At 36.3% G+C, this 62,100-nt stretch overlaps 2 protein-coding genes, 1 long non-coding RNA gene and 1 pseudogene across 5 annotated transcripts; 1 reads left to right on the plus strand and 3 right to left on the minus strand.

Moving 5' to 3' along the window:
- Positions 1-36,371: 36,371 nt before the first annotated feature.
- LOC132104283 (progranulin-like) lies at positions 36,372-38,122 on the plus strand. Its single transcript, XM_059509641.1, has 5 exons — positions 36,372-36,530; positions 36,616-36,810; positions 36,892-37,029; positions 37,448-37,577; positions 37,725-38,122. Exons 1-5 carry the CDS (start codon positions 36,438-36,440, stop codon positions 37,736-37,738), a joined length of 570 nt encoding a protein of 189 aa, XP_059365624.1. The 5' UTR covers positions 36,372-36,437; the 3' UTR covers positions 37,739-38,122.
- LOC132104284 (uncharacterized) lies at positions 37,977-38,968 on the minus strand. Its single transcript, XR_009423523.1, has 2 exons — positions 38,804-38,968; positions 37,977-38,727 (listed from the first exon to the last, which is right to left on the minus strand). It is a non-coding gene; the product is annotated as an uncharacterized LOC132104284 (long non-coding RNA).
- A 7,557-nt stretch (positions 38,969-46,525) lies between these two features.
- On the minus strand, positions 46,526-47,950 carry LOC132104880 (baculoviral IAP repeat-containing protein 2-like; annotated as a pseudogene).
- A 5,237-nt stretch (positions 47,951-53,187) lies between these two features.
- Positions 53,188-55,537, minus strand: LOC132104291 (RNA-binding protein 48-like). 3 transcript variants are annotated; one of them, XM_059509654.1, is made up of 5 exons: positions 55,389-55,537; positions 55,025-55,215; positions 54,384-54,483; positions 53,750-54,295; positions 53,188-53,453 (listed from the first exon to the last, which is right to left on the minus strand). In XM_059509654.1, the coding sequence occupies exons 1-5, from the start codon at positions 55,512-55,514 to the stop codon at positions 53,382-53,384; spliced, it is 1,035 nt and encodes a 344-aa protein (XP_059365637.1). In that variant the 5' UTR covers positions 55,515-55,537; the 3' UTR covers positions 53,188-53,381. The 3 variants fall into 3 exon arrangements, with proteins under 3 accessions (XP_059365637.1, XP_059365636.1, XP_059365635.1); XM_059509653.1 differs by having other exon boundaries at positions 54,384-54,501; XM_059509652.1 differs by having other exon boundaries at positions 53,750-54,312; positions 54,384-54,529.
- Between the last annotated feature and the right edge of the window lie 6,563 nt (positions 55,538-62,100).

The following is a 62,100-nucleotide window of genomic DNA, read 5'->3' on the forward strand; positions in this document are numbered from 1 at the left end:
ATGGTTTATAAAAAAAAAAAGAATAAAAAAAAAAGACGCAAATGCTTCAAATAAAAAAATTAATAATTAAGTCAGCCAAAAAAAAAAAAAAAGTAAATGCAATGATTATTTCCTTTCCTTTTATTTATTTTTTATTTTTTTGCAACTTCTTTAAAATAACTTTTTTTTTTCAGTGACTTTTTGGAAATGCTTTACAATATTTGTTTATATTGCCACACAATTATTTTTAGGCTGTTGAGATTTGAGGTTCTAATTAGAGTAAGAATCTATTAAACTTCAATCGTCTTATATGTCTTTTTGCAGATGTTTTACAGTATCATTACAGTAACTGCTGGTTGAACACAGTGTAAGCCATATACTGTAGATTAAAGGGTCCAATCATACTCTCTCAGTTTCTTTTTAAATGGCAATCTCTGTGGTTATTTGAGAAGCTTGAGTGGCAGATGGGGATCAGTCTGTCTATGTAACAGAGACTCTCTTTAGTGGAGAGCAGGTGACATTCTACCAGATTACCTTTCCACCCCATACACTTCTAACCAGATACCAGGCCGGTTAGCCTCTTAGATCAGATTCAGCCACACATGGAGGCAGCATTTGTGAAAGTGATCTCGACAGTCCTCATGTTAGTTGATTCACTGTCCCCCCAGCACAAAGAATAACTGCTGATCACACCCCAAACGCAGTGTCTGCACTCTTACAACAAATGTGTTAAAAACAACACAACGTGTTAATTTCAGCACATGTTCTGAGTGTTCTCAGGGATAACACATTTTGAATTAAAAATATAACACACAAATTGTCACTTTAGTTAACACATTAATGCGATGTTTTTGGTAGGCATCTTACACAACTGTGTGTTACTAAGTTAAGTTTTTCTAACCCTAACCTAGGAATAAAAGATAATAGTCTGTTAACAATTTAGATACATTTATTGTGAAATCACACAAAGAACCATTGAAGCACGCACTGTTTAACATGGAAATCATTATAATACAATGTGTTCATTTAACTGTTATATTGCAGTATGCTGAATGCAAAACTGTTAAAAAAGAATATTAAAACATTTCAAACTTGTTAAACAAGGACTTCAACCTGTTCCTCTTATAAAAACATTATTTATCAAATACCATAAAACTCATATGTATCCATTAAGCACTGTCAAATAGAACATATTGTCTGCAAGTTCAGAACATGTAAAATACCAGCAAGTTCTCAAATTGTTCTCATATTTATGTTTGTAAACATGCTTTTACAAACATAAATATACTTATAACAAGCATGAAAATATGTTCAAAACATAAAATTCCCATCTCATGTAATGATCTAATGCATTCTGCTCATCTTAAAACAATTCATTCAATCAAAAACCTGGTCAAAAGACAGACAGACAAAATCACAATGATAGTTGACAAGTCGAAAGGAATGGCAAAATAATAATTATTTGGCTCCATGTCAAAGGGAGCCAATGGAAACTAGCTGAGCTGACTTCATGGACCCTTTCATGGACGCAGTAAGGAGGTCATGCTAAGGTCATGCTACAGCCTACAAAAATGAAAAGTATCAGGAAATGTTTCGACTTGAGCAGCAACATTGTTTATTAAAAGCAATGCCGTCCAAGTCTGAGACAGTAGAATTCCCACAGCATTCCCTGCCAGCAACACTTTTCCCAGATGCTGTTGGGTGGATGATGATAAGTATCATCTTGACAGAGTAAAAACACAGGACACATGCAAAAGATTACTTTAAAGCTAAATTCTTATATTGTGTCAATATCATTTTTACATCATGAAATAATGTTAAAAATTTGTGAATTACATTTAGATATGTGTGCACATCACAGAGGCAGAAAATCTAACCATCATGCTGACTGTCAGCTTTCTCTTATGTGACTGAGCTTTTTTGTTTTATTTATTTTTTTATTTTGTCCATACAGTTCAAGGTAAAGAATCCAGTGATGATGTTTTGGACCCCACTGACTTTCATTGTATGGAAAAACAAATATCTTCTTGTGATCCTCAAGATAAGAAAGTCTTACAGGTTTGGAATGATATGAGGGTGAGTAAAAAATGACAGAATTTAAAATTTTGGTTGAACTATCCCTTTAAAGCACTTCAGTTATATCAAACAACATTTAATTTTAGAAGTTAACTTCTCAAACTTGCAGAACTGGAGTGGGAACCTCATTCAGAGTCTAAATAAACTGAGAGGCAGCTATTGTTCACCCACTCAGGTTGCCAATAGCTTACTTTTCCAAAGTTTTGGGCGGTAAGATTTTTTGTGTTTTTGTATCTTATGCTCACCAAGGCGGCATTTATTTGAAAAAAATAAAAATAAAAATACAGTAATATGCAATCATATCGTGAACATGTATTAAAATGTAAAAATATTTGTTTTCTGTTTTACAGCAGCCATTACTCCAGTCTTCAGAGTCAAATGATAAACACAAGGATGCGCTGTTTTGTTTTAAAACGAAGCGTAAATATACATAGAAAATATATCCTTGTGGCGCAACTGACACAGAAGAGCGTACACTGCCTGCGTTCTGCTGTTATTCTCCAAAATGGTGCTATGGTGATGTGGAGAGACGTAGAGGAGACGAATAGTTGAATAAAGACATTATTTTTGTTTTATTCGTGTACAAAACCTCGTCGCTTCATAATGTTACTGTTGAACCACTGATGGCAGATGGACTATTCTGATGATGTCTTTCATACTTTTCTGGACCTTGACAGTGTAAATTATTTGGCAGTCAATGGGACAGTCACAAGCTTCCCAGTTTTCATCCAAAATATATTAAATTGCGTTCCAAAGACGAAAGAAGCTTTTATGGGTTTGGAACAACATGGAGGTAAGTGATTAATCACAAAATTTTCATTTTGGGGTGAAGTATCCCTTTAAGTGTTGTATAAATAAATTGTTGCTTATAAAGAGGACACTTTAAGATAATTCAGTGACGCTATCTGTACTGTGAAAGCCCAGCACTCTCTCATATGAAACATCTGCTCTGAACATCCAGTCTCAGCATCAGACGCAGAGACAATGCTCAGTTGTTTTTCCATGTTGGATTGATTTTTCATCTTTTTTTCCCCTTTCTCTACCCCTCTTCACTGAAGTCCAGTCCAGGCAGCTAGTAAAGCCTTCCCCGGCACAGGCCCCTTAAGACAAGACTCTTTCTGTTGAGCATTTCCATGGAAACCAAGTAACTAACTTGAGGAGGAACATAAAAACTTGCTTTTTTGGAGAACGGAGGAACACCTGCCACCTCTGTAAATGGAGGGTCGAACACACAGCGCTTTTACACATCATATACAGAACACACTTTCACTGGCTCTCAATGAGACCCTCACATCTGTTATCACTTTCATGAATAGCCATTTATCAGTGATTTGCGGGGGACTGTGCGCAAGCGGAATAAACATTGTAAGGATATCACATAGATCTCAAAGCTTTCACTGTCACAGCAGAGGATCAATGCTAACGCTGTGTTTTGTAGCCGATCTGAATTTATGTTCTTAGCAGAAGCTCTCTCAGCACAGGAAATTGCTTATATTGTGATGATTACATCAGCATTTGAGGCTAAACACAGTATCAATGTTGCATTAGTACTGTTTAAAAACAAAGCCAGTCCATACCGTGCTGACTCATGCGTATCTGGCCTTTTTCAGAGGGGACTGTAATGATACAAATTGTGACTGCAATTTTCTGCCTCTCCTTTCCAAAGCACTTCTACCACAGACCCGTGACGAGGGGCCTTTAAGGGTCAGCACATCGCTGGCTGTGAGTAAAGAGTTCTGGAAAGAATCAAGAGCTTTCTTGATTTGTTCATTAACAGCATTAATCATTAACTGAGGTGCCATTGTCCCAGGCCAGCTGTCTACTGTTTATTCAGCTCTGAGCCTTGGGATAGAAGAGCTCACACAGAGCTGTCCCTTTAACTTTATAAACTGACAGTTGCTCCTCACATTCATGTGAAAATGAAGCACTGTTCCAAAATCAGGCTATTTTTGGAGAAATACAGATGCATACTGTACATTACTGCCTATGTGAAATAATGTGAGAGTTCATCTAGGGGTCAGTTAGGGTGAGTCTTAAACTATTGCATTCAGAGATTTGAATATTAGTCATTAATATTAGTCAATATTTGCTTTATTTTACATGTATAATGAGTAGGGTTGGCTTAAAAAAACACACACATTTCCGATAAATCACAAGTTTTATTTGAACAATCTCAATATCAATTCTTAAAATCCCAAGACTGACCTTTTTTCAGGTGCCACTTTGCAGCAGTGGTGCAAATCTACACCTCCACGTTAAAAGCAACCAAATATTATCCAAAATGAATAATAATAATAATGTAAAGAAATAATGGCAAGAAAACACGTTTCTTTTGAGTTTATCTCGCTGGCTGCATAACATACAGTTTGATCAGATTCAAGAAAAATTACACTGGTGAACTTGTTCCTTTTAGTGAATTAAAAGCATATAGCTCAATTAATTTGTTTCCTGAACAAATTATTATTTTGGGTAGTTCTTTCAATGAATGATTTAAAAAAAGACTAGAAAACGCATCTGTTAAATAATAGCAATTAAATGGCATAGTTTAAGCCTCGTTCATTTTATAAATGTGTATTTTTGTATAGCTACAAAGTTGAGAGATTCATACGTAAGCAAAATAGAGATAAATTAATAGAAATCGAATTGAGAATTTCTGAAGCAGAAACTGATGGAACCCAGCCATAATAACTTTTGGTTCAATTTGCTTTCATATTTTGATTCAGTACACCTGTTTATTTTAAGCTGAATATTTTTAGCTATTGCTTTTTACAGTAGGCATTTGTACACCACTTGTTACATTAGTTTTGCAGAGTGCAACTGCAAATATTTACTTAGAAGCAACCAACACAGTGAAGGAAGTGTTTTGGTGTCATTTTCTTTGTGTAAGATGAGTGTAAGATATCCGATGTTGTCACTTAGCAACAGCTTTTGCTTTTGCTTGCTTTGTCAACAATGACATTCCAGTGGAAACTGTGGTTCACATCATATTCTCACTAACTTTGTGTTATTGCTTTGTCACCCATATTGTGCAATATGTCAAGAAACCACACTGTGTAAATATTGTAGCCATAAATTCATATAGTCCTTTATAGTTTAGTCCTTTATATGCCATAAAAAGAAATAAAGGATCATTTGATCTAAAAGGTCTTTGAAGGTGCCGCTACCAGTACTTTGATTTAGATTAGCATAAAGATCATTATACAGCAACTACTTTCATTAAGGATTATGTAGTATCAGTTTTCTTCAATCAGCGTGCTTTTGGACACATGGAACTTTACTTGACTTTACTTGAATAAGGTTTAAGTGCTCTTTTTTCAAAATAATAAAACCTCATGTTTGGAGGTCTATCATATTTACATGAATCGCAGTTGTGGTAACTGCAGAATGTAACATTGAAAGTTTTGGTGAAGCAATGTGTGCGTGTGAAGTTGAATAAATCCCATCTGGCTTGTCTATTTGAATAATTTGGTGACAGAATAAACCACCTGTGCCAAAATACCTCTGTCACTTTCTATCTGGCAGCTAACGCATGTGTCTGTATAGCATGCTGCATATTTGGAAAACCATTTCTTTAGATTACATCACTTAAGTGCAAACTTGCCCTGGCTTCCCTTTGAGCATGTTTGTCATATCTTAATCCACTCAGTCTGTGAGGGCGGAGAACAACACGTGACTTGTGTGAATGCATTTGGGAGGTCAGGTGGGTAGTTGCATTGGTTTTTTACAAAAAAAAAATTGACCTGATAAAATTATTCATAGCAGCTGCATTTCTCAAATCTGAGCTACCTCATGAAGACATGACCACCTACAATCTCTCCAATATGACATTGAGAGAAACTATGATCACTCATGCCACTTTGACGGGAAGTCGTGGCCTAATGGTTAGAGAGTCGGACTCCCAATCGAAAGGTTGTGAGTTCGAGTCCCGGGCCGGCATGTACAGTTCTCTCTCCACCTTCAATACCACGACTTAGGTGCCCTTGAGCAAGGCATCGAACCCCCAACTGCTCCCCGGGCGCCGCAGCATAAATGGCTGCCCACTGCTCCGGGTGTGTGCTCACAGTGTGTGTGTGTGTTCACTGCTCTGTGTGTGTGCATTTCGGATGGGTTAAATGCAGAGCACAAATTCTGAGTATGGGTCACCGTACTTGGCTGAATGTCACTTCACTTTCACTTTCACTGTCAAATGAACAATGATCCTGTTTTAGGATGAATTGAGTAATGCTACAAAAGGCTGTGTGTTACAGTAATTTTGCCACATTTCTTGGTTCTATACAACAGCTGCAACAGCAATAGGCTATAAAAGACATATTTATAATTATACAACAGTTATGGTCCTCAATTTGATTGGACGAGAGCCGTTCCAAGAGTGCTGATATACTGTTCAGTCCAACTCACTGTTTATCAGACAGTCTGTTCATTAGTGGTGGGATTTTTCTTTCTACATTGATATGCCAATTGGTGGCGACAAGTGTATGGAATTAGATTTGTGCATATAAAAATGGACTGTGCCATGTTTAGCGAAAAAGAAACTTAGAAAACTGTTAAAGGGGTCATATGATGCTTTTTAAAAGATCATTTTGTGTAGTTGGTGTAACAGAATATGTTGACATGCTTTAATGTTAAAACAACACATTATTTTTCAAATACTGTACATTATTGTAGGTCCTATATGCCCTTCCTCTCTCAAACGTGTCATTTTCTACAAAGTCCCTCCTTGTGACAAGCGCAGTCTGCTCTGATTGGCCAACTGACCCAGTGCTTTGTGATTGGCTGAACACTGCAAGCACTCGTCGGATAAGTAACACCCCTTTCCATAATTGCGAGCTTCATCTTTCAAAATAAATGTAAAGACAGTTAATAATGTCCTTGGTTTTACCATCATGTCAAGCCTGAAAGGGGAACAGATTGGAGTGACAGACACAGCGATGAAGCTCGTATGTGTTTGCAGTACACAAGCCACGGATGGTTAAGACAGCTGACTCCACTTTGTGACCCTGTCTCTCTTTCTCTTACAGATGTGCACTCAGCCACACACACACACATGACACACAAAACTCCACATTTGAACATTCAAAAGCAAATACTTAAACTAATAACAAAAAATACTTAAATTAGCTGATTCAGAAGCACCAGATTGTCGTAGCAGAGGGGTTTAGATCAAGTCTTAACACTGTCAAGCTGAACAGTCTTAAAATGTTCTCCTCTCTGTGTCCCTGAAAGGAAAGTGGAGCAGACTGAACACCATTGACATCATTTGGGATTATAATGTGGCACTTTAAAACTCTCCAGGAAGCACAGCTCTACAGAACTACAGCCCAAAAAATGCTTTAGGAAACTATAAATATAAATAAATAAATAAATAAATAAATATATATATATATATATATATATATATATAATAAAAAACATGATTGCCCTTTAAGATTACAAACATATGCTTGTGAGGGATTGGTGCAAAAAAATGAAAGCTACGGGAAAATTAGTCCTACATTTATCCTGACTTGTATTCTGGAATTTTAGAAGATTTAAAGAAAAAACTGCTGGGCTCAGACAACATGTTAAAGCTTGGCGAGCTTTTGAGAAGGCCTTTTTGGAGAGAATGTGGCACTGCATAGCTGAGTACAGGATTTGACATCCTTAATTTCCTGTCACTGGCAGTCACATGCCTAATGTGTGGGCGAGATTGAGTGAAAGTGGAATGCGTTAAAGACGCAAGGCAGAAGTGCAGACGTTGCAGTCTCTCTCACTCTCACACACATAGACACTGTTCTGACTGTCTAAGCCATTAGCAAGTAAAGAATGTGAAGACATTTTCAGGCAGAGCTGTGCAAGAAGTCATCAGGGTGGGCAGGCTGAGGCTAAGTGCTTAAAGAATGAAGGAAACGTGCTTGATGTGAGGAAAATAAATGACTTATGCACACACATTCTTACTTCGCTAATTTATCCATGCTACCGAAGCAATCTTATTGGGATTTGTGCTCCATTGCATTAAAATGTTATGAACACTATTTTGTAATATATATAATAATATACTATAAAATTAAGTAAGATAGATAGATAGAAAGTGTGTGTGTGTGTGTGTGTGTGTGTGTGTGTGTGTGTGTGTGTGTGTGTGTGTGTGTGTGTGTGTGTGTGTGTGTGTGTGTGTGTGTGTGTGTGTGTGTGTGTGTGTGTGTGTGTGGGACATATCAGGACACAACTGTGTATAATGACATGGGTATGACACAGGTATTACAGGGAGAGGGTGACTTATTAGGACATAACCCATGTCCCCATTTTTCAAAACGCTTATAAATCATACAAAATGAGTAAAAATGCACAAAGTTTCCTGTGAGAGTTAGGTTTAGGTGTAGGGCCATAGAATATGCAGTTTGTACAGTATAAAAACCATTAAATCTATGGGATGTCCCCACTTTTCACAAAAACAAACATTAGTTTTTAGTTTTTATTAAGTTATTAGTGAGATTAAGCTCAATGCCCAATGCAATCCAGTCAATGCATCAAACTGTAGTTGTCACTTCCTCTCTCTTTTTGTACATGTTGTTTTTCAGCTGTATTTATAAATTAAGTCATTCTGAAACACGTTTAAAATTCAGCACTGTCTAAACGTGTCCAAAACAAAATATAACCAAAGTCAATTTAATGCAAGTCAGTTAACTCTGCGGCCATATTGGTAACAACTCCAAACAGCTATTTTCTATATAGGAGATACTGTTAAAAAAAAAAAACCTGTTAATGCATGGCCTCTTGTAATTGAAAGTCTTGACTTCTGTTACTACAGATGATATAGTGAGCATCAAGGTTTCTCCTCTTCATTTTTCTAGTCTTCTCCTTACTCTCTGAATGCTCTTGTATTAGAAAGCTAATACACAAATTTTGTCCTAAAGCCCTTCATGTTTCCTCATTAGGTGACATTCGAAGGCATCAGAGACTCCATAAACAATGACTGGTCCAAAAGTTATCCTTAGCAATCCCTTAATTCACTGAAAAATAAATCCAAGATGGCACACAAACCAAGAGAAAATCACTTATAAATAATTAATCCATTAGTGGAGTTGAGCAATAAAATTGCTTAAAATAACTCAAAGCTTCATATTTACGTTATGGTTATAGGGGATTTCGTACCAAGTAGTAAAAGGAACTCAGTTAAAGGAACCAGTCACCAGGGCGATCCCCCAAGAACTAAACTTTCCCCTAGGGCCATCTTCCTGGTTGCAGGACTAAATTCAAGCATTCAACCACATCAACAACTGGAGGATGGAGGACAGAGAAGTGCCTAGCCTTTAGCATCAGTCAATCTATCACTGTTTTCCATGTTCATGGAGTTAGTTCAGGGAGAAAGTATATGCAAATTGTGTTTCTGCAGCTTTTTAAAAAAGGACAATCAACAAACACTTACATCACTGGCAGTGCAGGGTTAGACCCTACTCTGAGATAAAAACTAATTTAGGCCCCCGTCAAAAAGTGCTCCTATAACTAAAAGAGTTCCTGGAGTGCAAACATGCCATAAAGTGGGTATTTCCATCAGTAGTTACAGGAACTATGAAAAGCTTATTATGTACTGTATATTTATGCTTATTTCTCTTTTGTCACTTGTATTGAAATCAGAAGTCTTGTTTCCTATGCTTTAGGTTCAGCAACAGTTATAGTGTGAAAAGGTAAAATGCGCAGCTTCAGGCATGACTAAGTACATTTACGCATTCTTACGCCACAAACCATCAGTCAACACAGAATTACCAAAGAAATGTGGGAGGAAATCTACAGCAGAATATGAGTCTTATAAGTCTATATGGCTTGAACTTCAGCATTAATAATACGCTTCTGCAGGGCTGCATGTGCAGTCATGTCGTTAGGAGACATTATTATTATTATTATTATCTCTGGGTCTCACATGTTGTGGGATAAAATCCTGCCGTTGTGGGGAGGATAACTGACCACTGAAAGTGCCAACCAGATCGCCTGACTGCAATGATAATCAAGAAAAGAAGAGCCTTTTACTATAGCTGCAAGTGTAAGACACTTAAGGGGCTTAAGTCTTGATGTTGGCTCCTAGTGTGAGTTAGTGCTGAGAGTCTGCAGCTGGAGCTTTTGGCCTCAGAGTGGAGCGAGTCTGACAGGAAAGGGTGTTTCTGTTGGAAGAACAGGGTCTTTTTGCTATAGTAAAGCAGTGACTTGCAACACCTCATATGCAAAATTGACCTGTGTTATCCATATGTGTGGGCTTTGTAGTATTGCAGAAATGTTTTTGTTTGCAAAAAGTACTCTGGATAGTAATGTCACGTCTAAAGCCCATTTTTCAAACACAAGTTTAACAAAAATACAACAACTCCTGGGAAGCAATGATATTAATATTATTATTATATAATTCTGGTGGATACAGATAAGCTAATAATTATTTGATGAATTGAATTAATGATGTCATGACTAATGAAGTATATTAATAGTAAAACACTAAAAGCTAAAATCAAACATTTAAAATGCTATAGGTGGATTTATGCATCACAATATTGTAATGCACAGTATTTGATAAAGATTATATTTAACAGTGTTATTGCAGATTGTTTTTATAAATTAACTTTAAGTGAGTGTTGGATGACAGCAAAGGTACTCTAAATTTAAAAAAAGAGAGAAATGAGCATGTGATATTAAATATCCAATACTGACCAATATATAACCAAAATCAACCAATACAATTAAACAAATAAACAAACAAAAAAGGAGTTTGGGGTTAAGATTTTTATGTTTTTAAGTCTCTTTTTCACAACAAGGATAAATTTATTTGATAATGAAATCTTTTTATTTTTTCATGATTCTTTGATGAATGTTAAGTATTTATTTAAAATAGAAATCTTTTGTCAAATTTAAAATGTCTTTGCTGTCAATTTTGATCATATTAACACATCTTTGCTGAGTAAATATTAATTTCTTAAAAAAGGCTTTTGAACAAAACTATACTGTATATGATACAAGTATATATATATGATACTGTGGAATACCTGATTCTGATTGCTCATTGGCTATTTTCTGTGGTCATATGTCTTTATTTCAATCAAGACTGTAAAACATGAATGGCTGCCTCGGTGTAGCACTCCTCCATTCTTTTGCTGTTTTGTTTGTATGTTCTGTACTTAGTCATTATCAGTTTTACCAGAGACTAAATAGTGGACATACGGCAAACCACACCAGACCTTTTTTTTTCAGTTTTTGATTATTCAGACACTCTGTTGGATTTCTAGTTGGAGGGGAAGCAGTTTTGTTTAAACACACGATCAGACAGAAACAATTAAGTGTGGTGGCGCGTTGGTTAAGCTCTGGGAATGTGGCTTTCAAACTGCACTTCCTAGAACCCATTTAGCAAATCTCTGTTCCCTTCCTAACAAAATGGATGAACTACTACTCCTCACCAGCACAAACAAGGACTTCTCAAAATTTGCTGCATTGTTCTATTATGAATAATGCACTACATCTGCCAGGCTTCCAGCTGTTCAGAACGGATCGCATCACTGAGTTAACAGTAAAAACAAAAGGTGGTTGATAGTGTTTCTACATCAACGAAAGTTGGTATTGAGATGTAACTCTGAAGATGTGCTCTCCTAATTTAGAGGTGCTCTTCAGAAACTGTAAACCTTTCTTCTAACGGTGGGAGTTTTTGTCATTCATTCTTGTGAATGTTTACATCCCTCAAAACGTGTGCGTGAGCACAGTGCTGCAAAAGCTGGCTGAACAAATAACGGAAATGGAGCAATGGTACCCAGACTCTCTTTTAACCATTCTTGGGGATGATTTTAATAAAACAAATTTCTCCTGTGTAGCCCGAATAAAGACAACATGTCCCACCAGAGACAGAAATATAAAGGACCACTGTTACACCACAATAAAGGATGCATATCACTCTGTCCTACATGCAGCTTTGGGGCTGTATGATAACTGTTCCATTATCTTATCTTATTCCGACCTACATGCAGAAACTAAAATCAGCTAAACCTGTAATAAGGACTGTTAAAAGATGGACTAAAGAAGAACAACAGGATTTATAAGCCTGATTCGACTGCACTGATTGGAGTGTTTTTGAAGCTGCAGCCACCAATCTGCATGAGCTCACAAAGACTGTAACATTATGCATCAATTTCGGTGATGATATGTGCATTCCTACCAGGACATTCTTATCATTCAATAATGATAAACCATGGTTTATTGGGAAACTCAGACAGCTTTGTCATGCCAAAGAGGATGCTTGCAGAAGTGAGGATAAAATCTTGTATAACCAGGCTAGAAACAGACTAATGAAGGAGATCAGAGTGGATAAAAAAATCCTCTGAAAAGCTAAAAAAAAAAAAAGTTTTCAGCCAACAACCCGAAATCAGTCTGGACAGATCTGAGGAACATCACCAGGAACAAGACACCACCCCTGTGATCTGTGGAGAATTAACAACTGGGTAACAATCTAAATGTGTTACTGTCGGTTTGAAAAGCCCAATCTCACACCCCACACCCGCTCTGATCTGCACTTCACTCATTAACCTACCCTCCCTGCAACCCCCCTCCGCTTAAGGTACGTGTAGAGGGAGTGAACCAGGTCTTCAGAAAACAGAAGACTAAGAAAGGCAGTCGGTGTTTCATCAGCCTGGTGTCCATGGTGCCCCCTGCCTAACCTCCAAAAACTTATAAGTGAGGAAAGAGTGTGGAAAAGGGCTGGTAAAATCATTCCAGACCCCTCATATCCAGCCCACTTCCACTTTGAATTGTTGCCCTCTGGCCGGCGCTACAGAGCACTGTGCACCAAAACAGCCAGGCACAAGAACAGCTTTTTCCTTCAGGCCATATTACACCTGAACAATACATAACATCTCAGGACTGCACATCTGTACCAACATGTGTAAACTTCTCAACACTGATCATCTTTAAATAGCACATTTGCACAGTCAAATTTTGTCATTTTTTCTCTATTTTCTCTATTTTTAATACTTCATAGTTATTATTATTTTGTATTTATTTGTCTGTTCTCTTTATTATTAGTGTTATATTGAATTTTATTTTATGTACGTCCGCACTATGTCTGTACTTTTACTTTGCACTAGAAGCTCCTGTCACAGAGCCAAATTCCTTGTGTGTAAACACACTTGGAAATAAAGCTCTTTCCGATTCTGATTATAAATGACCAGAGAACTGTATATTTGCTCATTGTCTCTGGCAGCCAACCTGCACTACACTATGCTAGCTGCACACCTCTCTCATTCTATCTCTTTCTTCTCAGGAAATAATATAAGTAAGCAGTGCCTCATCTTCAATGAGGTGGGCTCAGACTAGGATAGTGGCTCTGAAGTGTGACCGCGTCCTCCCTCCAGCCTCTCTTGGCTCAGGCCGAGTCTTTCCATCCTGCACAGTGTCAGCATAGAGGTCCTATGCTCATCACAACCATCAAAGCAAGTGTAAACAGTGCAAGCCATTGCAAAAAAGATGCAGTCATTGCCATTGCATCATATAGATACAAACACTCAAATCTCTTGATATGTGCTTCTTTATTACTGAACAGGAGATGACTGTCCTGTTTTGCTTTACACGCACTGCAGCTCAATGATCAGCAGACATATACAGTGATTCAATGGCGCCATCCTGAGGTTGATTGTTGTACACACAGACTGATAAAAGAAGGGAAACCGGAGCGGTTTGAGAAGGTTCTCCTACTGGATTTTAACCTCTCACAGAGTGTCTACTGATAATAAAAGGACCATGATACAGTACACTTCTAAACTGGTTTATGAAATACATATAAGATATATAAAATCCATCAACTTTTTTTAAATATACTCCATGATCACGGACCTTTTTAGTATCTTAAAGACACACGCACCCATTTAATGATTAAACAAACTGAGCATTTTTGTAAAGTGTTACCATGAAAATCGTTTTTTAAAAAGTGTAGTTGTCACATGCATGGTACCATGGTTATCATATTCACCTATAGTATTTAATTACTTGGTATTCCAAACAGGATTATTGTTGTGATTTCTATTAAAAAATCTGTTAATTAAAACAAGGATTAAATAAAATATAAATATTAGATGAAAACATTTAATCAAATGAAAATTAGAAACAAAAATAAAAACACTGTCTTGACAACTAACCAAAATAAGTGTCACAGTCTTGTAAGGGAGCACCATAGAAAAAAAAAAATCAGTCTGGGTCCAAATGCAGGTGAAAGACTTCTCTTTAATAAACAAAAAGGCAAACAAGGCAAAACAAAACAGACTCAGGAATGATTACAAATACATTTAGAATTCGAAATACAATTAATTCAGTCAGGCAGAGTGGCGAGTGAGAGGAGAATAGTCTGTGACAATGGGGAACAGCTGAGGGCGTGATGAGTGAACAGGTATATGGAGTTTGGGGAATGGAGTCCGGGAGGACAGGAGATGGTGACCCCTGGTGGTGAGAGGTAGAAACGCAGGGCCCGGACTCATGACAATAAGTTTAAGCACTAATTTCCTAAATAAGTAAAAACTAAAACTGAAATAAAACCTAAACATAAATAGTAATATTTAAAATAACAACAACAATAATAATCACAAAATGTACATTTAAACAAAGTATTTTAAAACAATGTCACTACACTGTTCTACACTGTTATAATTACAAAGAATACCACAGTACAGCCAGGGAATATGTACAAAACAACATTGCTGTAGTACATGTTCACAGAAGATGCTATTATTGGTACCAAGTCAAAATAACCCATGGTAGTACCATGGTAGGTTTTGGTCACTGATCTATATAATAGACTTACAACAGAAACATTTTCAGAAGTTGAAAATTGGGAAACCTTTGTCGTGAATAAACGTAGTATAGTTTAACAGTTTTTGTATAGTATGGTGTAATTTCAAAAATACCACTTAACATTAGTCAATTCCATTCACTGCACCAAATTCCTTATCTCCTCCTATCTGATCTGAATCACCAGAGTTCTAACCACTCACTCCTGCACCAGTTAATCAAGAACCATATTTAAGCCATCACGCTCAATCTCACCGTTGTCTAGCTGGTCTCAACATATCACCTGTGATTAATTCAATTCAATTCAAGTTTATTTGTATAGCGCTTTTTACGATACAAATCATTGCAAAGTAACTTTACAGACAATTAAGTTACTACAATATTTAGTAGTATCTTATAAGTGGTGACCAGTTTATGGGCAAATGACAGGAATTAAAAAAAAAAATTATACAAGACATAGTCAACCAGATTATGAACACTATTAACAGCAATTATAATGTGATTACATAGTACATAGCAATATTTGGTAGTTTTGTATGTTGTTTCAGCTGGCATCATCTATTCTCAGGTGTTCTGGATCCAGACTGGAGCTTGTGTAAATCCTAGTTACCACGGGAAATCCCATGACAAAACAGAGAAACAAATAAAGACATCATTAGGGTAGCTGCTGTTCCAACAAAGTAAAATTCATTAGTTTAACCCAAGCTAAAGAATAATAATGCACATTTGATCAGATACAACTGCAGTCACAAATTATGAGATGCATTATTGGCGAAAGAGATGTGATTGTAATCTAGATTTAAACAGAGAGAGTGTGTCTGGACATTAACATTATCAGGAACGCTATTCCAGAGTTTGGGAGCCAAATGCGTTTTGTGATCTTGGGGAGCAGAATGGGTTGTAGCGTGGTATAAGGCTAATTAGGTATGCAGTAGCTAAACCATTAAGGGCCATATAGGTGACTAATAATAATTTATAACTGATACGGAACTTAATAGGTAGCCAGTACAGGGACTGTAAAATCGCAGTAATTTGATCATATTTTCTTGACCTGGTAAGCTTGTTTATTGAAGATGCTGGACAACCACCAAGAAGTGCATTACGATAGTCCAGTCTAGAGGTCATAAATGCATGAACTAGCTTTTCTGCATCAGAAAAAGGTAATATATTTCGTAGCTTGGCAATGTTTCTAAGATGGAAGAGTGCTGCTTTTGTAACATGGGAAATTTGGTTTTCAAAAGACAAGTTGCTTTCTAATATAACACCCAGATTTTTGACTATAGAGGAAGTAACAGTACACCCTTCTAGTTGCAAACTGTAGTCTACAAAATTCTGTGTTTTGGTCCAATAAGTAATATCTCTGTCTTATCCGAATTTAATAGGAGAAAATTATTGGTCATTCAATCTTTTACATTTTGAACACACTCTCTTAGCTTAGATAATTTAGAAGTTTCATCTGGTCTTGTTGATATATATAGTTGAGTATCATCAGCATAACAGTAGAAACTAATCCCATATTTTCTAATAATATTACCAAGGGGCAACATGTATATTGAAAATAGAAGATGACCTAGGACAGATCCTTGTGGCACTCCATATTTTACTGGTGATAAATGAGATGACTCCCCATTTAAATAAACAAAATGGTAGCGATCGGACAGGTAGGATCTAAACCATCTTAGAGCCTGCTGATCTATGAGTATGTCATGATCTATGGTGTCGAACGCAGCACTGAGATCAAGTAAAACAAGCAATGAGATGCAGCCTTGATCTGTCGCAAGAAGCCAAGTCATTTGTAATTTTAACAAGTGCAGTTTCTGTGCTATGGTGGGGCCTGAAACCTACTTAATACAGATCATTCTTTTGCAGGAAGGAGCTCAGACACAACTTTTTCTAAAATTTTTGACATAAATGGAAGATTTGAAATGGGCCTATAATTTGCCAGTTCACTAGGATAAAGTTGTGGTTTCTTAATAAGAGGCTTAATAACCGCCAGCTTGAATGGTTTTGGGACATGACCTAAAGATACCGACGAGTTAATAATGTTGAGAAGCGGTTCTTCTGATACAGGTAACAACTCTTTAAGTAATTTAGTGGGTACAGGAATAAACATGTTGTTGGTTTAGATACAGTGATAAGTTTATAAAGCTCTTCCTGTCCTATAGTTGTAAAGCGCTGAAGTTTATCTTTGGGTGCGATGGATGAGACTGAAGTATTAAACGCTGTAGAATCTACATTTGTTATTATATCAGTGAAGAAATTCATAAAGTCATTACTATTAAACGTTGATGGAATATTAGAATCAAGTGGCGTCTGGTTATTTGTTAATCTAGCCACTCTGCGAAATAAAAACCTTGGATTGTTTTGATTATTTTCAATGAGTTTGTGGATATGCTCGGCCCTGGCAGTTTTTAGGGCCTGTCTATAGCTGGACATATTGTTTTTCCACGTAATTCAAAAAATTTCCAAGTTAGTTTTTATCAATTTGTGCTCAAGACTAAGAGTTTCTTTCTTGAGAGAGTGAGTATTACTGTTATACCATGGCACAGTACTTTTTCAATTTTATGGGGGCAACAGCCTCTAATGTATTAGAGAAAATAGTGCCCATGTTGCCAGTCATTTCGTCTAGTTCATGTGCATTTATGGGTACACATAGCATTTGAGATAAATCAGGCAGGTTATTTTGCGATTGGTTACTTGTCTTTGGTGGCTGGAACAATAGTTCTACGGTAACGCTGAGCCGTTAAGTTAATATCAGTGATATGCAGCATGCACGATACAAGGAAATGGTCGGTAATGCGATATACAGTACAGACCAAAAGTTTGGACACACCTTCTCATTCAAAGAGTTTTCTTTATTTTCATGACTATGAAAATTGTAGATTCACACTAAAGCCACCCAAAACTATGAATTAACACATGTGGAATTATATGTATATGAAATGGTCTTATATGAAATGGTCTTCCAACAGTCTTGAAGGAGTTCCCCGAGAGATGCTTAGCACTTGTTGGCCCTTTTGCCTTCTGTCTGCGGTCCAGCTCACCCCTAAACCATCTGGATTGGGTTCAGGTCCGGTGACTGTGGAGGCCAGGTCATCTGGCGCAGCACCCCATCACTCTCCTTCTTGGTCAAATAGCCCTTGATTCCTTCAGTGTGACTCTACAATTTTCATAGTCATGAAAATAAAGACAACTCTTTGAATGAGAAGGTGTGTCCAAACTTTTGGTCTGAACTGTAATTAAATCTAGTGTATGATTAAAATGATGAGTGGGCACAGTGACATTTTGCTTGACTCCAAAGGAGTTTATTAGGTCAGTAAACACAAGTCCTAATGCATCATTTGTATTAGCAACGTGAATATTAAAATCTCAGACGATTAGCGCTTTATCAACTGTAACCAAAAGGTCTGAGAGGAATTCTTTTAGGTATTCAGTACACGGCCCTGGTGGTCTATACACAGTAACAAGAGCAAGACATACAATTGATTTCTTTTGCATATCTGACAGTATAACATTAAGCAGAAGTATTTCGAATGAGTTAAACCTGTATCCTGTTTTCTGGGTAACATTAAGAATATCACTATATATTGTTGCAACACCTCCCCCATGACCAGTCTGACGGGGCTCATGCTTATAACAGTAGTTTGGTGGAGTAGACTCTTTTACACCAATATAATAATTTGGTTTTAGCCAGGTTGCTGTCAAGCAGAGTACATCAAAACTATTATATGTGATCATTTAATTTACAATAACTGCTTTGGGTGTAAGTTATCTAATGTTTATGAGCCCAAACTTTAAAAATTATTTTTGTTCATTTATTTTTCTGGTTTAATCATGATAAGATTTTTGTAGATCCTACATTAAATTTATATTTTGACCTTTCTTAATGGATTGTACAGGGCAAGTACTTTTATCATTTAAGCGGGTAGAACAAAAGTCATCATAATAGTTATTTGAGAATTTGCTTACTAGTCACATGGAGCGAAGTGTCCTGGAGATGTTGTCAGAGAGAAGTTCTGCTCCGACTCTGCTGGGGTGCAGGCCATCAGTGCAAAAAAGCCTAGGACGCTCCCAGAAATGATTCCAATTATTAACAAATAGGAGTTTCTGTTCTTTACACCATGACAATAACCATTCATTTAAAGCAACATGTCTACTGAACCTTTCGTGTCCTCGTCGATACGTGGGCAGTGGTCCTGACACGATGATCGTCGTCGCGGCGTTGTGCTGCAAAATGCTTTTGCAGCACAAATGCATCAAAGTGTGATACGTGTTTAAGTGAATGAGATTGTTCTTAGAGTTTTGCAAAAAAGAGTGCATGAGATTTGCAAATAGAGCCTAACTGCCTGAATGTGTTTGTTTAGCAGAAAGAGTGTTTTATTCGACAAATTGATTTAAGCTACTGAGAATTTGGGCCAAAGTTCGGGGTTTAGTGTTTTAGCAATTCAGATAAAAACTGTAATAAACCACTTTCCCAATAAAATAATTTTGATATAACGTGTGGTGTCTTTCTTAATAAACCACTTTCCCAATAAAACAGTTTCAATATAACGTGTGGTGTCTTTCTTAATAAACCAGTTTCCCAATAAAACAGTTTCAATATAACGTCTGGTGTCTTTCATAAAGCTTTTTGCAATCATTTTTGCACTAATAACAGAACCTTAATGTCATTTTTCAAAACTGATATGGTTCACCACACTCGTACATCATTGTAATAGACTAAAGAGAAAAGACACTTGAATAATTAGAAAATTAGATCATTAGAAAACGATTGATGAAATAATTTTTGCACTAATAATAGAACCTTAATGTAATTTTTCAAAACTCTAGACACAAGTCTCAAAACAGCCATTATTTGTAAACCTTTCATTCTGTGTTCATATCTTTAAAGAAGCCTTGCATTTTAAGAAGCATTGGGTCTTACTAATTTATTATGAAATATCATAGAAACATCACTTTAGATCATTACTCTATCACCCTCTAAAAAAGGTATTTACTGTTTTGTAGGGGGGAAAAAATCCCCCAAAATTCTATATCACTGTTATCAGTATTTGCATTATGAATAAAAACAGTATTTGTTTTTCCTACAATACAGTAGATGTCTTTTTAAAGGGTGATAGAGCTGATGAAAGCCATTCATATTTTTGGATGAGGCAGCCTTTAACCTGTCCATGACATGGAGGTGAGGTTGAGAGTGCCCCAGAATGATGTTTGCTGGGTGGCTTGGCCCCCACTGAATGTGATGTTGAGGAGGCCCCACAGCAAAATCAGTGGAGGGAGCCCAGAATTCCTAACAACAGCACCAAGTGCGATCATGGTTTCAGGCCCATCCACAGTTATATTTACCCACATACTCCCCTTTCCTTACATGGAGGTGGAAGGCTCACAAACAAGTCACTCTTCCCCTGGCCATGAATTATGCGTGCGATGACATCACAGGTGACCGACGCCAGGCTTTTATTTGCCATGCCAAGATTCCAAGATTTCAGCTAATGAAAACATACATTATGATGTGGCCAAAAACCTGTGGCCAAATTCACTAGACGGGGTTGATAAAAACATAGAAGTGCAGTGAGGAACACTCCAGTTGACATTTTACTGTAGGCTGCTGTAGGCATCTGTACTTTTCACTCTAGTCTATTACAATGATGTATGAATGTGGAGAACCATAATGAAAGTTGCATCATGTGTTTTGAACAACTATATTTAATGATTGTATTAACAACTAAACAGTGAAACTATGGTTATATTGTATGTGGGTGATCTAAAGTAATGTTCCTATGATATTTTATAATAATTTAGTTTTTTGAACCAATGCTTTTGCAAATGCAAGGCTTCTTTACAGATATCAATACAATATGCAAAGTTTTGAACACTGAACAGCCTGTGTTACAAATTATTATATAAATGTCCTTTAAAAATATGCTTCAAGAGTAATGCAACAGTTATGTAGCATTTTGAGCAGTTGCATCATTGATCAGTTAGATCATGGCTAGATTTTCTTTTTTTAAAAATAAAGAACAGTCATTTTAAATTGTAATATTATTGTATTATTTAAGTAAATGCAGGTTTGGTGAGCATTAAAGACTAGTGTTGTTTTGGCGGCCTGTTTTAATTTTAGTTTTAGTCTATTCTTAGTTTGAAGCTGTCATTTTAGTTTTTATTAGTTTTAGTCACGTTCATACTCTTTTTAGACTAGTCAAGTTTCAGTCAACTAAAAGTCTGACCATTTTTGTCTTATTTTAGTCAGAATTATCCATGACTATTTTCGTGTAGTTTTAGTCAATAAAAACTGATGACATTGTATATTACTCTATTTTTAGTAATGCAACTCTATTTAACCCAGTCAATATAGTATAAGGACCTAGTAGTATAGATGAAACCAAAATTTTATTTTAGCCAAACCCATTTCAAACAAGGTTATCTTATTATATTATTGTTACCTTATAGTCTCAAGAATACATCCATTCCAGACACGTAAGATGCTCTGATGTGAATTTACAACATTTATTTTACCAACCAAACATGTTAGAAAGTACACACATCGGTCCCTTTCTCTCTGTTTGACTTAAGGACTTGAGGAAGTGACGTTGCCTGCGTCTGCGAAGTGCAACCTAATGCAGCCCCTGAAGTGAGACACAGGAAACAAAATGAAAAAAAAGTGAAAGTTGTGACATTTGCCAAGAATGGTAATCCATACTCAGAACTGGTCCTTTGCATTTAACCCATCTAAGTGCACACACACAGCAGTGAGAAGTGAACACACCATGAACACACACCCAGAGCAGTGGGCAGCTATATATCCAGCACCCGGGGAGTAACTGGGGGTTCAGTGCCCTGCTCAAGGGCACTTTAGCCATGGGTATTGAGGGTGGAAGAGAGCGCTGTTCATTAACTCCCCACCACCTACAACTATTGCCAGCACCAAGACTTGAACCAACAACCTTCGGGTAACTAGACCAAGTCTGTAACCATTAGGCTACAGCTGCCTAATGGTTAGAGAAAAACAATAATAACAAATAATAATAATAATAACATGACTAAATGAGACAAAATAACGTTACAACATTTTGTTTCGCTCATTTTGGTCAATGAAAATGAAGAGACATTTTAGCATAGTTTTTATTTTGTAAACCACATTTAGTCTCATTTTAATTCGTCAACAATATTGCATTATACATTTAATTATAGTCATCGCCACATGACCAGCATTTACGTTGTGTGATAAAGGTTAGTTGACGATGATATTTTGTCATAATCAATTTCACTGAAGAAAGTAACACTATTAGAGACTTCTTTCAAAAACATTAGAATTCAAACTTTTGTGGTTGTAACTGACCACACTAAATTTATCATTTGTATTAAAAAGTGAAGTGTACGGGCTGGCAGTTAGTGTTGAAATCTTAATAGGAAGCTATAAATGTTGCATGCTATCTCTATTAAGAGCTTCAAATGGCAAATTCTCTTTATGTTCCTATTTATGGGGAAAATAAAAGAAGTATAAATGTTGAACTGGTTTATTTATTGAATGGATGGGGTTTCACAACCAAATCCTTATAAAATGTTTAATTCCCAAACATAAGCACTGTTGAGTCGTTCATTTGCAAATATTATTAGTCATTCAATATTTCAATATCAGAATTCATAAGTATTTTCCCTTGTAGACATCTAATTGTATACTCCACCATTCAAAAATTTGGGGTCACGTAGAAGATCAATGATGATGATGAAGAAGAAAGAAAGAAAGAAAGAAAGAAAGAAAGAAAGAAAGAAAGAAAGAAAGAAAAGAAAGAAAAGAAAGAAAAGAAAGAAAAGAAAGAAAAGAAAGAAAGAAGGCTCTTGGTGCATAAAGAAGATCTGTAAAGTTGCAAAGACTAAAGTCTCAAATCCAAAGAGATATTCTTTACAAAAGTTAAGACCCGTCCACGTCCCTCTAAAACTCTTTGTTTTAACACGCCCCCACATGTCTAGATCATTGTGTGGGAAGATTTGCATAAAGCCGCCCAAATGTTCATGCAAAGAAAGAAGGCATACCTTTTATTCTCACTGTTGCCGCTGGCTGTTCCTCACTTTTTGCAAGGACAATCTGACACTTCTGACACACAGTCTGTAAGTATGTTTTTTATATTTAAGAAATTGCCTCTGATTATTCAAACGTGCTTTGAGCAGTGTAAAGTAGCACTTGTTGTTTGTCGTTTCTCCAAACACAAATGCAGACATGGTTTTATGTTTACGTGGCATGATATGCAATGCAACGCGTAAAAAGACAGTATAAGTCATTATAATCAGGAGTTATGTCCCCACTGAATGCAACAAATGCCTCGTTTGTTATGGGTTTAATTGTTTTGTCCTGTCGTGCCAGTGTTCTGACTCACTCATCACTGTATGGTAAGGGGCATAACATTTCCATCACACGCTTAAGGTATTTTGGTCAATCACAACACACTGGGTAGCTGGCCAATAAGGGCACACTTGGGTTTTCAGACCAATGAGCTTTGTACAAATGAACACGTTTCAGAAAGGCGGGGCATAGAGGAGAAACAATAATGTACATTCTGTGGAAAATAATGTTTTTTGTTTGTTTTTTGAGGCTTATACCACATAAACACATTGCATTACACAAAATACACAAAATAATGTTCTTTTTAACAACATCATATGACACCTTTAAAGGGTCATGAAACCCCCCTATTTCAGCGCAAGTCTAGCTCACACTGTTTTTGAAAAATGCAACTGAAATGGGCGTGGATGGCTGTGAGAAGGGGAGGGGAGTGTGGATGTGGTATTGCACGGCAGGGATAACTGTTATTGCATATCATTACAAATGTGTCGTAAAACGTAAGCAAAAAAAGTTTTTTTTTTAAAAGCTGGCAATACACTGACACTATTTCTGTCATTTCAAAAGTAACTGAACGCCCTGTCATCAAATTCTATTGAATAAAACATATTAAATGTACATATTAATTATAATGTCATTATAAACAACTATATACTTTATATACACACTATAAATTAATATATTTGCAAATAATAGATTTCCGGTTAAAAAAAAATTCCGTGCCTAGATCGACGCGCCACCTGAACAACAATAGTAAAGATGGACAGCGACATAGAAATATACAGTGACGGCAGCGCGCAGGGTTCTGTGGAGGTGGAGGACTTCTCGAGAGGCGAACCTCTCTCGAGAAAAATGTTTGCTGCATATATATAAATTAGATGTGTCCGTTGTGGATGGCCAACCAGCCGCACGGAGCCAGACTCTAGCCCTGGCAGCATCGCGGGGAAAGCTATGCAATGCGCTTGAACTTTTGCACCACGCATACAAACACTTGCGTCCCATGATCGCCTCTCTCATCGACTACGCAATATCACAGTTTGTTTGACAGGTCTATCATTGAAAAGATCCACGTGGTATCATGATTAATTCAGTGAAATGTCTTCTCATTGGATATGAAGGCTCAACCTCATTAATAATTATGAGAGAACGATGAGTCATCACTGTATGATCCGTACAGAAAAACGTCACATCCTGTGACGTGGACTTGATGAAGATTTCAAACCCGGAAGACGAAAATAGCCGATACAAACTCAAATTTAACCATTTATATCCTATTATTAAATTTTACAGATTATAACATTGTCTTCTATGGTGTTAAACACACCTACCTCTGTTAAAATCTCAGAAAAATTGGTTTAGGGTTTCATGACCCTTTAAAGGTAAACAAAAGTTAAAGGGTTAAATAACGGTTTAATATTTATTTTAATGTAATTTATTCCTGTGCTTATTCCTGAATTTTCAGCATTCATTATTTCAGTCTTCAGTTTCACGTGTTTCTTCAGAAATCATTCTAATCATTTTACCAATCAGTTTAATGTGTCCTTGCTGAAAGAAGTATTCTTTCAAGGGAGGCCATTGACTGTGATATGGATGAAGTGGCCATACCCAACTATATTAAAAGTATTCTTTTAGCAAGTTGCATAAAGTTTGCATTGCTTTGGAGCCACTGAAAGATCTGAATTTTCTGTATATTTATTTTACAATCATAAATGTCTATATCTACAGTGCCCTCCAAAAGTATTGGAACCGTGAGAGCAAATTTGCTCTTTTTGCTGTGGAGTCAAGACAACTGTCAATATGATAAAAAAAAATAATAATAAAGCAAAATACAGAATGCCATGTTTTATTATTGGTTGTTTCAGCTCATACGTTTTACCAAGAAGAAAGGCACTTTTAGACTTTAATTCCTGTATCTCATGATCATAATTATCGAGACAATTTAACTTAAAGCAAATGTAAAAGTTTGAAAGCTAGTATTTAGCTGCAAATCCCTTGCATGCAATCACAGCAGTGACTCTATGACCCATAGATATCACCAAGTTCTTGGTCTCAACACATTGTTTTGCAAAACACTAAACACACTTCTCTACATTAGACCCAGAAATCTAACATAATGTCACTTCTTTGCCATTTCAAGACACTGCTTTCCAAAATACTACACACATGAACCTATTGATCAATCACGGCCATCAGGTGTGCAGACACTTAGTTGCTTAACTGTAAAACTCGCCATTTCAGAAGATTCTTCTCTCGCTGTTTTGCAAGGGAGGACATTGACTGTGATATGGATGAAGTGGCCATACCCAACTATATGAAAAGATGATGCTAAGGTGTTGATTACTCATCTCCACAAAAGTTTATGTACTATTTTAAATTGTATTTGGAATATATTCTGATTTTCAGTGCAAAATTCAGCCTGATTGCAATGATGTACTGAAAGAGTTTACAATATTATATTATAAAATAAATATTTTCATGAATTTGCAGTACTTGTCTCATGTGTTGTGTTTGGTCAATATATTCATGTACTTTAACAATATCTAAAAAAAAAAAAAAAAAAACTGCATAGAAAATAGAAATAGAAACAGTAAAAATGTACAGTAAAACAGTACAGTACAGTAAAAAACAAGTAAAATGTCCTTGCAAGTAAAGTTAAAATAAATATTTATTTTGCATTTATGCTATGCAAGTTAAGAAGATTGCATTAAAATGATTTCTAAAATAAAATTTCCCCAGCTCTGACACAACATTTGCAAACCGGATATTTTTAAACTGAGGTTACAATTATATTGTAACATTTGGAAAATAAACATATATTTCAAAACCACACCAACTGCCTACACTTTCACTTCACTTTTTTAATGCAGATTGTAGTTCTTGTTGTTTTTTCTTTGATTTCTGTACAGGGACATATGACATGTGACACATAGGTTTTCATGGTTACTGTCTTAAGTTTGTCAGTCTGTCACACAACCTCAAGTACATCAAGTGCAAAATTGTTACCCTGGACCACAAAACCAGTCTTAAGTCGCCAGGGTATATTTGTAGCAATAGCCAAAAATACATTGTATGGGTCAAAACTATAGATTTTTCTTTTATGCCAAAAATCATTAGAATATTATGTAAATATCATGTTCCCTGAATACATTTTGTAAATTTCCTACTGTAAATATATTCAAACTTAATTTTTAATTAGTAATATGCATTGCTAAGAACTTCATTCATAATATGCATTGCTAAGAAGTCATGGCCTAATGGTTAGAGAGTCGTAACCCAAAAGGTGTGGGTTTGAGTCTCGCACTGGCAGGGATTGTAGGTGGGGGGAGTCAATGTACAGCGCTCTCTTCCACCTTCAATACCACAACTGAGGTGCCCTTGAGCCAGGCCCGAACCCACAACTGCTCCCTGGGTGCTGCAGCAAAAAATGGCTGCCTACTTCTCTAGGTGTGTGTTCACGGTGTGTGTGTGTGTGTGTACTTTTGATGGGTTAAATGCAGAGCACTAAATCAGAGTATGAATCACCATACTTTGTCACTTTCACTTCATTTGGACAACTTTAAAGGCAATTTTTTCAACATTTCGATTTTTTTGCACTTTTAGATTCCAGATATTCAAATAGTTGTATCTCGGCCAAATATTGTCTGATCCTAACAAACCATACATCAATGGAAAGCTTGTTTATTATTCTTTCAGATAAGGTATAAATATCAGTTTCGAAAAATTGACCCTTATGACTGGTTTTGTGGTCCAGGGTCACAATTTATTTCAGATTTTTTTCTGCCATATTTTTAAACTTTGTCTATTATTAATCCAAACAAAGCTTGAATGAAGTCTAAATCATAGCACCTCACCACTGCATAGAGCTAACAGGTTAAAGAGTTAATTGTAATAATATATTTTTTATTGATTGATTAATGTTAATTACTAATAACAAATACATTTTTAAATATATGCGTCTGGATGTGAGGAAGTGATCCTCTCACTACCTCTTTAAGGTTCTGCCTTACTCTCATTCCCTTTGATGACCAAAGCTATCCAGAAACCACAGGTGAGTCAGCACTCTGTATGTGATGCTAAAATAATGCAAACTATGCAACCAGTACCTTAAATGTGACTAGTAATGCAACCTATCACGAAAACTGTGGTTTTCAATCCTGGTCCTAGGGACCCACCGCTCTGCATATTTTGTATGTCTCTTTTTTCTGACAGACAGTGCATTTTATGGAGCTCTCATCTAATGAACTGATGATCTGAATGAGGTGAGGTAAATTATAAGAGAGAGACACAAAATGTGCAGAGCGGTGGAACCCCAGGAACAAGATTGAAAACCACAGTGTTCCAAAGACCTACATGCATGACAGACAATGAATACCCCCCCCCCTCCCCCCAACTGTGACTTGACTTAACTCATGGAGGTCATTGGTGACTTGACTTTGCTCGTGAAGATCAACGGTGACTTGACTTTGCTCGTGAAGATCAACGGTGACTTGACTTTGCTCGTGAAGATCAACGGTGACTTGACTTTGCTCGTGAAGATCAACGGTGACTTGACTTTGCTCGTGAAGATCAACGGTGACTTGACTTTGCTCGTGAAGATCAACGGTGACTTGACTTTGCTCGTGAAGATCAACGGTGACTTGACTTTGCTCGTGAAGATCAACGGTGACTTGACTTTGCTCGTGAAGATCAACGGTGACTTGACTTTGCTCGTGAAGATCAACGGTGACTTGACTTTGCTCGTGAAGATCAACGGTGACTTGACTTTGCTCGTGAAGATCAACGGTGACTTGACTTTGCTCGTGAAGATCAACTGTGACTTGACTTTGCTCGTGAAGATCAACTGTGACTTGACTTTGCTCGTGAAGATCAACTGTGACTTGACTTTGCTCGTGAAGATCAACTGTGACTTGACTTTGCTCGTGAAGATCAACTGTGACTTGACTTTGCTCGTGAAGATCAACTGTGACTTGACTTTGCTCGTGAAGATCAACTGTGACTTGACTTTGCTCGTGAAGATCAACTGTGACTTGACTTTGCTCGTGAAGATCAACTGTGACTTGACTTTGCTCGTGAAGATCAACTGTGACTTGACTTTGCTCGTGAAGATCAACTGTGACTTGACTTTGCTCATGAAGATCAACTGTGACTTGACTTTGCTCATGAAGATCAACTGTGACTTGACCTAACTCTGGACGGTCAGCTGTGACCTGACTAGGCTCTGGGAAATCAACAGGGACCTGATCAACGGTGACCTGACTAGGCTCTGGGAAATGGACAGGGACCTGATCAACGGTGACCTGACTAGGCCCTGGGAAGTCAACAGGGAACTGACTTGACTCATGAAGTTTAACTGTTGTTTTACTTGACTTGGGTGTTAGTGGTGACTTGACCTGACTCTGGATGGTCAACGGTGACCTGACTAGGCTCTGGGAAATCAACAGGGACCTGATCGACGGTGACCTGACTAGATTCTGGGAAATCAACAGGGACCTGGTCGACGGGGACCTGACTTGACTCTGGACAGTCAACGGCGGCGGTCATCTTGTGCAGCGGCGCCGGACTGGCGGCCATCTTGTGCAGTGACTTTGGGGTTTCAACAGGGTCCTCTGCCTCACCCACAGTGAACGAAGAGCCACACAACAAAAGAGCATATTCTATGAGATCCCTTAGGCGGCCATTAAATTCCCCTCCAGGTAACCATGATTTAATAGGTTCATTGAGTCCAAACAAGTCCTTAAACAAAGCTTCATCATTTAAAGGAACTTGATACACTCTTGATACACTAACTTCTGAACATAGTCCTCAATAGATTGATTTCCTTCTTGTAGATTTAATAGCTGGTCGAACAGATCCATGGTTAGGCTGATATGGAAACTGGAACTGATATCTCGGTGACAAGGGGTTACCGGGCTGCTGGATCCTGGTGTGGCGAAGTTCGGATCCAAATACAGTGCTTTATTTAAGAATGGTCAAACAGGCAGAATTTAGGAACAGCGTCAGGTATGACAGGGATAACCAGAATCGAAAACGGTAACAAGCAGAGATCAGGACAGGAAGTAGAGAATCAGAGTCGGTTAAACAATCCAAGATCAGACATGGGAAGAACAAACACAAGGAAAAACGTTCAGAAATGTCAGACAGGCTCAACAAGACTTCGCAGTGAGTGAGAGTGATTGTGTTGCTTTTATGTGTGTGTGTAAATGAGGTGCAGGTGTGGCAAGGAAATTGGCTGATGAATGAGGTGCAGGTGTGGCAAGGTGATTGTGATGCAGTGACTCATGGGGAATGTAGTTCGGGTGTGGTGCAACAGTATGAGAGGTGCTAGTGTCCAAGTGATGATATGATGACATCTGGTGGTTGATGGGTGGAATGGTCCTGAGTGGAGTGCCCTGTACTGAAGTTCATTGGCACTCTATCTAATGATAGTGACAGTTGCAAGACAGCAGCCGGCCAGTGGGGTTGCTGCAGTGGTAAAACAAACTTTATGTTGCTATCATAATCATGACATGAATTATGTTTTCAGTCAGCACCATTTTCCCTTAGTTTGTTGTTATGGACACTCATTAGTGAACTATCAATCATATGTCATGGATCATCAGTTAAGCTTCACAGACCATATTGCTACAATGACCCGACCCTACAGATTTGCCTTATACAACATTAGGAAGATTAGACCCTTCCTGTCAGAGCAAGCCACCCAACTTCTTGTCCAGGCTCTTGTTCAATCCAGACTGGACTATTGTAATGCTCTCCTGGTGGGCCTTCGTGCATGTACTATCAAGCCTCTGCAACTGATCCAGAATGCAGCAGTGAGGGTTGTCTTCAATTAGCCAAAAAAAGCTCACGTTACTTCTCTACTCATCAGGTTACACTGGCTACCAGTAGCGGCTCAAATTCGGCATCAAATTCAAGGTACTGATGCTTGCCTACAAGATGACCACTGGCACAGCACCAACATACCTAAACTCACTAGTTCAATCTTATGTGCCCTCTAGAAGTTTGTGCTATGCAAGTGAACGACGCTTTAAAAATGCCAAAATCACTCTCACGGACCTTTGCCTGGACTGTGCCCAGCTGGTGGAATGACCTCCCAATCTCTATTCGAACAGCTGAGTCTTTACACATTTTCAAAAAACATCTAAAGACAGCACTTAACCAACTAATGCTAGCACTTACCTTTTGTTTTCTGGCTACGTGTTCTGTACTAGACTAACTGAAACTTGTCATGGCACTTGTATACTGTTGTTCTCTTGTTGGTCTGGCTGCTTCTATTGTTTTCATTTGTAAGTCTCTTTGGATAAAAGCTTCTGCTAAATGATTAAATGTAAATGTAAATACTCAAATATCTAAATTAAATTTTTTTAAATACTTCTAACAATTTTCCTAAACTCTTAACACATCAACACACCTACAACACACAACTGACAAAACAATTAATTTCATGCTCAAAATCACACATTGTAAACTAAACTTCAACACACATTTTCAAATTACATAATACCCTAACACATTACGCTACATCTACCAAAACACTGCAAACATGTCTCAAAATCAAATTTTTATTCCAAAACACTGCCACATATTCTCCTTCAACAGGAACATTTAGTCAATCATGGCACAATATCATAAAAACACTAACATCAAATGGAATTACAGAAACTGCATTATTTTAGGTGTCAGGTCTGACCTTATACAATAGACAGTATGATGCATTGGTCATAGATTGTGTTTTACATTACAGTTTCTTTTTCTTTTTGGGTATAGTAAATACATGTATTTTGTTGATTTTGCTGCAGAAATTCAGTGCAAAAATTGAATGACCTATCTCAGAGTATAGAATGAACGGTTTATGGGGGGAAAAAAGACAGAAACAGAATTTCAGCAAAGACTTTATTTGCAACAGGACATTAGAGAGAGAAAAAAAGAATGCAAGAAAACAACAACAACAAAAGTACAATATAACTGTAATTTACTGTATTATGTGAAAATACAAAATAAACAAACAGAAAAAGTCACAGTAGAATAAAAAATAAATAAATAAATGTAATCTAATCTGCCTGGTCTTCTGCGTTTGGTCACATGGTCTCATCCACATCACACCTGATATCTTCTCTGGCAAGGCATATTGGGAAGTATCTTTTGGTATGTCTTCTCCTTCCCGATATAGTTCAGCTGTGATGTCTTGGCATTCAGCATCCATTGCATCCTGGAGGGACATCCGGAGGGACGATGTTGAAAAACCTTCCATGGGGTTGAGGAAAGGAGAGTAAGGGGCAAGGAAAAGACACATCATTCTCGAGTGGGTGTCAAACCAGGCTCTAACTGCTCTGGGAATGCCACATTGTTCCATGTGATCACATATATTGGCAAGTGCTCTCCCACTTGTCCCCTTTCTCTGGCACCAGTCTTTGGTACAAATCTTCTGAAATCTCACATTTATGCAGGAGTGCACTTTTCATTACATTTACATTTACATTTACATTTAAACATTTAGCAGACACTTTTAACCAAAGTGACATACAAAATGAGGACGATGGAAGCAATCAAAATCAACAAAAGAGCAAGTGCTATAGCAAGTCTCAGTTTGCTTACAGTAACAGTACAAAGCACTTTTATTCACTGTAAATTATATAATAAAAATAGATTCACAATATGAACAGCTGTTCACTTTGACTTTAACCTATAAGTTACTGTTAGAACATAATGTCATCTGATCTGGCATACAGTGTGAAAGCATTTGGAAATTTGCCAGTAAAATTACATTGTTATGATCTTGGTTGAGCTTGTGTGTAAACGAAGATCAAGCATTTTAAATTTGTGTTAACTCTATGTATTTTGTGTCAAAGCAACAAGAAATGTGTTAATTGTACAGCCTACACAGACGGATGTTGTATTAAATGTGTTAAGAGTTTAGGAAAATTGATAAAAGTAGGATATTGAAAAAATCCTCGTAACGATCGTAAAAAGCTATAATAAACAATAGATATTTGTGATCAGTTTTTAACTAGAAATACTGCCTAAATTTAATGATCACGTGAAATATGAAGTCAGCCAGAACACGGAGCTAGAGTAAAATTTAAACTAAATCCGGGTAAATTCAGAAGCGCAAGTAAAAGATCGAATAGGCTACCCATTAAACCTTCGACCGGGACACTGGATTCCGCTTTTTTGGGCTGTCGGGTGCAATCTTACAAATTCTTGTTATGTGTGCTCCTTTTACACAGAGTGCGCGACTGCAAAATCGAAAGTGAAAGTCAACATCGAGCTCTCATTCAAAAGAAATGCTTATTGACAGCGGCTCCCTGAAATAAAATTATATGCAATATTAGAATGTGGCAGGGCAGGACAGGGCACAAAAATCTCAGGGAGCGAAACAAATGCTGCAGGAGTGGGTGTTAATGGTCAGAAGTTCAGCGGGAGCGGGATTAAGAAAACTCGAAGGTCTCTAATAGAAAAACGAACACAATAAATGGCACACAATGTAGAAAGCAAAAGATAAATCCCCGACGTTTTGGGCGATTTACAAATCCCAGCCCAGTTGAAAATACTGTGATACTTTTTTTTCAGAATTCTTTGATGAATAGAAAGTTCAATCATAATTTTTGTAACATTATAAATCACTGCATCCTTGCTGAGTAAAAGTATACATTTCTCTCTCTTTTTAGTTTAAGTATTTATTTCTTTATCTTACTCCAAGGTTTTGTGTAAACTTAAAAAAAAAATGAATAAATAAAATAAAATAAAAAATATATATGAGAAGCCTAATAATGCTGAAAATTCAGCTTTGCCATCACAGGAATAAAATGCATTTTAAATTGTTTTCAAATATATAAAGAACAGTCATTTTAAATTGTAATATTTCTATATATTTTTTATCAAGTAAATGTATGTTTTGTGAGCATTAGAGACTTCTTTCAAAAACATTAGAATTCAAACTTTTGACCGGTATGTGATCACTAATACAATATATTAAGTATGCTAGAATAGACATTGCAAACAAACGTAACAATTAAAGCAGCTAAATAATTTGGAAACCAACTGGTTTTAACCGACCACACTAAATTCAACGTTTGTATTAAAAAGTGAAGTGTACGGGTTGGCAGTTAGTGTTGAAATCTTATAAGGAAGCTATAAATGTTGCATAATATCTCTATCAAGAGCTTCAATGGCAAAATCTCTTTACGTTCCTATTTATTGGAAAAATAAAAGAAGTATAAATGTTGAACTGGTTTTTTTATTGAATGGATGGGGTTTCACAACCAAATCCTTATAAAATGTTTAATTCCCAAACATTAGCACTGTTGAGTCATACAAGCACATTCACAAATATTATTATTAATTTAATATTTTAATATTATTCATAAGTATTTTCCCTGGCAGACATTTAATTGTATACTCCATCATTCAAAAGTTTGGGGTCAGGAAGAAGAAGAGATGATGATGAAGAAAAAAGAAAGCAAGCATCAAAAGATAAACTATACAAAATAATACTTTTAATTAAATTGATATAAAGTGACACAGAAGATGTTATGCAGATATTTAGTTAATATAATATAATACAATATTACAAAGATTTATGTTTATAATAAATGCTTTTCTTTTGAACTTTCTATTTATCAAAGAAACCTGGAAAAAAAATTATCATAGGATTAAGCAGCACAACTGTTTTCAACACTTATATTAATACGAATTTTCAGCAAATCATTTTTAATCATTGTGTGTGTAGGGGGGGTAGTGTAATTTGAGAGACAATAATCTACACCCTCCTGCCTTCCATAGCGCATAATAAGAAAAACATGTAAAACAAGATATTGACATCTTGAGATCATGTGGTGTTATGAGATCATAGTCCATAATACACACACACACACACACACGCACGCACACACACACACACACACACACACACACACACACACACACACACACACACACACACACACACACACACACACACACACACACACACACACACACACACACACACACACATATATATATATAAATATATTTAAAAAAAAAATTTTTTGGAGGATCAAATAGTCATGAGTGTTAAAGTGTTAAAGGTAAACAAGAGTTAAAGGTTTAGTTCACCCAAAAATGAAAATTAGCCTGTGTTTTATTCCCCGTCAAAGCATCCTAGGTGTATGTGATTTTCTTCTTTCAGACGAATCCAGTCGGAGTTCTATTAAACAAATTCCTGGCTTCTCCAAGCCTTTCAATGGGCAGGTGTTGGTTGTCAACAATTTAGAAGATGTGAAATAAATTTCACCCATCCGTAATAAAACATTCCTCACACGGCTCTGGGTAGTGAATAAAGGCCTCCAGTATAGCGAATCCATGCGTTTATCTAAGATAAATATCCATATTTCAAACGTAATAAACATTTGACAACCAACACCCACTTACCCCCATTGAAAGGCTTGGAGGGGCCAGGACAATTTTTATTATAACTCCAATTGGATTCGTCTGAAGGAAGAAAGTCACATACACCTAGGATGCTTTGAGGGTGAATAAAACACAGGCTAATTTTCATTTTTGGGTGAACTAAACCTTTTACCTGTTTGCTGTATGCAGTGGTGAGGCGCTATGATTGAGACTTCATTTAACCTGTGTTTGGATTAATAATAGACAAAGATTAAAAATATGACACTTTTGCATTTGATGTACATAAGGTTGCATGACAGACAGTTTAATATACCCTCTATGTGTCATATGTCATATGTCCCTGTATAGAAGTCAAAGAAAACAACAACTACAATCTGCATTAAAAAAGTGAAGGAATAGAAATGTAGGCAGTTGGTGTGGTTTTCAAATAAATGTTTATATTCCAGACATTACATAATAAGTGAATGGCAACCTCAGTTTAAAAATATCCGGTTTGCAAATGTTGTGTCAGAGCTGGGGAAATTTTATTTAAGAAATCATTTTAATGCAATCTTCTCAACTCTCTTAGCATACATTTAAAATAAATATTTGTTCAAACTTTTTTTGCTAGGACATCTTAATCAGACCTGGAATCTTATGACACACATGCACACATAACGCAGGATCAAATACTATATGATGCCATGGTAATGGAAACAATGCAACCAGTAATGCAACCTATCATGTTATAATGACCTGCATACTTGTACTGTACATACTTGTATAATTTTAATCTGAGTGCATTTTAAATTGCAGTAATATCATTTAATCTAATTTTCCAGCAATAATAAAATATTATTGAATATTTCCAAGCTGCAAATAAACAGTGGACAATAAAAAGGCAATTATTTTAAACAGAAAAAAAAATAGGTTTCAAAACACACTCTGTGGCATGTTCTCGATTACAGTAAAGTCAATTCAATCTCTCCCTCCGTTTGTAAAAAGAAACAACAAATCAAACTGAACATGCTTTTCACCAGCTGAAGAAGAGACTACAGGCAGAAACTCAGTTGAAAATGGCTGAATGAAATGCTTTTCTAAGGATGAGACCAAGAACTTGGTGATATCTATGGGTCGTAGAGTCACTGTTGTGATTGCATGCAAGGGATTTGCAGCTAAATACTAGCTTTCAAACTTTTACATTTGCTTCAAGTTAAATTGTCCCGATAATTATGATCATGAGATACAGGAATGAAACTCTAAAAGTGCCATTCTTCTTATGTAAAACATGTATGAACTGAAACAGCCAATAATAAAACATTTTTTTAATTTTGCCTTCACTGTTCCAATACTTTTGGAGGGCGCTGTATTTATGACTGTGAAATAAATATACAGAAAACTCAGATCTGTCAGTGGCTCCAAAGTAATGCAAACTTTATGCAACAAGTAATGCAACATTATTATTTTTTTTAAATACTTCTTTCAGCAAGAACACATTAAACTGATTGGTGAAATGATTAGAATGATTTCTGAAGAATCATGTGACACTAAAGACTGAAATAATGAATGTTGAAAATTCAGGAATAAGCACAGGAATAAATGACATTTAAAAAAATATTAAACAGTTATTTAACCGTAATAATATGTTTTTAATTGATTGATTAATTAATGTTAATTACCAATAACAAATAAATTGTTAAATAAATGCGTTTGGATGTGAGGAAGTGATCCTCTTACTACCTCTGTAAAGTTCTGCCTCACTCTCATTCCCTTTCTTTCATATCTGATAATATTATGGTCATGAAAAAAACTTTTGTATGTTCAGAAAATCATAAAATGGTATATAAATGTCCTGGTTAAAATCAAACTGAAGAGATTTCCTGTATTTACTGTAGGAGGAGCCATGGGTACATATATAAGAGGTACAGTCAGAACATCACAGGACCACCCAACCAGCAGCAAAACAATCTACACCAGAGGAGACCCAGACAGCAAGGTAAATGTTCTTATTCTCACTGTCAGGAAAAAAGAAAGAAAAAAAAGCTATAATAGTATAAAACAAATTCCTTTAATGTTTTCAGATGGTTCCAGTGTTGATGTTACTCATGGCAGCTCTTGTAGCTGCAGATGAGCCAATGATGGATCTCTCAGGCCCATTAGAGTCTGACAGTGCCTCTGTTTCTGTCATATACTGTGATGCTTCTACTTACTGTCCTAGCGGAACAACGTGCTGTCGTTCCCCTTTTGGTGTTTGGTACTGCTGCTCATTCTTAATGGTCAGTGAATCAGTAACTCTTTTATACTCTGTTAAGTTATGTTTCATGTTTAACCCTGGCTCATTCTTCCCACTCTTTCAGGGTCAGTGCTGCAGAGATGGACGTCATTGCTGTCGTCATGGTTATCACTGCGATGCGACATCGACCCTCTGTTTGAGGGGGTGGTTAAAACTGCCATCTTCTGCTGAGCCGGCCACCAAGGCTATCCAGAAACCTCAGGTGAGTCAGCACTCTGTATACGATGCTAAAATAATGCAAACTATATGCAACAAGTAATGCAAGCCATCCAACCAGTAACTCAAAATATGTGACTAGCAATGCAACCTATCACGAAAACAGTGGTTTTCAATCCTGGTCATGGGGACCCACCGCTCTGCATATTTTGCATGTCTCTCTTTTCTGACACACTCAGTGCATTTTATGGAGCTCTTATCTAATGAACTGATGATCTGAATGAGGTGTGGTAAATTAAGGAGACACACAAAATGTGCAGAGCGGTGGAACCCCAGGACCAAGACTGAAAACCACTGTGTAACAATGACCTACATGCATGACAGATAATGACTTCAATGGTATATTATATTCTATTATTCAAATATATTTATCTGAGCTGCATATGTATTTATCTTTGTTGCAGTCTGTGCCCATTGACCAGGCTCTTAAATGGAAGAGCGAGACTGAGTCAGTTCATTGTGATGGAAATCTCTACTGCTCGACTGAGCAGTTCTGTTGCAAGACAGCAGCTGGCCAGTGGGGTTGCTGCAATGGTAAAACAAACTTTATGTTGCTATCATAATCATGACACTTATATACATTTAGACGAACATAGGTTTTAATATAACCCATAATCAATAATAAAAACTCTAAAGTTTTGTGTTTGCTCATGTTATTATTTGTATTTCTTTCTTTTATAGAGATGGTGTTGTAAGTAAACAACCCCCGTGACTTGGGTGCAGGTCTTATTAAAGACTTACCAAGTGCAAGAGGCTTTTGTCACACTTTCACTCAGCATCATTTTCCCTTAGTTAATTTGTTGTTACGGACACTCATTAGTGTCAGCTGTGTACTATCAATCATTTATTATCACCCCATTTGGTCATGTATTTAAATTGAACTGTTTAACTTCTTGGTTGTCAGGTCTTGTCTCTACTTGCTACTATTCTATGTTGCATTTACTCTGTTTGGATTATTAAAAAATGCCTGAACTATCATGTGCGTTTATTCTAACCAAGTGTGACAGCTTTCAGAAGACAATTACTGTTGATATAGATTCAAGCTGAATTAATGCAAAATAAAACTTTAAAGAACTGCAGTCAAATGTCATTGTCATTTATTAATTGAACTGTTGCTTTTTTAGTGTTTTTAGTTTGTTTGTACTTTTTATAATTTATCATGAATTAATCTTTTAAGGGGACAAATTGTTCATTCAATTCAGTGTACTTCCAACAGCTTATGTTTTTAATATACTGAAATCTTTTCAGCAATGATTTTAATAAATTAGACTACCATGCTGCTGTAATACTTAGTGTTGCTGTGGCTTATGGTAGAGAAATTAACATTCAACAGCATGCCAATTTCATGCTCCCTCAAAACTTGCCACATCTGTGGCATTGGGCTGTGGGATAAAACTGCACATTGTAGAGTGACCTTTTATTGTGGCCAGCCTAAGGCACACCTGTGCAATAATCATGTGGTCTAATCAGCATCTTGATATGCTACACCTGAGGTGGATGGATTATCTCGGCAAAGGAGAAGTGCTTACTAACACAGATTTAGACAGAATTGTGAACAATATTTAATAGAAATAGGCCTTTTGTGTACATAAAAAAGCCTTAGATCTTTAAGTTCAGCTCATGAAAAATTGGGGCAAAATCAAAAGTGTTGCGTTTATAATTTTGTTCAGTATATAGATATAGTCTGTTTTGATGTATACAAAATGGATACATCTCACTGGCGATGTTACAAATGCTGTAAGACAGCCTCATCAATCAACCCACTGAAAAGGATCCCATGAGGGCATTAAGGACATTGTAGAGATCGCCTTGATGAAAATGGTCCTGCCATTTGTCAGTAATAATTAACCATTGTTAAGTACAATATATATACATAAATATATATCTACATCTATCTATCTATCTATCTATCTATCTATATATATATTTATATATATATATATCTATCTATCTCTCTCTATATATATATATAGATCTATCTCTATCTCTCTCTGTCTATCTATCTATCTATCTATCTATCTATCTATCTATCTATCTATATATATATATATATATATATATATATATATATATATATATATATAATTATTATTATTATTTTTTTTTTTTAGGATTACTGTATGACCATGATGGGAAAGTTTCTTATTCTGAAAAGACAGTCAAAGATAAAAACTTTTTACTGGTGACCTTTTACTCACTGGCACCTTTCCCACTGCATTCAAGCAGGCTTGGGTAACCCCTCTGCTAAAATATATATATATATATATATAATAATAATTTTAAAAACTTCACTTACAGAAAGCTACAGACCTGTCTCTCTCCTGTCATTCATACTGAAAACCCTCAAAAGAGTTGTTTTCAACCAGATGTTACAGATCATTGTTTCTTTCACAGAACCTCAAACTGGAAGCTAACCAATCAGGTTTCAGTAGTGGCCATTCAACTGAGACTGTACTACTGTCAGTCACGGAAGCCCTGTGGATTGCAAAAGCTGATCCAAATCATCAGTTCTTATTCTGCTGGATCTAGCTGCTGCTTCTGACACGGTCAATCATCAGATCCTTCTGTCTGCCCTCTCATCACTGGGCATCACAAAGATTCCACTTCCTGGTTTGAATCCTATCTCATTGGTAGGTCTTTCAGTGTGGCTTGGGGAGGGGAGGTGTCCAAAGCACATCAACTTGTCACTGGGATTCCTCAGTGATCAGTTCTTGGACCCCTCCTCTTCTCCATATACACAACATCACTGGATCCCAACATACAGGCACATGGATTCTCCTACCATTGCTATGTTGATGATACACAGCTCTATCTTTCACTCCAACCAGATGATCCAACGGTAGCTGCACAGATCTTAGGTTGTTTGGCAGACATCTCGGCATGGATGAAAGCATATCATCTACAGATCAAACTTGCAAAGACTAACCTTCTTGTCTTCCCCGCCACTCCACATCTATAGTATGATTTCTCCATCCAGCTAGGTTTTTCTACAATTACCCCATCAACTTCAGTCACAAATCTTGGTGTAACCTTTGAAGACCAGCTGACCTTCAAAGACCACATTACAAAGACTGCTTGATCTTGCAGGTTTGCATCGTACAACATCAGAAAGGATCAGGCCTTTTTTAACGGACCATGCTGCACAACTTCTTGTTCAGGCCCTTGTCATTTCTAGGCTGGAATACTGCAATGCTCTTCTGGCTGGACTTCCATCAAGCACAATCAAACCTTTACAAATCACTCAGAATGCAGCAGCATGCAGGGACGTGCGGTCAGGGTAGGCAGGGTAGGCAGTGCCTCACCAAAGGAAATGTTGACATTACATTTATTAATTCCAAGAGCTTTATTAATTCACCACATTATTAATTGCATTAATTTTATTCCAAATATTATTTTTTGTAACAAAAATTTTCAGGAATACACATAATATACTCATTTTGCCATTGTTTGCTCCTAAAAACCGTTGTTTCATGCAGGAAATTCAAAAGCCATAGCCATTGAGGCAAAGGTGAGCGGTGCCTCTTTGGTCCATAGAACGTAGTTTATATAGATTTGCGCATGCGCAGTCAGTTCTCATGCTGTCTTGAATTATCAACATTGAGGCAGAGACCGAGCTTGCTTCATGTCACGTGATCTACTCGCTCTCACTCAATCCGCGCGCTTCCCGAATACTAGCATCTAGTATACTTGCGTGTCGGTGTGTGCGCCTAGCAGTTTGTAGGAGCGAATAAGCTGTTTTTGTACTTTAAAGCTGTACTGCTGACGCAATGTTTTCTGACTGTAGCCTGGTGCGCCGTCACCAGACCAAAAGTGTGTGTGTGTGTGTGTGTGTGCGCCGTGGCTGTCTGTCCATTTTGATGGAGTGACTAGGCTGCCGCGCCGCCTCCTTCTCTGTGTCCCGCACAAAACATTTGTTTGTTGTATAGGTCATAAGATAGATGTGTCCATTAATTTGATTATTATATTTGATTGTGCATTAGCCTCACATGACTGACTTTGCTGAATGCAGGCAGCGATCTGATCATGCCTGATATGAACTTGGGTTGCTAAATTAACTGAATGAATATATGAACATATATTCCACACATTGATAGGTCACAGCCTACCCATGACAAGATTTCACCGCAAGTTACTGGCAGCATGACTGGCCTTCAACAAGGCCAAAAGTGCCCATGTTACACCTCACTTTATCTCCTTGCACTGGCTACCGGTTGCGGCTCACATCAAGTTCAAAACATTGATGCTTGCATATAGAACAGCCACAGATCCAGCACCCATCTACTTCCACTCACTATTACAAATATAGTTCCCCTCCAGAAGTCTGAGACTTGGTACCATTACAGAGAGGCTCAAAATCACTTTCCAGAACATTCCCATTAATTATTCCTGGCTGGTGGAATGATCCTCCCCCCATCCAGAATGCTGGATCCCTGACAATTTTCAAGCGACAGCTGAAAACTCCTCTCGAAACTACTATAAAAAACAACAACAACAACAACACTTTCTCGTTTATTGATTCCATCTCTTTCTAGCTTGTACTTATTTGAACAATGTCTAAAACTTGGTATAACATACAAGCTCTTTCTGTGTCTTTTTGCCTATTTAAGAAGAATCACAATATGTATCAGTAGTAGTAATTATTCTACTGCTTCTGTCATGATGATTTATGACTTTGACCTTTGACCTTTTGACAGGTTGAACTTCTGGTGACCTTATGATGGATGGGTTGAACTTCCGGAATGAGTTCAGGGGCTAACCTATGACCGTTTCCCACGCATCGATCATGTGGTTTTGACAGAAAGTTTTACCCTATTGACCTAGTTAGTACTAAATTATAGTTTTTGACAGCTAGTTTAAACGGTAAAGGAAACACTCCCCACGCATCGATCATGTGGTTTTGACAGAAAGTTTTACCCTATTGCCCTAGTTAGTTCTAAATCATGGTTTTAGGAAACCCTCCCCTACGCTGTTTGAAGTTTGTGTCAGTTAGGTTGGTTGAAGTTTGTGCCTGTTATACGGTTATGTGTGTGTGTGTCTCCCCTCCCATTACATTCCTGAGCAGTGTATAAATGGGATCGGTGTGTTCTACGTTTGTATATAAAACATCCTATAATTTATATGATATAATTAATTATCATGCTAAGGTTGAAAAACATTTCAGTTATTTCACATTCATATGTAAAACATTATATAATTTATATAATATAATTAATTATCATGCTAAGGTTGAAAAAAAAAACATTTTAGTTATTTCACATTTATATATAAAACATTCTATAATTTATATAATATTTATATAATTTATATAATATAATTAATTATCATGCTAAAGTTGAAAAACATTCTGTTCTTTTAAAAAGGTTATAAAAAGCTTACTAAAACCAATTGTTTTAGTTTTAGATAAAAATTACATAAAACATTCTATCCTTTATATTCTATCCTTTATATAATTTATATAATATAAATTATATAATCTAAAACAATTAAACTATGGTTGTCAAAAAATTATATCCTTTAAAATTATAGAATGGAATGATTACACAATATATCTTACTAAAAAGAATAAAATAAAAATAACACATGTTTGTAAGTCTAGACGGTCTCTGACTTCAGTGATCAAGACATCAGGGACTGAAATTATAATCCTAAAAGTTTAAAAATGTTTTACATTTAATACATTATTAAAAGTTGTAATAGAGTTGTTAAATTATTAAAAGTGGTAAAACAAAAACACTGTTTTTTCTGAATGACCTCACTGTGGTGCGCGTGTCTGTGTCCGTCTATGCGCGCCCCCTCTCCGTCTGAGCTCTGACCCCCTCCTTTGCATACCAGAGTACGGTGAAATCTCACACTTACAAAAGTTGAAAACATGCCTTTAAAAGTATAATATAAATATCTTATTAATCCAATTGTTTTAGTTTTAGATGAATAAAAGTATAAATGAAATGCTTACTGAAACCAATTATTTTAGATAAACAAAATAATAAATAAAATTGTCTTACCTTATTTTAGAGAGAGTTGAAGAAGTAGCTCCTAACACATCATTGTCCATTGATGTCCACAAAAATGCAATGTATGAATGGATTCAAAATTGTTTTACACAACTGAATTCATATAGTCATTCCTGAATGTCTCTTAAAGCACAGTCTCAAAACATAGGGAGGCGCGCGGTATGTGTGTCAAAAAGTAAAACACACGTGTCTCTGTGTGTGTGTGTGTGTGTGTGCGTGTGTGTGTGTGTGTGTGTGTGTGTGTGTGTGTGTGTCTGTACGTGCCCCTTCACATGTGAGCTCTGACATATGAAACAGGACCCCACTCCACATTCCTGAGCACGGTGAAAGTGAGATTAATATACATATAACATCATATACAATAATTTAATATAATGTCTTACTAAAAAATCTACTGAAATGCTTGTAAAAAGAATAAAACTCATCTTACATGTTTAGAAACTTACAACTCTTGAACTTACATGTTCAAGAAGCTCTTAAGAGACATAAATCACAAAGTGGTTCTCTCTCACACCAGCGTCTCTGACTCAGAGGACTGTAATCAGTGATGGGATGAGACATTGTGTTAGGGCTAAAATTACTTCAAAGTAAAATCTTAAAAGGTTAAATGATATCTTTTAAAAATAAAATTTAAATAAATTATTAAAAGTCTTAATAAAAACAAATATTCTACAACGAGGGTCTGTGGAAAAATTCGACTTGAACTTAAAGTATATTTTTTTATTTATCATGGGTATGTAAAATAATTTAAAGTGTCACAAGTCATCTCACGCCTGTGAAATGTTCAATAATTTCTTAAGTTGTATCTGTGAGAAAATGACAATAACATAGGCCTATCTTCAGAGAGAGCAACCATGAGAACATTTAGAAACTGGGAATCTTCCAGAAATAAGGGTCTTCCGATCAGCGCAGAGAAAGAAGTTACTTGACAATAATGATAACTTCAGGATATCGGATGACAGATGAGCCTCTGTGCATCGTGTCAGAGCGTATGTCATGTTAGTCTGCTAACGCCTTTCCAGGGCCAAAGTTTTGTACACACTAAATTTATTTCAAATCATAATCGTAAAATTAAAAGACTGTTTAAATCTTTAAAGTTTGAATGCATACTTATCTTCTATTTATCTTTTAGAAGACTTGTGTATGATATAAATTATTTTGTTTAACGGTGACCTAAAATATAATTGTTATTAAACAATGCCTGTTCAAAACTTTAGATGGTTGAAAAACTGTACTTGGTCGTAAACTGTGCTTAAATCAGTTAATAAACAAAAAAAATAAACATTTTCAAACTGTAATTTAACCATATTTGATTAATATTATGTTGATTTAAAGTTTTTGTTATTAACTAATACTTATAACATCAGACCCAAAATAAACAGATAATGGAATCTTCACACTATACAGTTAGATATTCTCCTACTTAGTATCTTTGGATGTATCTGTGGCTGGATTTTGTCACACTCTTGTAAAGACTATGGACTAACTTTAAAACATAATTTTTATACAGGAATCACATGTGTAAGATTCAAAAGATCAATTCACTAAGAATTTGTGATACACAAATAAATACACAAAAGTTTTCAAATGATGATGGTTTTATTACTCCGCTAGATTAGTCATCTTGTTCAGATAGCAGACGACGCTGTTTCACATGTTGTACGTTGGACTGTGTGTGTGTGTGTTTTAGGTGAAGACGTTTCTTTGAGAGCCGTTTATAGAAATAAATGACGCTTAAGAATTTAAGTGATAGTTTGACTACATTGATATCAATCACACAAATACGAATCGCACAAGCTGTTTTACACTTTTACAGCAGAATCACATCCGACTATTGCACCGAGAGAGACATACTCATTAAAGATCGAGGCCTTAAAGTTCCACACTTTGGTAAAACCTGCAGATAAAAAAAAGAAAAGTCAATTCTAATTCTAATTCTTCATCATCATGAGCCATTTAAAACAAATACAGAAAAAGCCACTATAGTGATCAGTTTTAGCTTTTGACTGTTTGTCATTGACATCTTGCTTCGTTTAGTTTGCAAAAAGTGCATAGAGTGTGGTCAGATATTGCATGAAGAGAATTTATGAAAAACATGAATAAATATTGCATCAAGAGAATTAAATGACGGTCCTTCTGAGAGTGTTTAGTATGAGAGTGAATCTTTCTGCTATGTCTACGAAACATCGACGTCAAAGATAAGTATTAAACTTTAAACTCGTCTAACTATTACACTTATTTTTTTTATTACACAGTTATTTGTGTGTGTGTGTCACTAAACAACGGTTAAGCTAATGAATTACGGTTGATACGTGGTATTTTTATGTGAAAGGGGGATGATTCATTTTTTATTCTGACCCCACCAATACTTTTAGGCATCTGTCTTTTAGGCCCGATCCAGAAAACAGTTGTTGTGTCTTAATAATTGTTCTTCTTTTTATGATCTTTTTATTCGGCAGAATGCCGATATATTTTACATATCGTAAATTTCAATTGTTAGATAAATCATCTAACTATTATATGTGAAACAAGCTCAGTCGCATTAGAGTTGGATTCTTGTTTACATTGAACATCGTTATTGAACCTTTTTCAATATTATTGAAAATAATTGTTATAAAAGCGCTATTGTTCTAGGCCTCATCAAAGTTCACATAGTTTTCACCGGACCACTCTGAAACAAGACCAAATATTTGCGTGTAACATTTTGTTTGCATTTCTTCTGAAACACCCTGTTTTGAAATTGTTTAACATCACCATTCTCGATCTATTGTAGCTTGTCTATTTTCCTTACACTTTAACACTTACCGTATTGTCGGTGTGATTGTAATGTTTTGTATGCCGTTTTATTTACACTTTCCCCCGGATATCATATTTGTTATATATCTCTTTGTTCATATACGACAGTATTCACATGAATTGGCTTGATTTGTATCTTGATTTGATACGCGAGACATTTACATTATATTATTATACCGTCTTAGTTTTTAAAATAGCGCTAAAATGTATATTTTAACCATGCGGATATAGAATGCCCCACAAGGTTATCTGTTCTCTGGTTCTATGTTTTAAAAATGCCGCGAAACAAAGACAAGGACGCCTCTTTCTATAAGCGACCCTCAAAATTTGTGCATACAACAAAATTACTTTTGTCTCACTGTTTGAAGAAAAACTTAAATCAGCTGGTGCTTGATAACTATTGAAGTTATTAAACAACCCTGAATTCGGTAATGATGCGATATGGATATCATGTTTTAATTTTAGCTCAATACATTTAAATGCGGTAAAGGTCTATGAACTTTAACAATAGTCGGTAAAATGAACTTAAACATGAAATAAATTCTAACTACTTTCTAAATGTTTGTAAATCCAAAAACTGTTGTCACTGGATCGAGTGAAAATAATAAACTTTGTTTTTATGCATCAAGTTAAATCCAAAAACTGTTTGTTACTTGGATGGTGAATATCTTCACTTTATGATAGGAAAGTACGGACAGCTCCTTTGACCAAGCCTCTACATATGGGGCACTTGCTCAGAGAAGGTGCACATTCTTTGCACACAACTAGGTGACCACAGGGGATGAAGACAATGTTCACTTCTTTATCCATGCAAACTTTGCATGTGCGCTCCTCTTGAAGTCTTCTTAACTGTTCCTCCATAGGCAAGTCTGAAAGATCTTGACTTGGGGATGCAGCTTCATTTGTCTGGGCCATCAGTTCTCTCAGCAGGCAGACATCATTCTTCTTGATCCAGTTGAGGAAGACCTCTGCTGCTGCATTTCCTTTCGACAGGACTAACTCAATGAGCTGCCCTGTCTGCTGCATGACTGTAGCGCAGTTACGAATAATGTCATACTCTTTCTGTGAGATGACGCTCTCCTCTAGAAGATGGTCCATTAAGCTCTGCACACTTTTTAGGCGCTGTGACACGGCAAGATGATGTTTCTTAAGAAAAGTAAAACCATCTAATGCCATTTCTTCTGCACTTAGTAAATCAGATACCAACGCTTGAACGGTTTTGTAATTTTCTCCACTTGCGAGAATTTTGCTCTGAACGGTTTGCTTCACCAGGCCAAAATCAAATCCCATCTCTAAAGCAGACTTCACCACCGCATCTTCTGAACGGTCTTCTCCAGGACCCACAGGCGGATTAACAAATTCTTTTCAGTCGCTGTCTCCATTAGTCAATAGCTGTTCAAATAGTCTTGGAAATCTTGCTTGAATCTGATGAACAAACTCTAGGCCCTTTTCTTGCAACAGGTATTCACATCTTGGAAACCACTTGGCATGTTCTACCCATGGATCATCACCAGACTCCCAACATCTGAGTCCACCATCGCAAGAAAAGCACTTCACGTCATCATTACAACCAACATAGTAAAAACCAGCCTTAGCCAATTGGTCTGGTCGAACAGTTATTCTTGAGGGCCAGTAGACAAATGTGAGCAACCTTTCTTCACACTGTTGCATTGCCGATATATTGAAAAGGCTAGATAAAGGTACATTATCTGCTCGGTCACCTCTAACAAAGCGGCAGTTGGGGTAATGCCTCTGGTGCTCTGATACTGCACGATCTCCCGGTTCCCAGTTGCTAAGCTGGCCTCCACAACTGAAGCAAGCCACTCTGTCACCCTGACCAAGGTAGTAGAAACCACTTTTGGCAAGCTTGGCTGGACTTACTGGTGCAGGAGTCCAATTCTGAAAGGTGTCAAGGCGTTCCCGTTCCCGACGCATGTCAGGATTGTGGCAAACCCGAGGTCGCTGGTGAGACATATCTAGGTAACCCACCCGCTCCTTCTTTTGGCCTGAAACGGGTGTCGCGGGGCCGGAAAGCTGTAGCATGGCTACGTTGCGAAGCGGGGAAAAGGCACTTTTGATGAAGGCTCTGGATGAAGACATAAAAATGTGACCACAGGGCGTGTCCACTCTGGAACGGAAATGGTTGCCGCCTCAGGAATACGGTAATTAAAATGCAGAAAACAAATATTTAATCTTTTAAATCATGTAGTATTCTAAATATTATTATTATAATACTAATTTTATGAGCTCAGACATTTTTTCATTCAGAAATTTTTATTTCAACATTATACTTTCATACATTGAAGAAATTTGAGTGAAAGACATTTACAGATGGTCTAACCAGAATAGAAAATATCCGCAGGCTATCATGTCTTGCTCTACGATGTAGCTGGCAAGACTTTCAACTAATTCACCAACGTCAGTTTTTGCATTTTTTGACACCAGTGACAACAGTTTTTGGATTTACAAACATTTAGAAAGTAGTTAGGATTTATTTCATGTTTAAGTTCATTTTACCGACTATTGTTAAAGTTCATAGACCTTTACCGCAATTAAATGTATTGAGCTAAAATTAAAACGTGATATCCATATCGCATCATTACCGAATTCAGGGTTGTTTAATAACTTCAATAGTTATCAAGCACCAGCTGATTTAAGTTTTTCTTCAAACAGTGAGACAAAAGTAATTTTGTTGTATGCACAAATTTTGAGGGTCGCTTATAGAAAGAGGCGTCCTTGTCTTTGTTTCGCGGCATTTTTAAAACATAGAACCAGAGAACAGAGAACCTTGTGGGGCATTCTATATCCGCATGGTTAAAATATACATTTTAGCGCTATTTTAAAAACTAAGACGGTATAATAATATAATGTAAATGTCTCGCGTATCAAATCAAGATACAAATCAAGCCAATTCATGTGAATACTGTCGTATATGAACAAAGAGATATATAACAAATATGATATCCAGGGGAAAGTGTAAATAAAACGGCATACAAAACATTACAATCACACCCGACAATACGGTAAGTGTTAAAGTGTAAGGAAAATAGACAAGCTATAATAGATCGAGAATGGTGATGTTAAACAATTTCAAAACGGGGTGTTTCAGAAGAAATGCAAACAAAATGTTACACGCAAATATTTGGTCTTGTTTCAGAGTGGTCCGGTGAAAACTATGTGAACTTTGATGAGGCCTAGAACAATAGCGCTTTTATAACAATTATTTTCAATAATATTGAAAAAGGTTCAATAACGATGTTCAATGTAAACAAGAATCCAACTCTAATGCGACTGAGCTTGTTTCACATATAATAGTTAGATGATTTATCTAACAATTGAAATTTACGATATGTAAAATATATCGGCATTCTGCCGAATAAAAAGATCATAAAAAGAAGAACAATTATTAAGACACAACAACTGTTTTCTGGATCGGGCCTAAAAGACAGATGCCTAAAAGTATTGGTGGGGTCAGAATAAAAAATGAATCATCCCCCTTTCACATAAAAATACCACGTATCAACCGTAATTCATTAGCTTAACCGTTGTTTAGTGACACACACACACAAATAACTGTGTAATAAAAAAAATAAGTGTAATAGTTAGACGAGTTTAAAGTTTAATACTTATCTTTGACGTCGATGTTTCGTAGACATAGCAGAAAGATTCACTCTCATACTAAACACTCTCAGAAGGACCGTCATTTAATTCTCTTGATGCAATATTTATTCATGTTTTTCATAAATTCTCTTCATGCAATATCTGACCACACTCTATGCACTTTTTGCAAACTAAACGAAGCAAGATGTCAATGACAAACAGTCAAAAGCTAAAACTGATCACTATAGTGGCTTTTTCTGTATTTGTTTTAAATGGCTCATGATGATGAAGAATTAGAATTAGAATTGACTTTTCTTTTTTTATCTGCAGGTTTTACCAAAGTGTGGAACTTTAAGGCCTCGATCTTTAATGAGTATGTCTCTCTCGGTGCAATAGTCGGATGTGATTCTGCTGTAAAAGTGTAAAACAGCTTGTGCGATTCGTATTTGTGTGATTGATATCAATGTAGTCAAACTATCACTTAAATTCTTAAGCGTCATTTATTTCTATAAACGGCTCTCAAAGAAACGTCTTCACCTAAAACACACACACACACAGTCCAACGTACAACATGTGAAACAGCGTCGTCTGCTATCTGAACAAGATGACTAATCTAGCGGAGTAATAAAACCATCATCATTTGAAAACTTTTGTGTATTTATTTGTGTATCACAAATTCTTAGTGAATTGATCTTTTGAATCTTACACATGTGATTCCTGTATAAAAATTATGTTTTAAAGTTAGTCCATAGTCTTTACAAGAGTGTGACAAAATCCAGCCACAGATACATCCAAAGATACTAAGTAGGAGAATATCTAACTGTATAGTGTGAAGATTCCATTATCTGTTTATTTTGGGTCTGATGTTATAAGTATTAGTTAATAACAAAAACTTTAAATCAACATAATATTAATCAAATATGGTTAAATTACAGTTTGAAAATGTTTATTTTTTTTGTTTATTAACTAATTTAAGTACAGTTTACGACCAAGTACAGTTTTTCAACCATCTAAAGTTTTGAACAGGCATTGTTTAATAACAATTATATTTTAGGTCACCGTTAAACAAAATAATTTATATCATACACAAGTCTTCTAAAAGATAAATAGAAGATAAGTATGCATTCAAACTTTAAAGATTTAAACAGTCTTTTAATTTTACGATTATGATTTGAAATAAATTTAGTGTGTACAAAACTTTGGCCCTGGAAAGGCGTTAGCAGACTAACATGACATACGCTCTGACACGATGCACAGAGGCTCATCTGTCATCCGATATCCTGAAGTTATCATTATTGTCAAGTAACTTCTTTCTCTGCGCTGATCGGAAGACCCTTATTTCTGGAAGATTCCCAGTTTCTAAATGTTCTCATGGTTGCTCTCTCTGAAGATAGGCCTATGTTATTGTCATTTTCTCACAGATACAACTTAAGAAATTATTGAACATTTCACAGGCGTGAGATGACTTGTGACACTTTAAATTATTTTACATACCCATGATAAATAAAAAAATATACTTTAAGTTCAAGTCGAATTTTTCCACAGACCCTCATTGTAGAATATTTGTTTTTATTAAGACTTTTAATAATTTATTTAAATTTTATTTTTAAAAGATATCATTTAACCTTTTAAGATTTTACTTTGAAGTAATTTTAGCCCTAACACAATGTCTCATCCCATCACTGATTACAGTCCTCTGAGTCAGAGACGCTGGTGTGAGAGAGAACCACTTTGTGATTTATGTCTCTTAAGAGCTTCTTGAACATGTAAGTTCAAGAGTTGTAAGTTTCTAAACATGTAAGATGAGTTTTATTCTTTTTACAAGCATTTCAGTAGATTTTTTAGTAAGACATTATATTAAATTATTGTATATGATGTTATATGTATATTAATCTCACTTTCACCGTGCTCAGGAATGTGGAGTGGGGTCCTGTTTCATATGTCAGAGCTCACATGTGAAGGGGCGCGTACAGACACACACACACACACACACAGAGAGACACGTGTGTTTTACTTTTTGACACACATACCGCGCGCCTCCCTATGTTTTGAGACGGTGCTTTAAGAGACATTCAGGAATGACTATATGAATTCAGTTGTGTAAAACAATTTTGAATCCATTCATACATTGCATTTTTGTGGACATCAATGGACAATGATGTGTTAGGAGCTACTTCTTCAACTCTCTCTAAAATAAGGTAAGACAATTTTATTTATTATTTTGTTTATCTAAAATAATTGGTTTCAGTAAGCATTTCATTTATACTTTTATTCATCTAAAACTAAAACAATTGGATTAATAAGATATTTATATTATACTTTTAAAGGCATGTTTTCAACTTTTGTAAGTGTGAGATTTCACCGTACTCTGGTATGCAAAGGAGGGGGTCAGAGCTCAGACGGAGAGGGGGCGCGCATAGACGGACACAGACACGCGCACCACAGTGAGGTCATTCAGAAAAAACAGTGTTTTTGTTTTACCACTTTTAATAATTTAACAACTCTATTACAACTTTTAATAATGTATTAAATGTAAAACATTTTTAAACTTTTAGGATTATAATTTCAGTCCCTGATGTCTTGATCACTGAAGTCAGAGACCGTCTAGACTTACAAACATGTGTTATTTTTATTTTATTCTTTTTAGTAAGATATATTGTGTAATCATTCCATTATATAATTTTAAAAGATATAATTTTTTGACAACCAGTTTAATTGTTTTAGATTATATAATTTATATTATATAAATTATATAAAGGATAGAATATAAAGGATAGAATGTTTTATGTAATTTTTATCTAAAACTAAAACAATTGGTTTTAGTAAGCTTTTTTTAACCTTTTTAAAAGAACAGAATGTTTTTCAACTTTAGCATGATAATTAATTATATTATATAAATTATATAAATATTATATAAATTATAGAATGTTTTATATATAAATGTGAAATAACTAAAATTTTTTTTTTTCAACCTTAGCATGATAATTAATTATATTATATAAATTATATAATGTTTTATATATGAATGTGAAATAACTGAAATGTTTTTCAACCTTAGCATGATAATTAATTATATCATATAAATTATAGGATGTTTTATATACAAACGTAGAACACACCGATCCCATTTATACACTGCTCAGGATTGTAATGGGAGGGGAGACACACACACAGACACACACACACATAACCGTATAACAGGCACAAACTTCAAACAACCTAACTGACACAAACTTCAAACAGCGTAGGGGAGGGTTTCCTAAAACCATGATTTAGAACTAACTAGGGCAATAGGGTAAAACTTTCTGTCAAAACCACATGATCGATGCGTGGGGAGTGTTTCCTTTACCGTTTAAACTAGCTGTCAAAAACTATAATTTAGTACTAACTAGGTCAATAGGGTAAAACTTTCTGTCAAAACCACATGATCGATGCGTGGGAAACGGTCATAGGTTAGCCCCTGAACTCATTCCGGAAGTTCAACCCATCCATCATAAGGTCACCGGAAGTTCAACCTGTCAAAAGGTCTAAGATCAAAGTCATAAATCATCATGACAGAAGCAGTAGAATATATACTACTTGTATCCCCCAATTGTAAGTCACTTTAAATAAAAGTGTCTGCAAAATGACTAAATGTAAATGTAGAAGATTTTGGCAACTGCCTCCCAGGTGCAAGGGTAGAAATCACAAGTAACTATATAAAAATGTATTGTATTTTTAAAGGACAAGCTCTCAAATTGTTCTTTCATTTATTTGGCAGAGCGTACTGTCATTTGAGCAACATGCATTCCAGAAAATACATGGACATTGAAAAGAATCACTTGATTTTTTTTTTATGAATAAGAAAAAAAAAGATAGTTAAACAATATTTGTGGGTGAAACTGAAATAAATATCTAAAATAATGTTCAACGTAAGACCATGATTGTCTTATTAAATTCTTCTGCGTGGCTTTTTTGTAAGGGTCTTTACTTGTACAGGTTTGACCTCTGGAACAGATGCAACCTACAAAAAGAAAAGTAAAGAAACAAAATTGACAAATCACAATATACCATAATGAAATATATGTATATTATTATTAAATGTTTTATCTTTCAGTTTGAGTTAATTACATGAAATTATACTAATTTAAAATGAGAATTGTTGCCTTAACAACTAGGTCAAATTGAATACACACACACACATATTATATTTTATTTTATTTTTTCATTTTCAGTTTCCATTAACCATAATATCTCTGGTACACAATGTACGCAAGTTACATAATATTTACAGTTACAGAATGAAATAGACAAACTAACCTTGCTCATTGTTTGACGGATCAAACTGGCGGTTACATTTAGCGACTGATCCTCCATATCCACCTTGGGCAGCTCTGGTAATTTTGGACCAATCAGAGTCTCCGTTTCAGATGCTTCATTTAAAAAGAGCGCTTGTCCCTCCACCTTTCTTTTTCTACTCTCTAAATGTGTAGTCCTCGGCATAAATCTAACAGAAGGTGAAAGGTTCTTCTGAACATGACTCAAATCTCTCTCTTTAACACATGAAGATGAGGAGGATGCACTCTGCTTTGATGTTTCTGGGACAGGAGGGATGGAATTATGTAGAGAGCCCATCTTATCCTCTGTGGGTAATGTTGTATTGGTGGTCCACTGCAACTGTAATGGCTGTGCAAAACCATGAATTCTATAAGAAACATCCTCCACTGGGAGTGAAGGAAACACAGGAAAGCCCATGTCATCATGGTTTACAATCTCCATTCTGGCCTTTTCAGAGTCTTTCTGGATCTCAGGTTCTGCAGCTGCTCGTGTGTCACTGCTTGATGACTCTCTGCTTTCTTCTAGTTTCTGATTGTGATGTTTTGCTACAAAAAAAGTGATGTAGATTTTCTACAGATGTAACTTATTAGGAGACAATTCATATGATTTAAAATACCTGTATTTTGACTTGCTCTGTTAACATATCTTCTCCTGTCCTGTAACTTTTGCCTTGTCTCTTCCACAGTTTCATACTCTGGGGCATAGCAGACATGTAACTGACCCCCAAAGAAGCTCTTTTCATCAGTGTGCCGTTTAGCTACCCTGAAAAATTCCACATTGTAATGTCACTCCATGAAAAAGTCTTTTGAACCTCTCATTAATTAAAGTAAAAAAAATGAAAAAAGTGACAGTAAAGATATTTACAATATTACGAAAAATAAAAAAATACATTTCTACTTTTTTATTCATTATGTGTCAGTTTTCACACACAAATGTATGCAGAACAAGTGTTTACAATATTGATAGAAATAAGAAATATTACTTGAGCAGCTAATCAGCAAAATGCAATCATGTGACACTGATGACTGGAGTAATGACTTCTGAAAATTCACCTTAGCTATCAAAGGAATAAGTTATATTTTAAAATATATTAAAACATAGTTTTATTTTAAATTGTAATAATACCACATTATTAATGGTTTTGTGTCTTTTTTTTGATGAAATTAATGCAGGTGAGCATAAGAGGTTTCTTTCGTTAAAACTAAAATAAAAATAACAATAATAAGTGCGGCTCAAGCTCACTTTAAACATGTTCACCTTGCACTCGTCAGCTTCTGGAACTGAAATAAGTAGACTTCAGTGAACTGCTCTGCTGGGTATTCATCCAGCGCTCTGTACTCCTCGATCACTCCATACAGAGCAAAGAGCTGCACCAGCTCGGCCATCACTCCGATAGCGGAAACCCCTTGAACTATCAGGAACCGAGACTCCAAGTTGATGGTATACACCTGAAATCAGTGATTCAGTCAAACAGATTTACTTTGGCTGTGGTTCAAAACCTAGAGAGGGGACTTAGTAATTTATACAACATCTTTGCAGAGAAGGCGCACACTGATTAGTACAACGTTATGCTTAAATCACATAATCACATACACTAAAACATTTTATAAAATAAGCCCACCTTGACAGCTTTGAGGCGTCTTCCCTCTCTGTATTTTGGGCGTGTTTCGGCAACATTTTGTTGCTCATGGTGTTTATACACTTTTTGGGTGTCCCACACCGAAGGATTAAAGACCGAAAGGTCCATTTGTGTGGTGAAGCCAGCGACCAAAGAACACAATTCATAGGTTTTCAAAATACAAGTCTCATTTTTTTTTAAACGACCACATTAATTGTTATCGTGGTGATTGGCAATTGCAAAATAAATTTAACATTTTAATTCCTAATTGAACAAGATATGCATCAATTTAATGGCATTTTATTGAACATTTAATAAAAAAAATCATTAAAATGTAATTTAAAATAATTAAACCTTGTATTAAATGAACTCATTCAGTCACTCAGGGGTTGTCAGGTGTGTTTCGATTTCGAACCATTCAAATTTTTACTTCACCGGAAAGATATGAAACTTAGACTTTTGTCACACATCATGCTATGTAAACCACTGGGCCCGTATTCATAAAGAATCTTAATGCAAAAAGCAGCTCCTAGTGACAAAATTCTAAGATAATTCTTAGAAATGTGGGCGTTTACTCTTAAAATTAAAGAAAAATCCTAGTAAAGAAAAAAGTAATTCAGAAAGCATCTTAACCCTTGTGGATTGTTCAAATTCACTACCCTTACGGTATGTTCGGGATGAAAACATCTGTGGTAAAATGTGGCTGTAAATGTGGCTGGATTTTTTTTTTTTTTTACTTTTTATCACAGTCTTGGGCATGTCAAAGATTAGTAGCAACATTGGCTTTGATGCATTTTTAGTTTTTGTGCAGCATTAGATTTAAATTTTTTCTCCCTATTTTGTTGTTGGTGGCTGTTTTTGCCCCATTGACTTCCATTATAACGACATTTTTTGATTGGAAAGCCATGACACCATATAATCATGCATTCTTGATTGTTTGTGGTTTTCCCTTTTGGGAAGAGGTAAAATTTGTTATTTTTACAGTTGATCACTAGGTGGGACCATTAACCCTTTAGATAGGCCTGTGCAAAAAAAGGCTTAGTTTCTGGCTTGTATATGGAGTTATATGGAGTATAACAGCAAATTATAGTGTTTGTGTTTGTGTGAGATTCTTGATTGTTGGTGGTTTTCCCTGTTGGGAAGAGGTAACATTTGTTATTTTTACAGTTGATCACTAGGCTACGTTCACACTGCAAGGCTTAATGCTCAATTCCGATTTTTTGAAAAAATTCGATTTTTTTGCAAGGCCGTTCACATTTCCAATTAAATGCGACATTTTGTGATCTCCTGTGTGAACGTGAAATGACCCAGAAGTGACCCGCATGCGCAGAAGAGTACTCAACGTTCAACGACGTCACTCGTTTGTTTGCGGAAGTAGCTAACGTTAAACATGGATGTCAACAACAGTGTAGTCAACAGCGGAGCTCTGCAATATTAAAGTTATTTTCCCAACGGAGCCAGCACAATTACAATCTTCTCGTTTTAAGAAGAAAATTAAAAAGAAGGAGGAGAGCAAGGTTTTTGGCCATGGCGTTTTGTGGAGCAGTGTTAGCAACGTCGGTACAGAGAAACGTGTGGGTGCGGAGTCGCAGCCAGAAGTGGTGGGATACTGATGTGAGTGGCTTCACTAATACAGAATTAATCAGTTTATCTTCTCGTTCCCGCCTACTTCAACGCAGAATTATGACGTTTGTAGCGTATCAATGACATACGGGTCGGATACATGTGGCCTGGCCGTTCAGACGGAGGTCGCATTTCAAAAGATCGGATACGTATTGGATTCAGGACCACATACCCAAGTGGCCTGGGTCACATTTGAAAAGATCTGATCTGTGTCGTTCAGACTGTCATGAAAAGATCAGATACAGGTCGCATAGGGGCAAAAAAAATCGGAATTGGGTCATTTCAGCCTGCAGTGTGAACGTAGCCTAGGTGGGACCATTAACCCTTTAGATAGGCCTGTGCAAAAAAAGCTTAGTTTCTGACTTGTATATGAAGCTATATGGAGTATAACAGCATATTATATTGTGTGTGTGTGTATGTGTGTGTGTGTGAGAAAGAGAGGGAGTGTATGAGAGATACCTTTGCGCACTTACCTTGATGTATTTCAGAAAATCAAAATGTACACATCAGCTCTCAGAACTACATGGAGTAAACAAAAGTGTATTTATGCACCTGCTGCCTTTTAATGGTGGTGAAAGTATTCGGTTGTTAAGTGATGACATAAGAAGCGCTGTTTCCGGGTCCAGGCCTCAACTCGCTTCACTTGAGAATATGACCTCAGCAACTGTTTATGAGCACTGTTTATTCATATTGATAATTTAAGCTAAACGGTTTCAAACTTACGATATACACTACAGTCTCCGTGCTCACAGCGTCCCAAAGACAAATAATTTTTATATATTTTTTTTATATTTATATTTTCATTGTCTGGGTATCTGGGACTTCGGTATGGAGTTAAAGGTTAAGATTATAACTTTTTCGCTAGTATTCTATCACATTGTGAGTTTATATTAGCACCTTTTGTTGTTTTCTCGTGGTAACTGATAGAGCGTTTGGACACGCAAGCACTGCTACGTGACGTCAGACTTAACAAGCGAATAGACTAAACAAAAGCAAAGTACTTCGATTTAAACACTTGCATGCCATCGTGCTGGTCATTTAATGGTGAGAAGAGCAGCAAGCAACACGAGAAAGGGCTTGACTTGTACCAAAGTTTTAGAAATGATTATGTAGCTTGACCCCTCCAGCGAGCTGCAGCTTATTTGAAGTTGGTATTGCATTTTGGTTCATAATACATTATGTTCGTAAATTTGATGCAAAGTAGATTTTTTTACAGGATTTTAAGGTTTTAAACTGGCTTTACCATCAATAAAAGAAGAGCATTTCACATATAGGCCATCTGTACTTTTCACCATCAAAAGGCAGCAGGTGCATAAACACACTTCTTTTTTTATTGTTTACTCCATGTAGTTCTGAGAGCATGAGGTGCATATTTGGATTTTTACAGATACTGTACATCAAGGTAAGTGCACAAAGGTCTCTCTCCTACCCTCTCTTTCTCTCTCTCTCTCTCTCTCTCTCTCTCTCACACACACACGCACACACACTATAATTTGCTATTATACTCCATATAACTCCATATACAAGCCAGAAACTAAGCCTTTTTTTGCACAGGCCTATCTAAAGGATTAATGGTCCCACCTAGTGATCAACTGTAAAAATAAAAATTTTTACCTCTTCCCAAAAGGGAAAACCACAAACAATCAAGAATGCATGATTATATGGTGTCATGGCTTTACAATCAAAAAATGTCGTTATAATGGAAGTCAATGGGGCAAAAACAGCCACCAACAACAAATGAGGGAGAAAAAATTAAAATCTAATGCTGCACAAAAACTTACAATGCATCAAAGCCAATCTTGTTACTAATCTTTGACATGCCCAAGACGGTGATAAAAGGTAAAAAAATATCCAGTCCACAATCACTTTTTATATTGAAAATATGTAATTTTGTGTGTTTTTTCCCAAATCAGTGACATCATTTATGAACTTGGTAATTAAAGAGTTAAAATCTTGGAATTTTTTTAAACATTTAGTAGTTTTGATCAGGACTGAGGTTGATTAAAAGACTTATGCAAAAAAAAATTTGAAAAAAAATATTTATCTGATACAGTTTTACAGCAGTTTAATTTAGTGGATGTTTTCATCCACGAACATACCGAAAGGGTAGTGAATTTGCCCACAGTGTACCGATGAGGTTTTGAAAAATTTCAAAGCATTTTCCCAAAATATGGGTCAAAATAAGATGTCACCAAAAATCTTTCCATTAGCTCAAACACAGAGAAAGTTGTGGCCAAAATAAGACTCAACTTTACCCCCTAGTGGACGAAAACGTCTCAACAACGCATAAGGGTTAACCCTTAAAAGAGGTCTTAAGGTCAAACTTGTTAGGAGCACAGATGAGGACTTTTAAGAGGCTTAAGAGTTTCTTTAGCAGGGGAGAAAATGGCAGAAAGACGAAGAGGCAAAAGAAATGTGTTGCAGACAATGGATGACAGTGAGTTAATAAGACGCTATAGATTAGATCGTGCAGGGATCATGTTTGTGACTGATCTTATTAGAGACGTGCTAACATCTCCGACACAGCGCAGAAATGCCATAGCGCCAGAAATTAAAGTAATCACTAGATTACAATATTTGGCAGCTGGGAAAATGCAACAATGCAATAGTGATGATTTGGGTCTGTCACAACCTTCTGTAAGCAGAGTGATCACACAAACAATTACAGCACTTTCAGATCATCTTATTGTGTCGCAGTTCATTTAGTTTCCACTGGACATTCCCACCTTGCAGGCTCAAAAAACTGCATTTATGAATATAGCAGCCTTAGAGGTGCGCACAAGCAGGGGGAATGAACCGTTAATAGTTTGTGCTATACGTTCCCATGTCTGCTTCTTGTCCCTTGCTGTGACACCCGGCCCAAATTTTCCTTTAAGAATGGCCTTGTGTTCATCCACTAACTGGGCTAACAGTAAGCACTGTTCCTCTGTCCAGTTTGGCTTTCTCACCCTTCTTGTTTTTGATTCCATGTTTGATACATTAAAACCAACATTAAAACTGGCACTTAAATAGGACAGCAATCACTGTAATTGGAAAGAGTGGAACAATTTTTATCATTCTAAGCCAATCAAATACCTTTATAGGAAATTAATAGCATGGTAAAAAAAAAGGATTTATATACACACATATAATGTGTGTGTGTGTGTGTATGTGTGTGTGTGTGAGAGAGAACGGTCAAATAGGAAAAATTACGCATGTAAATTCAAAGTGAGAATTAGAATCACTCTTTTTTTTCTTCTTCTTGGACAACCAACCAATCACAGTCTTCAAAAGATTGTGTCATACATAGCAACAGGGTCAACCCCGCCTCCTCACCAAGATGAAAGTTTTTGTCTTTTCCTTACTCAGAGTTGCTCTCAGATTGGTCCCGAATCGCTCTTAAGCTAAGACTCCTACGTAAAAGTTTTTAAGCTAAATTAAGAGTTTTCTGAGAGGATTCTTAGAATCTTTATGAATACGGGCCCTGATCTATAATAGAGAGGCATAAACGCACATGCATATCGTCTACAGGTGCTGGTCATATAATTAGAATATCATCAAAAAGTTGATTTATTTTACTAATTCCATTCAAAAAGTGAAACTTGTATATTATATTCATTCATTACACACAGACTGATACATTTCAAATGTTTATTTCTTTTAATTTTGATGATTATAACTGACAACTAAGGAAAATCCCAAATTCACTATCTCAGAAAATTAGAATATTGTGAAAAGGTTCAATATTGAAGACACTTAGTGCCACACCCTAATCAGCTAATTAACTCAAAACACCTGCAAAGCCTTTAAATGGTCTCTCAGTCTAGTTCTGTAGGCCACACAATCATGGGGAAGACAGCTGACTTGACAGTTGTCCAAAAGATGATCATTGACACCTTGCACAAGGAGGGCAAAATGTCATTGCAAAAGAGGCTGGCTGTTCACAGAGCTCTGTGTCCAAGCACATTAATAGAGAGGCGAAGGGATGGAAAAGATGTGGTAGAAAAAAAGTCTGTGCTTCAAGAACCACTACGCACAGACGTATGCAAGACATGGGTTTCAGCTGTCGCATTCCTTGTGTCAAGCCACTCTTGAACAACTGACAGTGTCGGAAGCATCTCACCTGGGCTAAAGACAAAAAGGACTGGGCTGCTGCTGAGTGGTCCAAAGTTTTAGCATTTCCTTTGGAAATCAGGGTCCCAGAGTCTGGAGGAATAGAGGAGAGGCACACAATTCAAGTTGCTTGAGGTCCAATTAAAATTTTCCACAGTCAGTGATGGTTTGGGGTGCCATGTCATCTGCTGGTGTTGGTCCACCGTGTTTTCGGAGGTCCAAGGTCAACACAGCCGTATACAAGGAAGTTTTAGAGCACTTCATGCTTCCTGCTGCTGATCAACTTTATGGAGATGCAGATTTCATTTTCCAACAGGACTTGGCACCTGCACACAGTGCCAAAGCTACCAGTACCTGGTTTAGGAACCATGGTATCCCTGTTCTTAACTGGCCAGCAAACTCGCCTGACCTTAACCCAATAGAAAATCTATGGGGCATTGTGAAGAGAAAGATGCGATATGTCAGACCCAAGAATGCAGAAGAGCTGAAGGCCACTATCAGAGCAACCTGGACTCTCATAACACCTGAGCAGTTCCACAGACTGATCAACTCCATGCCACGACACATTGCTGCAGTAATTCAGGCAAAAGGAGCCCCAACTAAGTATTGAGTGCTGTACATGCTCTTACTTTTCATGTTCATACTTTTCAGTTAGCCAAGATTTCTAAAAAAAAATCCTTTCTTTTTTATTGGTCTTAAGTAATACTCTGTTTTTCTGAGATACCGAATTTGGGATTTTCATCAAAATTAAAAGAAATAGACATTTGAAATCTATCAGTCTGTGTGTGATGAATGAATATAATATACAAGTTTCACTTTTTGAATGGAATTAGTGAAATCAACTTTTTGATGATATTCTAATTATATGACCAACACCTGTACATGATTTGAAAAGGCTAAACAAGTCACTCTTGTTGGCTGTCAGAAATGACCGCCATAGGACATGAATGAAAAAAACAAAAACAAAAAATAAATAAAATAAAAACACAGTCTAATGTTT

This window comes from Carassius carassius, chromosome 25 (assembly GCF_963082965.1).
Source record: "Carassius carassius chromosome 25, fCarCar2.1, whole genome shotgun sequence".
Classification (NCBI taxonomy): Eukaryota; Metazoa; Chordata; class Actinopteri; order Cypriniformes; family Cyprinidae; genus Carassius; species Carassius carassius.

Excerpts from the sequence above, each read along its gene's own strand:
- LOC132104283 (XM_059509641.1), top strand. The coding sequence starts at position 36,438 with ATGGGTACATATATAAGAGGTACAGTCAGAACATCACAGGACCACCCA. Across the intron at positions 36,531-36,615 it reads GAGGAGACCCAGACAGCAAG|ATGGTTCCAGTGTTGATGTT; the intron begins GTAAATGTTCTT and ends TAATGTTTTCAG. Across the intron at positions 36,811-36,891 it reads ACTGCTGCTCATTCTTAATG|GGTCAGTGCTGCAGAGATGG; the intron begins GTCAGTGAATCA and ends CCACTCTTTCAG.
- LOC132104291 (XM_059509652.1), bottom strand. The coding sequence starts at position 55,514 with ATGGACCTTTCGGTCTTTAATCCTTCGGTGTGGGACACCCAAAAAGTG. Across the intron at positions 54,530-55,024 it reads CAGAAGCTGACGAGTGCAAG|GGTAGCTAAACGGCACACTG; the intron begins GTGAACATGTTT and ends GGAATTTTTCAG. Across the intron at positions 53,454-53,749 it reads TCCGTCAAACAATGAGCAAG|GTTGCATCTGTTCCAGAGGT; the intron begins GTTAGTTTGTCT and ends TTCTTTTTGTAG.